Source organism: Labrus mixtus, chromosome 11 (assembly GCF_963584025.1).
Source record: "Labrus mixtus chromosome 11, fLabMix1.1, whole genome shotgun sequence".
In the NCBI taxonomy this organism is placed as follows: domain Eukaryota; kingdom Metazoa; phylum Chordata; class Actinopteri; order Labriformes; family Labridae; genus Labrus; species Labrus mixtus.
Window position 1 is genome coordinate 27297121 of NC_083622.1, and position 57180 is coordinate 27354300.

The 57180-nt window shown below is 38.2% G+C and overlaps 1 protein-coding gene across 1 annotated transcript; it reads right to left on the reverse strand.

Annotated features, from left to right (window-relative positions):
• Positions 1–657: 657 nt before the first annotated feature.
• depdc1b (DEP domain containing 1B) lies at positions 658–19181 on the reverse strand. The gene is made up of 11 exons (XM_061051138.1): positions 19010–19181; positions 17334–17599; positions 14439–14583; positions 13783–13910; positions 12619–12749; positions 12476–12523; positions 7152–7292; positions 6864–7030; positions 5500–5676; positions 2135–2317; positions 658–1881 (listed from the first exon to the last, which is right to left on the reverse strand). The coding sequence occupies exons 1-11, from the start codon at positions 19055–19057 to the stop codon at positions 1717–1719; spliced, it is 1599 nt and encodes a 532-aa protein (XP_060907121.1). The 5' UTR covers positions 19058–19181; the 3' UTR covers positions 658–1716.
• Positions 19182–57180: the final 37999 nt, after the last annotated feature.

Consider the following 57180-nt stretch of genomic DNA (forward strand, 5'->3'; position numbering starts at 1 on the left):
AACTGGGAATATTTAGTAACTAACTTAAGGCAAAGTTATCATCCTACGACCGCTCACATTTCAAATAGTGAGATTTTTACTACCAAACATGGAAATCCATGTCCGTGGTTATTTTGTGGTGAGATTTTTGCACCTGCATGCATTTTATTTCAGCCACAAATGGTGGTGGTTAAAATAACTGAACTCAGGTTCGGGTATAGGTTGGGTGCACTTTGGCTTTTAAAAAGAAAGCGTATACTCACCAAAGAAGAAAACAAAGAGTTATATTTGCCAAACAATATTTTATACCACAGCATTTTTTTTTAACAACTAAGAGCAGCGATTCAAGTGTAACAGTTATTCCAGCATTGTTTGTTCAAGAGCATAATGAGAAGAGATATCAGCATTAATCATTCAAAAATACAAAAACATTTTAAGTGTCAAATTAAGTGAAAAACATCCTGATTGACGTGAAAGAGCAGCAGAATGCAGTGAAAACAGTGAAAGAGTATTTTAAACATTGAAATATGTACCAATCAAGACAAATAGTTCTTATATACAGAATAAAATCAACAAGTCAAAACATGAAATGAGTCGTTTTAAGAGTGCGTATACTAAAGGAGCTTTCAAGTAAGGTGTGGGGAGGGTTTAGAGAGAAGGGCTGGGACCAGATTTCCCTTCTTTTTTTTTTAGATTTCTTTTTACAGAAAAAAAAATCATCTACAAATGAAATCTTGACTAAGTACATTGTCCCTCTTTTGTTGTGATAGTTGTAGTTCCATATCAAATGGTGACCTCAGCTCATGAAGAGCTTTATTTTTTATGTAACAAGCCCCACCCCTTTTCTCAGCAGACCCCCGATATGTTCATTGATATTTTAAGGTTAGGCTCTAAGCTGCCTAGATTCATTATCATAATGACCCGTTCCACTTTATCAAGCACATTTAAAAATGAAATGCAGCAGAATATAACATGAATCATGAAATGACATCATCTTTTTGAAGGCGAATCGTAACACGGTGAAATGCATCCGAACATTACTCAAAGTGTACAAAACTATGCCTCAACAATGGAACATGATTACGTTCACACACTTAAATGGCAACATCTAATAGTCTATTAATACTTTTGAAATGCATTTCATTCATTTTAGTTTCAGGTATAGAATTAATCCGCAACGAGCCATTAATACTCCTAAACCTTTCTACTGTAATGTACAGTATTTTTATTAGGAAGACGCAGCAACACATTAAACTGTTATTTATTTATTTCTATTTTAAGAACCATCAGTGTTTTTTTAGTGCTAGTGGATTTAAGTTTTCTATTCTTTGTTCAAGTTTTGGACCATTACTGTGAGTTAGTTTTTGTTCTTAAAGGGTCAGTTCAGCCATCAACATGTATTCTTCTTATTTTAATACTTTCAGATAAAGCTTTAAAATGTAATTAAAAATATTTAGCGGCTATCTAGATCTCAGCTAGATATCATTTGACATGTACCGTTATTATTATTGTTGTTGTGTATTTGTGCTGACTGAGCCTTTTAGTTATAAACTTATCTTAACAGTGCTACAAAGTCAAAGTCATTATTTTGAAACAGGCTATAGTGGTAAATGGTGTTTAAGAAGTGTCCACTGTACCATTACAGCCTCAGTGCTCCTTGTCTCATAGCGCTGGTGTTGTGTGGTATATGTAGCCTGTAGTGCAGATGTGTCAGAGAGAGAGAGAGAGAGAGAGAGATTAGGCCCTGAAACTCCAGCTCCTCTGAAAGGGCTGGAAGGGTTTCTTGAGGTTGAAGAACATGAGATGAGGTTTGGGCCGAGGAGTTTTCTCAGGTATGACAGCAGCTTTGCTTTCCTCGGTGGGAAATCGATGGTGGTACACTTCTGGGTACGACTTCTGGAACTGCAGAGGGGAGGAAATACATTACTCTCTGACTGTCATATGTTTCACTTTGATGACTCTTGAAACACAAGAAATACAAGACTTTGTACATAAACAAGCACACTATAACACATCTGTGGCAATGGTTCATTTTATAACAGATTTTTAGTCCCATTTTGCTGTAATTGCCCACACAAACTTATAGAGAGAGAAAAAGAAGATCCAAGATCGAACATTTAGTGACGTTTCTCTTTTCCAGTCATTACAGCTGTACCTGTTTAAGCCGTTTCTTCTTGTCCTTGGCAGGTAGTTCTTTGTCTGCAATCAGGCCTTCGAGCAGCTCTTGCAGGGGGGTCTGTGTTCCAATCACCTTCTGCTCCTCTGACTCAACCCTGCTGATCTGCTTACAAAAGGCTGGAGATGAACTGAAGTCTGTGTCTGAACCTGCGTATTTGATCTAATGGAAGAAACAAGGGAAAGGGGAGATGAATGTACATACTTTCAGATTCACGTGTTTAAAAACAAGAAGCTATATTAATATGACTGTGTGCACTCTTTCTTTTTATTTATGAATAAATTAAAAAAGAGAAAGTGCAGAAATGTACAGTATATTGTTTTTGCTGCAGCATCATGAATAAATAATGTTCTTTTGAGGAAATAGAAGTCTCTCATGGTTAAACATTTTTTAAACTAAATTCTCCATTCTCAGGAAAAACAAAACAAACATGTTTTCAGTCCCGCCCATAGTGTGGGATGTATAAGCTTAGACGACCAATGTTGACTGAAATAATTCAATCCATCAGGCCTTCATTTGGAGGACAAACAATGCTGACTGCCAATGCAGTCTGTGTTCTACATATTCTGATATTTCCTGCCAAAAGGAAACATATGCACACATCAATAATTACCAACTGTACACTGTCCTTTTCTGCATCAACACATCTGTTGATGCATCATTTTTAATGATTAGTATGAAAGTGCTTCAATCCTGCTCCTAAAAGATTTACAAACAACTCCAAACAATGCTGATGATCCGCATGTAATCCCCCCACTGCCTTTTCCTGTGTTTCATTCACAATGTTTTCGATCTATAATGTAAGTCTGCATATCCCAAGCTCAAGGGAACACAAGTTGCATTTCCTTGATTTATTCAAAGAAACACGTCTACAGTACAGCGTCTTTAGGGTCTCTTTGAAAACACAGCGTAACCTTGTGTTAGTGGGAAAGAAATGTTAATACAATGTCCTTAAGACTGTAGTCCTGATTCTGAAATGTTTTTCTATCTAACAAAGCAGATACAGAAACATAGATCCTCCGTGCACAGTGACAGTATTGTTTTGAAATATTAGATTCATGTAAGCAATCTTTCTTTCATTTAATAATACTGACAGTTTCCAGTATTATCATAATAACAATACTGCTGTTCTCTTTTGAAAAATTACTTATTTGACTATAAAGCAAATTCCAAGAGGTATTTTTTTTCACATGTGGTTCCAACTCAAACATAACATGTCTTCCACTTCCATCAATAAATCAAAGAAGGTACTTTAAGTCTCTATGTGGCTTTAAATATCTAAACTGACTGCACCTCTTCTCCAAACTTTAGCTTGGTAAGAACATGGAACCAATCAGGAACATTATCTCCACAAATGATGCACAGATATGGCTCTCACTTGGACTCTGGGAGGAAGACGGTAAGGCAGAAAAACTTGGTGCATGTCAATGTGATTTAAGATGCAGTGAGATCAGACCACCATCACAGACTTTTTGAGCCGTGATTCATTTCAGAATACCCCCCCAAGGTTCAGGCTGTAAGTGACCTGCGGATCAATGGAACATTTAGAAACATGCTGTAGCCAGTAATAAAAACTACCGCTAAATCCCTGGACAGAGACTGAGTGAAAAGAAGACAGCAGTTATGTAGTGCCATGTAGACCATGAATGCTATACCACATTCACTGACTTTCACACAGAAACTGGTCGCAAAGCGTTGATGTCAGTCAGTGTATTTATTTTTTTGATCACTCTCATCTCGTCTGCTCTCATGCAGGTGACAGCTGGCGGCTGTGTGTGAAAACAATCAGTAGCTTCACTCGAGTAACATTACAGCCTGCTGTAGTCGCTGTAAACGAAGACACACTCCATTACAGAGCGCCGTGGTCGCTCCACAGACTGAAGACATAATTCCCTGAACGCACGTGCACCGTTTGTTATTTGTCTTTTATTCTCAGCACACGAGCGCTTCATGCAAGTGCTCCTGAACGCACTGCCAGCACTTTTCTGCCCCCTGCAGGGCAGCCAATGCACACATAGACATGCATAAGCTAAATGAAAGTTGTGTGTTACTTCATGAGATTACAGCAGACGTGTTATTCACCAAAATATTTGAGTTGCAGTGAATGTAGTTTGGTAAAAGTTATATAATAACAAATGTCTTTTTTTTCTGTCTTTACAAGCAATCCAAGCTTTTTACATCAGTTTTTCCCATTAATTACCGAGACTGTGACGGCCTATCATTTTATGTCCATCAACTAAAACAGTAGGTACCTTGTTTATAAAACCTCCTGCAGAGTGTTACAACTCACAGCTGTTCGGAGCTTTTCAGTTGATGCGCACACATTGAGGTGTGTCGGAGGTTTTAAAAGCAATCCAGGAAATCAAAGACGTTTGATCATCCTGTCAGACAAAGCAGCGTACCTATTTGTTTCCCTAGATTTTGAAATCCTAGCTGAATATTCTTACAGAAACTGCAGAAGAACTTCTGACAGAGTGGAACAAATCCACTTCGCCTTTAGTTTATTTACTAGTCTAAAGATTATATCACCTTCAAAAGCTTCTCACCTTCATTATGTCAAAAACATGCATTTAAAGCAAAAGATGCACGCTTGAGAGGGGGAGAGAGCTACACGAGCGAGCGAGTCGGTGCCACTGCACAATGTAAGTGGACGAAGAGCTCATCTGTCTGTGCGTCTGCACGTCACCCTCCCTGCTCTGTTTATTTAACTGTTCTATAATCTGGTCACAAGACACGTCTGAACCTTCAGTGTGAGGTTTGATGTCTGTTAAAATGTTCTTCAATCTGTTTGAGCTTCTGTTAATACTCTGTATTTATAATACTTACATTACAATTCATTAATAAAATGTGCTTTTGCAGCAGCAAATAGTATGACATCATCAAATAGAACTCCCAGCATCCCCCCGCTAACGTCATTTATAATACACTGCATGTTGTAGAGAAAGAGGGTGGAGCTGGAGAGGAGCGATAATCGTAACTAAAAGGAGGAGTATGAACAGTATACCCTAACCCAAGGAGAGAACCTGGCTATCTGCTTGAGGGTCTCCATCAATGGGCCAAGCCCAGAGGCATTACACTTCCATGGGCATTGGATGTTATGTTTTGACAATTTGTGTTTAATTACTACTAGAGCACACAATTGTTAAAAGAGAACAACGTTTTTCATACATTTAGCTTCTTAATTTTGCACAAAACTTTAAAATACACAAAGGTTTCTCCTTGGGGGGGCATTACCCCGGACCCCTCTAGACGGTTCAGTGTCCCCCACCACCGTAGTTCCTTAAAATCCTGTGGGGAAACACTGCATCAATATTACATAAACTGAATTTGAACTTTGTACTAACTTGGACTCTTTTGAGATGGGACAGGTGCTCTTCAACCTGGCGACGCAGTTTGGAAGGAACCTGGAAGATGGTGTTGTGGTGCTCCATCATGAAGGTCACCAATTTAGTGGCGAGCAGCTCGTCCAGGTCCATCTCATCTACTGAGCCCAGGACGCAGTGGGAGAACATCTGCACCATCTGGAAAGAGACAGGAGATATGTTAGAGGTCAATGTGAAATTATAGCCCACACCTTTACTCATTTATACAAATATCGATGATGGACAAACTATGATGAGCATCTGTCAAATAAAACATCAAAGCGATGGAGCAAACACCGCCCTAATGAAGCTATTCATATTGGAATTTAGTATGTAAGCAGACTGATTGGCCTGAGCATGAAATCAGTGGTGGGCCATCATATGTATTTTTTTTCCTCTGAACACTTAATTTTTGTTTGTATTGTTGATTGTCAGAATAATTTGCATTGGTTTATCTTCGTTCTTTTATCCAATCAGATTTGGCCCCTGTGTTGTCTCCAGGTCAAAATGTAATCTGTCCTGAGGCTTTCAGAATATTAAGTGAATCCTTCTGCAGTTTGAGAAAACAAGGGCAATATTGTTTAAATATTCTTCCACCGATCAGATTTTGACATATTGAGTGTATTCTTTGACATGCCAGAGCGTCAGAATATAGTGGAGCTTGATTGGTCAGTGAGCCCGGCTAACGTATGTGAAACCAGCAAGCTGCACATAGTTGGACGCAAGAGAAGAAAGGGAAGACTTTGTGTTTTAATCTGAACCATGGCGTGAGCTGTTTTTAATGTGTACATTTATCTTACTGACTGCCTGAATGTTTTGATGCTGCTACATGTATCTGAAGAGCCTGAGGCACACTCCTATAGATTTATTCGAAAGCAATCATTATGCAATAAATCTCATTATGAGCAGTTTAAGTTTTAAGTTTACCACTCTTTATTCCAATCATTTTTAAGAAACTGGAGGTTTTCGGTCTCCATGAAAACACTGTCCTGCATCCATTCGTCTTATTAACAGGTGGGCAGGTTTCTGGACAAACAGCATGTTTTCTTTTCTTTGACCTGCAGGGAGACTGTGTCAGATGTGTTCCTTTCACCTTGATAAAATCCAATAAAAACCAAACAAACCAAGGCCAACTAAACCTCTGCAGCTCAATATAACACGCTGCATCTTACAAGCTTTAAAAGGTATTTGTTGACTGCAAAATATTTGTATTGATTGTTCATTACGTTGTGCCTATATATTCCAAGGCTGATTTATTGAATTGCGCAAATTCCCAGTTTTATTTGACCTCAGATAACAAGCAGTAGCACAAAGAGATATTGCAAATAACTGTCAGCTCTGTGTACCAGTGTGCGGGTAGCAATGGTGTCATTGAGTGGAGGCAGGTGGGGATTGTGGCAGACCCGAGCCATGAGGCGCAGTAAAAGCTGGAGGCGTCTTCGGTTGGGTGGTGGCAGTAAGAGACTGCTGACTTGAAGGGCCTCAGTGGCCACCTCCTGATTGTGTAGCAGGCCTGCAGAGACATGAAGAGAAAAACAATAATATGAGTCCAGCTCCTGAGGGGCAAACACAGGCTACACCAGAAGAAGCACAGCAGAAATATTAGCAGTGGAAGCTCATCGTGATGCACTCACTGAGAATGTTGACAAAGACTTCATATAGATGGAAAGTCAGCAGGGGTTCTTTGAGTCTCTGAAAGTAATCTCCTACTGTTCTCAGCACATCCCTCTCGAAACCCGGGTACATTGGCTGTTTGGTTTCATTGCCGTTTGGCCCTGGGAAAGAAGACAACTGTATATTTACATGTCACAAAAAGTACAGATCTGTCTGGAACAAACATTTAACCCCAGTGCTTAGTGAAAACACGCACATAAACAACTAAAAAGGGCCTTTGGATTTGATGTCACATGTTTGCACCATCACATTCAAATAAGTATATATAATAGCTAGAGCTTCAGTGTACAACCTGGACTCTGCATCCATGTTTCTTTTAAAGAGCCCATATTATGCCCTTTTTGGGGTTCATATATTTAATCTATGTACCTACTAAAGTATGTTCACAATAGCTAAAGTTTGAAAAAAGTGTCTGTTTTCATGTACTGGCTCACTCCTATGGAAAGCCGATTGAATATTTAATAGATATCCTTGATATCAAAGCTCAGTTTCCTGTACTAGTGAGGTCTTTGGCCGCACTAGTTTACTAGTAGAACATTGAAATACTTACTAGTAAACTAGTAGAAGGCAAAAAGTCCTACATGTTAACTAGTAAGGTGCAAAATATCTACTAGTTAACTAGTAAGATATATTTTGTGTCTACTAGTTAACTAGTGAGCCTAAAAATGTTTACTAGTTAACTAGTAAGACCCAAATGTCCACTAGTATCACTAGTGATGCAGTTACACATTTTACTTGTTTACTAGTGAGGCTCTTAATGTTCACTAGTTAACTAGTTAGTGCAAAAAGCCAACTAGTAACACTAGTTCAGGACATTTTAGTCCTACTAGTGAACTAGTGAGGCTCAAAATGGTTAACTAATTATCTAGTAAGAGCAAAAATGTCACTAGTTACACTAGTAGTACTCTTTTTGGCATAACTACTACGGTTTTAAATGTTTACTAGTACTACTAGTGAAAGCCAAAATGCGTACTAGAAACACTTGTTGAAGTACATGCTAATGAGTGGGTGGAATCAGGGCATTCTCTGTACCTTACCATTGGTTCTCCATATAGACCTCTACCATCCAAAAATGTAACCCTTTGTAAGAAGGAGCAAGTGCTATGAAGCAACTGCTTCTTCCCTACTTTCCATGGAGAGTAAAACATGAACATTATATATATTAAATGTTATAATTGTTTTTTTAAAACTCAAAATAAGATAGAAGATCATTTTAGAACTGTTCTCATGATTTTCTTTTTCCTTTTTTTATCCCATCAAGACAGTATTTACAGAAAACATAAGAGTATGTCTTAAGGTCAGTAGAGTGATAAAAAACATCCCAAGGTGCAATCGTAAGTTAAAAATGAATGTGTAAATATTTCATACAAATTCATGCTGTTCTTAAAAAGGAAAAAAGTTAATGAGATAAAATTATGGACTTTAAAACAACTGGAACTTGATACAGAATTTATGTTCTTGTACTTAATACGTTTTAATTTGGCCTACAGTCGGTAAACTAAGACAAATAAAGGCATTCAAGATTAGGGCCACGTAAAAATAATAATAATAATAATTTAGAGATTAAAATCGTTAAGTAATGAGAATAAAGTAAAATGTACAAGATTAATTTCTTGTTTAAGTCTATATTAGAAGAGCAGCAGCCGCCTCTTCGAAAATGATAAACGTGGAGCATCTTGTTATAGTAAAGGTTTGACAAATAAGGAAATAGGCTCCTTCCTTGTGTAGTCTGTAAAAACAGTTTGACAAATATATCCGATAAGATGTTTTATCAGCACATCATCATCACCACATTGTCATAAAATATCAGGACCCTGAAAATATACTGGAAGTAACTGTAGTTTTCCGAAGAAAGAACCCCACTGACTTGGATGAAATTATCTCTTTTGTGGCAGAGGAAAATGCTTTAGGGGTTCTCCTTTCATCATTTTTTTATTCTCCTAAATTTACATGTTTATTCTCGTACATATACAAGATTAATCTCAAATGTTTTTCTCTTTTTTTCTTTAAGATGGCTCTACTCCATCGTATAAATGAGCTCTAAAAATGTAATGTTATTATGTAAAGTGAAGGTTAAAAATTGTACTATTTGCAAATGCCCCACAGATGGGGCTATACGTATATATACTGCTAATGTCTACAGTACTAGTACTACTAGTTACTACTAGTTGCACTAGTAGGTTTATTTCCAGTTCACATAAAAACAGCTGTCATTTGAAAGAACACAAAAGAAATTGATCCTATATTTAAAAAAAAAAGAAAAAAAAAACATTTAAAAAGTATAAATATTTGAATATATTTCAGTGACATGTCATTGCTTTATTTCCCACAAATACTGCAATCATTAATAATCATTAGTGATTTTTATAACAAATAAAACAAAGTTTAAAAAATAAAGATTGGACTAGAGATCAATACTTCTCTGTAACATAAACAAAAATGTAATATCATATTTGGTTTTGAGCATGGGTCATAAATTTCTACCAAAGGGCATTCAATGCGTTACCATTTTGTGAAAATATAACGTAAAACAAATAAAGAAACCTTAAGAAATTAGCGACAGTTTATCTCAAGGTACTATTCAGAGCTGGTCCTTTAAGGCTGGCAAAATCACCGGTTTGACACTGACCAATCAAAATCCTTGTCCCGCCTGCTTCATCAGCATGCAGTCCACTACTGGTACTAGTGCTACTAGCACTAGTGCCACTAGTTGACATTTTGGCACCTACTAGTCGCACTAGTGCGACTAGTAAGAGCCTAAATGTCCACTGGTAGCACTAGTGCTACTAGTAAGAGCCTAAATGTCCACTAGTAGTAGTACTGTACACATTAGCAGCATATATAAGTATAGCACCATCTGGTGGGCATTTGCAAGTAGTATCTTAATTTTATGACTCCTCATATGATCAAATACATTTTAATGTATGTTACTTGAAACAAATGAACAAACCTTCAGAAATTGGTACTGGTTTAACTCAAAGTACCATTCAGAGCTGGCCCTTTAAGGCTGGCAAAAATGCAGGTTTGACATTGCCTAATCAAAATCCTTGTCCCGCCTGCTTCATTATCATGCAGTCCACTAGTGCTACTAGTACTGCTAGTGGACTGCCAGTTGACATTTACAAGTTAACTAGTAAGGACCAAATGTACACTAGTTACACTTGTAAAATGCATTTGGACTTTACTAGTAAACTAATGATGTTCAAGAAGCTTAACTAATTTATTATTAAGGGCATAAATGCCACTAGTACCACTAGTTGCAGTCTAATTGACCTTACTAGTTAACAAGTAGGGCTCAAGATCTTTACTAGTAAAAGAAAAATGCACACGAGTATCACTACTTTGGTCTTCAAGGCCTTACTAGTAAACTAGTGAGGCTTTAAATGCATACTAGTTAACTAGAACGAGTCAAAATATCCACTAGTTTACCAGTTAGACCATGTGTGACCTTGCTAGTTAACTAGTGAGGCCAAACACAGTTAACTAGTTAATAAGTAAGAGCAAAATGTAAACTAGTTGTACTAGTAGGGGTCTTTTTGGCAGTATTAGTTAACTAGTTAGAGATATTGTCGGTCACAAGTTAACTAGTAGTCAACAGATCAGACTACTAGTTGACATCTGTGCTCAACTAGTTAACTAGTAAAGGGTTTTAACTGTTCAGCATTTAAACTTGTCAAATGTTATCATTCAACTAGTTTACTAGTCGAAAGCAAATGTCCACTAGTATGATGTTTTGTCTGCAACTAGTTTACTAGTGCCACACAAAGTCTTCAACTAGTTTACTAGTGAGGCCAAAAAGACACCAGCTAGTGTAACTAGTGGATAAAAAGGCACTTACTAGTTTACTCGTAAACTGTATAGGGCTTTACTAGTAAGGTTAAAACCGCCCTCAGTGTGACTAGTTGACACTTTAGCTACTACATGTTAACTAGTAAATGTTTCCGAGCCTCACTAGTTAACTAGTAGGTTTAAAAATATTCCAACTAGTGTTACTAGTTGACACATTTTATCTTACTAGTGACCTAGAAAGGTAAAATACATCTTCACTAGTGTTACTAGTTACCATTATGAGATTAACTAGCATTTGTGTCTAACTAGTTAACTAGTAAAATGAAAACAGATATCGACTAGTAAACTAGTTCTAATCCTGCAATCCAACTAGTTGACTAGTGTGCAATATGTAAATGCGATGGGTGGGATTATAACCAAATCCTGGGTCCTGATTTGATGTTATTTTTGTTCTTGATTTTTAGAGCCTATCGTAAGCCTCAATCCACACTTATCCCCCACCTCCTCGTTATCATTTTGTGCAACAAGTGTTACTAGTGACATTTTAGATCTAGCTAGTTTGCTAGTAAAATATTTAAGTCTCACTAGTTAACTAGTACGACTTGTAAAAATGATACGAGTGCAACAAGTGAAAATTTGTTCTCTTACTAGTTAACTAGTGAACATTTACAGCCGCACTAGTTAACTAGTAAGACTAATAAAGCCATCTCTAGTATAACTAGTCGACCTTTCTGCTCTTACTAGTTAACTTGTAAAAACTTTTTATCCTAACTAGTTAGCTAGTATGGTCCATATATATGCCTTTCTAGCTTACTAGTGGATATTTTGGCTCTTACTAGTTAACTAGTAAACATGTTTAGGCTCACTAGTTAACTAGTAGACACACAATTTTTTGTACTAGTTAACTAGTAGATATTTTGCACCTTACTAGTTAACATGTAGGAATTTTTGCTGTCTACTAGTTTACTAGTACAAATTTCAACATTCTACTTGTAAACTAGTGCGGTCAAAGACCTCACTAGTACAGGAAACTGAGCTTTGAGATCAAGGATATCTATTAAACCTTCAATCGGCTTTCCATACACTTCTGACTCTCTCTCTAAGGCTCTGAAGTGCCCACGTTCAGAGTCCCCACGTGTGCCAAGTCTGATCTGATTGGTCGGCCTGTCGTAATTGGTCAGGCGCTCACTGACAAGACGTCACACTGATAAAGTTTTTAAGGGGGGCTAGAACCGAGCGTTACATGCAGCTAACGCTGCAGCTAACGCTGCAGCTAACAGGAGGACGTAGGAGAAGCTGCGTTTCCGCGGACTTTGAATTTTTGCACATAGATGTGCCTAAACATGCACAGGACACTTGGAAAACACACTAAAGGGCATATAAAACCAGAAAAAGCATAATATGACCCCTTTAAGAAAAAGTCATAAAGCAAATGTGTACCTTTTCTCTAACATCATTATTTTTTTGAAGAATGAGCAGAAATGGCATTACTTACAATTTGCGAGACATTTCATGGCTGAAATCACCCAATACGGCATGTCCTCTAGAAAGGCAAGAGAAAATAGTTGAATTCCGTTATAAAAATATCCGGCGTGGCCAAAAACTATTCTTCTTAACATGTGAATGAATCCATCGTACCTGCTTTATTCTCCAGTACAACGATACCCGTCCTATTCACCTTGAACACGTTGTGAACGATGTGCTTGCCATTCACATGTGTGTGGTTTAAAACTCCATCCATTGACTGTAGGCCCAACACTCTCTGTAAACTAAAAACAACAGAGTTAGCATCAAATCTAGCAGTGGTTCACAAAGTAAGTGTCTGTCTGAGGGGTCTTTAAGGTGGACAAATATAGCTACAAGATCATTTTGTGGTCCTTTAAGAAAAGTGTCAATTATGAAGAAGTTGTTGTGCTGCAGCTTGTGACTTGACAACCTACATGCTTTCCAGCTCTGAATTTTCAGGGGCTCAGCATTTTTAGAAAGTCAGAACAGGTGATGAAATATATGATAGGATTAAAGATCTCCGAGAAACGCTGATACATAGAAGCTGTCAACACAGTCTGGCAGGAGTGAACTTGGGGATTTGTGAAGGAAAGCTCAATCCCTCTCTGGCAATGTGATCAATTAAACATTACTGTTAAATATGTATCCTGTACTGAGGGCAGTGTTAATCTCCTCAACGAAGTAAATGATGAAAATATTTGTTGACGAAGGTATTTTTAAATTAGTCAACTATGACGACGACGAGACGAAACTCCGCTATTTGATAAATAATATTACTTCATATTCATCATTTAATTGACGAAACGAAAACTACATTACAAGTGACGATTATCACGTCCCCCCTCAGCTGTTCTTAAATCATTGTAAACCATAGCAGACTTCATCAAAGGTGTGTGTGTGAGTGCAACAATATGCAGCCTGGAGCCTCTCACTGACTGGAGCTTCTGATAATAAAAATAAAAGCTTGTGTCTGATTTTGTTGACTAAAATAACTTCTATTTTCGACAACTAAAATGATGTGCAATTTAAGTCAGTGCCTAATTGACTAAATTAAATCAATAACAAATTACTAATATCTGACTAAATATAAAAGGACATTTTTGTCAGGAGACTATGACTAAATTAGAAAATGGTGTGAAGATTAACACTGATGAGGGGGGGCAGACTCTGGTCGTTTCTTCTAAGTGGATCTATAGCCCTCACCCCCACCAAGAAAAACAGGGGAACAGATAATCCCAGAGCAAAGTATCCAAACCAAATGAACAGAGGAAATGTTAAAGGTGTGTAGTCACATACTGTGCAACTGTTATTGATTTCCAGATGTGGTCCACTTGTTTGGGCGTGATCTCCTTCCTCCGTATGAGCTTGCATTCGTGCACATCCCCGATAGCTACACTGTGCCTTTTGTTCCACAGATCTGAGGTCTGTTCAAAAATATAGATAGAAATATCAAAGAGTTACTTTAACTTCGACTGAGTGAACACAGCACTAACAAATGTGAAATGTAACAAAATAAAGGTTAGAGTGTCAGATGTAAGGCCGTTATGCTCTTTCGTCAATATAAATAACTACAGTAGTCAAAACACACAACTTAAGAACGTCAATGTTATTGACTTCAACACAAGACCACTTTCAAAATGTACGCTGTAGAACTGGGTTCAACACACAAACAACTACAATGGCAGTCTCAAAAGAAAACAAAAAGAGGGTGTGATACTCTTTTGGTATTGGGTCTATCATGAAGGAGATTGTAAAGGAGTCATTTCTGTCAGGCTTGTTTGGAATGTTTTACACCACACTTTCCTTTTAGCTTTTTAGAAAGAAAGATGATCTTTTTTTATATATATTAAGTTACTATTATACTATTAAGTTTGCCCAATGTTGAAGAAATTAAAGCAGCATGCATTAAGTAAGCTCACAGAAGGAGCAGAAATGTCTCTGTTCTTTCTCACCATGACAGCAGACTTCTGAGGTGGGATGTTTTCCCGCTGAGGCAATTCTTCGTAGTCATCCCACCGAATGAGTCTGGGCAAGTCACTGCTGTCCTTCAACAGAGGCCTTGTTGGAAACGATTTCAGGGGAGAAAGTGTCGGGAACCTGAGAGGGAAGTCCACAGCAGAGGGATCAGCCAAAGAGGAAAGGACAAACATTGACCATGCAACAATGAGTTCTGCTATAAAGGATTCTCTTAGTAATGGAGTAATCTATCGATTATCTCATCACTAAGCCTAAATCTAATACTTTGACTTCATAAGACCACCTAATGTAAATTATTTACTATGTTGAAAGGATGCGCTACACCTGCTGACCCTACTCATTGCAATCAAAATAAAATAGCAGGAGCAGGAACTCACCCCCAGCAGAAACACATGAGCACATGAACAGTGACATTGCGCAGGACAGAGGAACACATAACACAAGCTCATTCTCTGCTGTAGTAAAACGGCCGCACATAAATTAGTCTACATGAATTATACAAAGTATTTTGTGTCTTTCAACAGTGCACTATAGTAGTCCTGATCTAAGGCCTCATTTCCACTCCAAGGTAGAGCCAGACTGGATTTGTCCTTTTGGGTATTGAATTGGCCAAAGTTTAGGGCACGACTTGGCTTAGGCTCAGAGTCAACTCAGCCAAAATGGTCTTAAAACACTGATCACCACTTATCACAGCTTTACACGGTATACCATTCATAACCCAACATGTTAACATGGGCTTCAGCTGTTCAGCAGACATTGAAACATTTTTGGGCTCACATGTTTTTACTGTTTTAAATCATGTCACTTATCATATTACTAACCTGCCAGCCATACACAGGCAAGCTGACATTTCAGCAGTGTGGACGCGAGGTGCCCAGTAGAGCCCGAAAAAGATTTGATGTACTGCAGGATACACACAAGATTTTTTTGCCCAAAAGCAGCCCTAGGACGGATCTGCGCTGCCTGTAAGGATGCATTCCACTCGCTCACACCCCCCCCCCTCTCTCCTTCTCTTTTTTGCTCCCAGGGGCTGGGGGAGTACATTCAATTATTTTTCAAGAAATATTCTTTTGTTATGTTGGGAGTCCGGACACTTTAATAATAAAACTCAGGTTGTGTGTGTGTTATTGTAAGGTTTAAGCTGCCGTGAAACGTATCACTGTGAATTAAATATTACAGATTCATGCATATTGATAACTAATAAATGGATATAAAACAAGATTTAAAAAATATGTGCGCTCCGTTAAATATTGAGGTCTTACAGTGTGAACACAGTGCAGTGTGTGAAAGAAACTGTGAGCGTCATGAAGGATTCAGTCGTACACTGTGAGCTGACATTTTGACAAAAATTGTATGCAGTCGTACAGTGTACACTGGGCTTTAAATAAAACAAGTTAATTTATAAAGTTCATGAAGAAACCTGTTGCTCCATCTGTTCTCTCTCCACCTTTCCTCCTTCTACTCTATGTGTTTGTCATATCCACTGTCAAAGGGCTGAACCCAGTGTGTGATGAAAAAAAGAAGGGGGGGGGGGGGGGGGGTTTAGATTTGAAATCAGAAAATGGTAAATAGTGCTTTCACACTTGCTCAAAACTCATGAAAGGTTCTGAAGTTTTCCTGGTGTGCTGCATGTGTGAACGCAAACAGCAACATGTTTCACTATGATTTTACCTAGACGTCTTCCTGCCAGCCCCCCTAGTAACTGCTGATGTGTGAGTGCAGCAGAACATAGTTGTAATGGTATGGTAATGTTTATATCCTGAGACCAGCACAGTGCCATAGACTGCATGCATGGGAACGGTACGATCTCCATGCACGTAATGAAGCGGCTTCATTGTGTTTTCTGTTCCCCAGGACATTTGTCTGTTCTTCTGTTGATATTTTGCGATTGTGTGGAAATACAGGTAGCATTGACATGAAGGCAAAAAATCTTATAATAGCATGGTACAGCAGACTCTGTTGCGTCTTCTGAGTCATTCTTTGTACAACATGTCTTGCCTCATGAGGCCTAAAATTAACTTATTAACAAAGAATGCTGAATAAATCCTAACTTAAAAAAAACAACAACAAGCTGAGCTAATTTAAGTTTAACAATAACTCGGCATGTGTCCCCTCCAGTAGCTGCTCACAGCACTGATTTCTCAATTTCCTGATGTATCCATCAGTACATAAAATAACAGAAAAGTAACTTCCCCTCCTATATTGAAAAGCAGCAGGGCCCTATCTTTACTCAACAGGACACTGTATGAAGATGAGGAAATATGTCAGTGAGATGTACTGTTCTGTTTCGTGATGCTGTAACAAAGATTGATTGTGATATGCTTTGTACGGTGTAAAATTAATTGTTAAGGAGGACCTATGATGGGGCTGCCAGTGGCTGTGTTTGCCTGCAGCCAATTTATTGTAATTGTTTTTGAATTAAGTGTTTTGTTTTGTTTTAATTAATGCTTTGTGAAAGAGGGGCAGATATTACAAGATTAGTCTTCTTTCTGCTCCTTTTCATTCAAAATTTGAGATTTTATTTTGTTTGTTTTTCTTAACTTTATTGTTTGTTTGAATGAAATAAAATTTACAAAAAAAAAAAAAAAAAAAATGTGGAAATTACCAATCAGTATTTTGGTTCAGAGGTAGGGGCGGTGGTTAATTTGCAGGTAGTGCAAGACAGGATTCAAATATTAAATATAAGTAAACGTACGGAGTTGCAGTACACTTAAAATATAACATCAAGTTCGTGCCTCTGTTTGTGTTGATACGAACAAAAACGGTATCGGCTGATGCTGATAAAGCATACTTCTATATCATCCGAGGAAACATTGTGAAATATTATAAAGGGCACAACATGAAACAGTATTACAAAGAATGTACTTCACCTGTACAGATGACCGCTGTCCTCAAAGTCCTCTGTCCCATGGCGTCCTTTGATGTCCTCAATGACGTGGGCCTTCAGAAACTTCTTGAGCAGCTGCAGAGTCTGGTAGCGAGTCACCTCAGGTCCAAAGTTATAGTTGCGTCTCAGCAGCTCGTGCAGATAATCTACAGCCTCGGATCCTGTGAAACTGCAATCAAAGTAGCGGAAGTGTGCCCAGTGCCTTCTCAGCGGCATGCCTCCTCTGAAGAGTTTGATGGTTTCATTCCACTGATGACAGGGAGACATATGATGTGGTGAGATGAAAAGGTAGAATGAAAGAAATAAAAGCACTTTTTTTTTTAGATAGATGAATTAAAAATATTTCCCTGAAGCTGATGTGAAAGATCAAAGACATGGGCAATATTAATACCTGCAGACAAAAAAAAAAGACTCATGTTCTTGTTTTCTCCCTCGTTTTGCTCTGAAATAACTCTATCCAATCTAATATCCTCTTAACACAAATAACATAGGCTGGTTTCACAACAAAGAGAACATTATGTCCTCAGTGTTTGGATGGTGCAGAGGTGATGGATAATCAGATCTCACAAAGTACACAGACAGCCTGACAGGAAAAAATGAAAAGGTAGATAAAAGCAGGGACAGAATTAGGCTGGACAAGGTGATCACAACCAAGAAGAGCATCAAACTGTGAAGCAAAAGCTGCTCAACATTGCTGCTCGAAACCCTAAAAAAGACTTCAAATTGAAAATAATAATTAACTCTAGAAACTATTTAAATGAGTTAATATCTGCATGCCCTTTTCTGTTGATTAGATTCATGTCCCTGAAGGTCACAGAGACACTTTGACGTATTGCCTGCATTGTTCTTTTTAGGAGGGATGATTTATGTCTTTTTCATTATGTCTGACCGGCTTTATACGAGTGGTTTCAGTAGCAGGGTCCTGTTTCTGTACACACTGGTGTCTCACTTTTGAGGCATGCTTGGCCCCGTGTAATAAAATGGACCATAAATTATTAACTTTATCAGAAAACATGTGCTTTGCTGACTTTAACAAGTCATAATGTGTTCTAGGAAAAAGGTTAGTTGGGATAAATGTAAATAGCAGAGGATGGGGGAAACTAGTTTTCCAATAAGAATACTACTACATCCTGAAGTACACATAATTAGACTTAGTCTTTCTTTATTGTCATTCAAACTTGTACGTTACAGTGCAGATAAGAACGAAATTTCGTTACATTTGGCTCGTTGTAGTGCAGGATAAAAACAGCAGCAAGTATTTACATAGAAAAATAAGGTGCAGAAATAAATAGATTACTATACAGATAAACCATCTCTATTATTATTGTATTGCATGTTACAATAGTTTTACAATTTAAAAAAAATCATGTATACAGTTGTATTCTGTAAAACAGGTTTCGAGCAAAAGAGTGGTGTAAAGGAATTTGATACCGAAAAACTACAACAGCTAGCCAAACAATGTAGTAGCATGTTAGCCCAGTTCTTCTTAAAATAAACTACCTTTGTTGACAAGTGAATTTAGGATAAATAAAGACGTCTTTTATCTGAAGATAAAACTTAACAAAGTCACATATAACACCTGTGAAAAATTCTATAAATAAATATAAATAAAGCTAAACACAATGTTACATTTCCGCCAACACTTACAAACAAACTCACCAGCTTTGTTGCTCTGTACGGACCCGGCCCGATAACTTTGCCCTCCATTCTGGTTCTGAAAACCCAATTTACTCGTTTGAGAACATCGATATATAGAAGTTGTTGAGCTTTTTGTTAAGCTTCAACAGAAAGTGGATGAAAACAGTAAGCTGTGAATGTGTTTAACAGAAACGTTGCTGCCAACTTTGAATCTCCGGCGTCACGTGACGTCACATCATTTCAGCGACGTGATTGGTCAGCGAGTTGATCACGTGACCTCAAGAATGCAGCGTTCATGAATAGAGACGAGAGTCGGACAATGCACTCCAACAATTTAGGTTAACTGCTGGTCTTAGGCGTACTTCTCCTACTGTGTAATTCATTTAACTATAATATATGCTGCTTTGGATTTCTAGAAACGCTTTAATTTAAGCGTTTGTATAGGAATTATATAATCACGAAAATAGAACTGGAAGGAACTACTTTTTATACTGTTTAATTCAAAAAGTGCTTTTATTTCTTTCATTCTACCTTTCATATAGGTCTACTGTCAGCAAAGATGTGCTGTTTGAAATACAATGAGCAAAAACAAAAAAAGACTCAAAAGTCAAGATGGTGGTAACATGATCTTTCATTTTAATCCCACCTCCTGGCTTCTGGATAAACTGCAGAGTAAAGTTTAAAAAAAAGAATCGCAGTTGCCTTTGCAAAAGGAAATAACTGCAGGGATGACCTTTTCAAGATCAGTTGAGGATCTGAGGTAATCATTGAAGCAGTTCATAGCTGCAAAGATGATGACTGTCCAATCCCCTTCTCCTCCTTTCTAAAATTTTAATTGGAATAAAATAAGGAACACCTGGTGCATTTGAAATCATTTCAAAACCAAAACTGACAGTGAGCAAGACTATCACCCCTCCCAATTAAAATGGCTCTGCAACGATGATAAAAACAAAAATCCTTTCATTGCAGTTCAGCCTTTAAGGATACTTCTCGTTAACCAATAATGAAAAAGTTAAGTCCATTTGCAGCCACATCGTTGGCTTCCATTTGATTCATTCCTTTACTCACTGTCCCTTTACTTCCCAATGAAAAGGTCACGGTGAAAATGAGAAGCAGACAGGAGGAAAGAACAAAGAACATGTCCATCCATGGAGAGGAAAGGAAGAAATTGTGTGGCCGAGCAAGAACAGGAGACACTGACTATATTCATGACCAATAACTAACAGGCACACTGTGATTCACACATCATAAAAATTATGATGTATTACAGCACAAAGAAGGCACATTCAATTTTGATCAATATATGTATAATCATGAATCATAAAATACAGTGCTTATAGAATGTATTCACCTCCTTTGCAACTGTTATATTTAAGTGTCTTACAAAATTGATTAAAAGCATTTTTATACAGGGCGCTGGTGGCGCAGTGGTTAGTGCATGCGGCCCATTTATGGAGGCCGTGGTCCTCCAAGCGGGTGGCCGGATTCAAGTCCGGCCTGTGGCTCCTTTCCGGCATGTCATTCCCTACTCTCTCTCCCCAAAATCGTTCAGTCTGTACCCGGCCTAAGCAGCCAAAGGCAGGAGAATAAAAGACATGTGGTCTAGAGCTGCTCTATTGTTGACATATATAATATCTAGCTGCTTACAGGTACCTGCGTTGATGAGCATCTCATTTCATCATTGCATCATTAGATTAGAGTCAAACAAACATCTTAATAGACATGGAATAAGCCTTATACGAGCTTTGCAAACAACAACAAAAAGGAAAGTCTGCACTCATTGCAAGATGTAGCCTCAAGCCTTGTTTTTTGGCTGGTAAACCTTGTGTTCCTATTGAGTGAAGAACAGACAGGCCTGTTACTTTCCAATGAGATTCCCAGCTTGACTGACAGAGAACGCAAAGGAGCCCATACTGCGCAAAGATCTGGGAAAAGTAGCGTAGGCCTTGGTGGCACAGCGTGCACTTGTCTTGAGTGCTCCTGTTGGGAGAGATGACATGCCCCAAGTTAAAGTAGGCATGCTTCTGAGAGCAACAAGGGAACTATATGACATGAATAGATAATGAAAAAGAGTGCTCTGTTGCCTCCAGACAGCTGCTGCTCTGAGCGACTGGTTCAACTTTGAGGTCATGACATTGTTATCAGCCAATTGGAAATTCTACAAATCGATCAAATACACAATTTAAAGACCACATGTAGACATGAGAAAGTACTGATCTCCTGTGGTGTCCTGATAGGAGAAACACTGGGGAGCTGATTTGACCTCGTCTTTTCTGGGAAAGATTATTGAAACATGCAGTTCACACAGAAAGTAGTAAAAAGGCTAACAGCAATGCTGGCTGCTAAAAACCAAGTGGAGATTAAACAAAGAAACAATATAGCAGACTCAGTGAAACATATTATCATGATACAAGAGGGGAGGAACAGGAAAACAAAACAGAACTTTCTATTTTATTGGTAAACAAAGTAACAAACAAACAAACCAAAATGAGAACAAATAAAATGTGAAGCAATTTGTCAACACAAATAATGCTGATATATCAAAGCCTATTTCAATATTATTCAATATTTACTATGGGGCTCTGGGTGAAGTGGAAATCTCTTCACACAAGCAGCTCACCCAGACAAAGCCAATTAAGGCTTAATAACGTTTCTGTGGGACTGTTAAAAAGCTTTAGTTTTTGGCAGAGGTTCATTTTGGAGTGTGAAAACTTGATTCATAATTGCAATCAGTTATAATACTGATGTGTGAAACATTGGTTTTAAGTACTTTAGAAAGTAAGTAGCTAACAGTAAATAGTGCATATAGGCTCCAGGGTTCATATTTGTATATCTTGATCTTGTAATTACAACACACAGATGTTGCATATAGGAGGACCACTTGAAAGCCCATCCTCTAAACACTCTCTGACACACAATGTAAGTTTTGCTCTCAGCTAGTTTATTTGTGTTTTTTTCTGGGTTCTAAGGAAAGTCATGGCACTCTTGGAGAGGGATTATATTGAGCTTCAGTTCATTTATTCTCAAGTGTCCTTGTTTCTTTGAGTGGAGGCAGAGAAAGAGACTAAGTTGAAACGTTAATTTAAAACTGCTTCCAAAATAACTTTGATTAAAACTCTGACATTTACAGCTCAGCCAGTGTCAGCACAAAACATGGAGGTAATGTTTTCACATTACCTCTATGTTTGTATAATAGCATAGCAAAAACAAATTATTTAATTAACCTATCCTTGTGCTCATCACGATACTGCGTGAGGAAAAGACACAAAAGAAATCTCCACCTGCTCAAAGGTCACTGCTGCACTCGTACTTGTATAAGCATGCCCTAATTAAATATGAATAAATACTGTTTTACTGATCAATCAGGTTTGTGTCGTTCTGGCACCAATTGTGATATTTAATAATGCTACAGCTGTTATCAATCTGCTATTAAAATATTAATACAGTGTGTCTCTGCACTCAGGGACTCACTGAGGGAGCGCTGGAACTCAGTGTCCCTAATTGTGGTTGTCAGCAGTCCTGGTTTTATGAGGGTGCAAAAGAAGGCATTGCACCTTCATTTGAAATTTCTGCACCTTCAGTTTAATGGATGCAAAAAAATCACAACATATAAGCTAAATACCCAGCTCTTTCATGAATACCTATGACCTTAATGATGATGATGACGATGGTCTCGACATTATTGATGATGATGATGGTAATGACGATGGTTTTTGTTTGATAACGATGATTAGAGCTCTCAACAACTGCCCTCAATGTTGTGCTTTGCCTCTGGTCACTTCCTGTCAGCACCTGTGTGTCCAATCAGACTCAAAGCTGATCGTTTGCTCTTACTGACAATGTTTCCTCTTTTCTAGATCCTTGCTTGTGTTGTTTTTACTCTCTGATGTACTGATTGCATCACTCACTTTCCAATAAAGATACATAGATGAATGCCATAACCTATGTCTCTCATATTTATGTAATACTGTTTATCCCATAGACTGTAAAAATAATATCCACCCCACAAAATGACAACTTATATCTATAATGTTTATTGATATAAGACAAAAATAATTAAAAAAAGGAGACCCTTTTCCGGGTGTAGGATCCCTAAGCTCCAAAAAAAACGTTTTTGTGAAGGCACCATATGAAAAATAAAGCTCAATGTGTTGCAGTCTGAAGGTTTCACAGTTAAATGGATTTTTACATTTTGTCCAATATTTGAATTTGTGTGAACACAAAAATACTGATACTGAGGATGTTGTGGTCATTTTGTATCTGTGTAGTTTAGTTTACAATTTTCTTTTTGATTTTCTTTTTAATTGTCTATTGCACCTGTATAGTAAGTTCATTCCACTTGTCAAACTTGTTGATTATTTACTTATTAATCCTAGCTTTACTTTTTCTTTTGGCCATACTCAATTACTTTGCAACTGAACAATCACCTTGTTTTTTTCCTTCAGGTTATTTATTTTTTTATTGGCCTGTTTGGCTGTAACAGCCAGGCCAGAGCTGTTGACAAACACAGTAACAGTATCAACCTGACAACTTAGGGGAATAAACCCCACAAGTGTGAAACGTTGAATTGTTTTGACATGTCACTTGTACTTCTTCAAAAACACACCGGAAGCTATATAGGTATACATCATTAAAATCTATGTGATATAGATTCATCATACCTAATGACCTTGCTTTAAAATACCATTTGCCTAATACAACATACTCACTCCCATGTATTGGTGGAGGAATTCCTCCCCCCTGTGAAAAGGCATTATTGGCAGTCAATAAGGGCTCATATTTCATCCAATGTCCCTGTTTTAAGAGTGAAATGTTAAGACTGCCGAGAGATTGTTGAGTATATCAAAACAAATAAGAGCAGTATGGAAAATGTAGATATCTTACAGTTGTGGGTCTGGTTTCCCTCTGCTGTTTCCTCTGTAGTTGGTCTGTGTAACATCAGGGAGAAGAGAATAGGTCAGCCAATCTGGAGCCTCTAACCTTGAAAACGCCAGAGCAATACATTTGATTTGTCGATACATTTCTTGAAAATGATTTTTTCGTCATAATCTACAACATCAATATCTCACCTCCAATTCGTTTAGAAGTCAGAAGGGATGAAATAGTACATTGAGAGACAATTAGTTTGAACTTCAGGCTCTCTGTACATGTATGTGACTAAAAAGTGTTTAAATTTGAGATTCAAAAAACTTTAGTCTCTATCACATAGTGACAGAAAGTTACCTTTTGTTGAAACTCAGTAACATAAAAACATACAAACATTCACACTAAGACTCACATTAAGTCAAAAAAATAGCATGGGATTTACCATAAGGGATTGTTAGCAGTCATCTAACAGGAAACCAGACATGCACAACTTTTCTTTACATTGAGGTCGCACCAGTAGATCAACTGTAAAACTCAATGGGCATCTTTTTCATATGTACATTAAAAGTTTGGTATTGCTGACTCTCCCAGATAATAGGGCTCCTGAAACTGTTTTTATTTAGGTATTGCCCAACTGTAAAGACGTTTTGGCAACCTTTTTCTGACTTCATTAATGAGAAAATCGATAAAGATTTTGTTTTATTTTGGAAGAATGTATTGTTTGGTCTCTGGGAAAGCAGTTCACAGAAAACCACTTGTGTGTACTTCAATAAATCTTTTGATTATAATGGCCAAATTTCACATACATAAATCCAAATTCACAGGTAAAAAACCATGCTTCATTGCTTTCCGTAATGAGTTCAAACAATACATGCATTCAATTCAATACTCTGAAAAACAGAAAGCAATTAAAACTGTAACAGCTTGTAGTATGTTTAATATTTCATAGAATTTGAACCCCATTCCAGAGCACTTAGAATTTAGAATACTTTTGATCGCCACATCACAATGAGTGTTAGAATCATGAAAAGTTCAGTAAGAAGACGAGTCACAATCACTTTCATTTCCCTTTGAGCAGTAAGACGAACCACACGCTTAAAGTTATCCAAGAAGTTATCACTAGTGTTGGAGATTAAATCAACCTCTTTGATAAAGGTAAGTTACCTCTCCTTGATGGAGCTAGATTTCTGAACTCTTTATTTATTCCAAACTGGAGTTGGAAAGAGAGAAGAAATGTACAATTTTAAGATTACAGGAGATTGTTTCTTCTTCTGCTTCAGAGCTCAGAAAGAGATCATCTTTGTGTTTCAGACACATGTTTTATTCACAATGATGATGGAGATGAAACAGGAATGTAAGTGACATCACCATTGTTCTCATTTTCTCTCGTTTCTTTCCAGATGTACACAAAAACAGAAATGAGCTTCAAGCAGGTAACGCAAGGATGTTTAGCTTGGACTCCCAGAAACACATACGATCTCACCACCAAATACAAGTTCCTGCAAGTCGTGGGTGAGGGCAGCTATGGGAAAGTGTTGCGCTGTTTGAACAAGGACATGTACAATGTTGTGGCGATAAAGATCCCTAAATTCAAGCAATGCTGCAGAAAGGAGGTGAGACATTTGGTAGATTTCGAGGTTCCCCACATAAAAAAGAGATTTTATATATGTATCAATGTTTTAAGGCTAACTTTCAGCAACAAATTTAAAAAAAAAAACAATAACAGTTTCTACATTTGACATGTTGTCTTTGTGATATTTTCAATTAAATATGGGGTTTCAAATCGTCACATTCTGTTTTTATTTTACCAAAAAATGTCCCGTTTAAGGAATTTAGGTTACAATAGACTACAATCAACTTCACTGTCATTTGGTTTGGAGGATGTTTTGCGAAACGTTTTCAAATGTGTCCCATAATCCCTTGTTCTTCCTGACTTTTACATTTGTAAAGATTACAACTTTACTGAACATCTTGTCTTTGTCTCCAGGTGGCCATACTGAAGAAGCTAATGTGCCAAAGACTTGACACACACAACATCGTCAAGTTCCATGGATGTTTTGGCTTGATGAGAGGCGAGGCTCTCGTCTTTGAGAGTCTTGAATTAAGCTTAAAGTGATTGATGATTCTATCTAACGCTTTTCTTCAACAATCAGGTCTCCAGAGATTATTTTGGGTCTACCATTTTCCGAGGCCATCGACATGTGGTCAGTGGGCTGCCTGTTGTTCACCATGCTCTACAGTAGTTTCCTGTTTCACAGAATAGAATACGACACAGTAAGTCATTTATTAAAGCTCAACTCTTTTAGATAGATAGATAGATAGATAGATGGATGGATGGATGGATAGATTAGATAGATAGATATAGATAGATAGATAGATAGATAGATAGATAGATAGATGAGATAGATAGATAGATAGATAAGATAGATAAGATAGATAAGATAGATAGATGGATGGATGGATGGATGGATAGATTAGATAGATAGATAGATAGATAGATAGATAGATAGATAGATAGATAGATAGATAGATAGATAGATAGATAGATAGATAGATAGATAGATAGATAGATAGATAGATAGATAGATAGATAGATAGATAGATAGATGGATGGATGGATGGATAGATTAGATAGATAGATAGATAGATAGATAGATAGATAGATAAGATAGATAGATGAGATAGATGAGATAGATAGATAGATAGATGAGATAGATAGATAGATAGATAGATGAGATAGATAGATAGATGAGATAGATGAGATAGATAGATAGATAGATAGATAGATGAGATAGATAGATAGATAAGATAGATAAGATAGATAGATGAGATAGATAGATAGATAGATAGATGAGATAGATAGATAGATGAGATAGATGAGATAGATAGATAGATAGATAGATAGATAGATAGATAGATAGATAGATAGATAGATAGATAGATAGATAGATAGATAGATAGATAGATAGATAGATAAGATAGATAGATAGATAGATAGATAGATAGATAGATAGATAGATAGATAGATAGATAAGATAGATAGATAGATAGATAGATAGATAGATAGATAGATAGATAGATAGATAGATAGATAGATGAGATAGATAGATAGATAGATAGATAGATAGATAGATAGATAGATAGATAGATAGATAGATAGATAGATAGATAGATAGATAGATAGATAGATAGATAGATAGATAGATGAGATAGATAGATAGATAGATAGATAGATAGATAGACAGATAGATAGATAGATAGATAGATAGATAGATAGATGAGATAGATAGATAGATAGATAGATAGATAGATAGATAGATAGATAGATAGATAGATGAGATAGATAGATAGATAGATAGATAGATGAGATAGATAGATAGATGAGATAGATAGATGAGATAGATAGATAGATAGATAGATAGATAGATAGATAGATAGATAGATAGATAGATAGATAGATAGATAGATAGATAGATAGATAGATGAGATAGATAGATAGATAGATAGATAGATAGATAGATAGATAGATGAGATAGATAGATAGATAGATAGATAGATAGATAGATAGATAGATAGATAGATAGATAGATAGATAGATAGATAGATAGATAGATAGATAGATAGATAGATAGATAGATAGATAGATAGATAGATAGATAGATAGATAGATGAGATAGATAGATAGATAGATAGATAGATAGATAGATAGATAGATAGATAGATAGAGTCTGTTCAGCCATTTCACCCAACTGATGGGTGCAGGTCATTCAAAATGTTTTTGAAACTTTAGTATAGCTAGTTTAATTTAACATGTCAGTACTTCTACTTGCATGCTGTGTAAATACTTTGGCAAATCCCTTTTGTGGAGACTGGGATCTTTGCCTAGCCTGGTAATTACTTGGAAGTTTTACTTTGTTCAGACCAAGCAGCAGTCTCTGTTTAGTGCAAAAAACTGCAGTTCCTCGAGTGTCCACTTGAGGCTGGCTGCAAAAGCATTAGGTCCCATATTAAAATGTAAAAATAGATAACATGATAACATCATCCCCAGACGACCACCACGGCAAGGTGGAAGTGGACTGCTTAGTGTGTGTTTGTGTGTGTCATCTGCCCACCGAGACACCATCATCTCCAGAAGACAACAGCAAGGAGAAGAAGAAGAAGAACTGCTTTCAGCGGTTTAAATCCAGGTTCAAGAGGAAGTTCAACAACCGAATCGGCGTCATGTAAGTTGAAAGAGGTAGGAAGCGAAGCTCTGTGAAGTTTTTCGCAGAGCGTTAAATGTTCTGTAAGGCTGGCTACACACTAGACGATATTCAAATCTTAACTGGTTTTAAAAATGTGGGAGACCACAGACATAAGAAAAAATTCAGTTTTTAACATTATAATCATCTGAACGCACACACTAGACGATCCTGCAAGACTGCAAGTCCACAAACTGACTATTTTGTGGCGTTTCCCGGTCAAACATGTTTGATATCTATGATTCCAGGTCGGGGACACTCTGACTCGTTTGGGAGCAGTAAAATAATCGTATTGACACCACACACTTGAGGATCTTTTTTAAAAATAATTGGTTGTGACAAGCCTCAAATCAGGCCACGCCCCCTCTGATCCTTTGCAGGATCCTTAGCAGTTTAGACTTTAAAGTAGTGGACACAGACACATGGACCATTCGATGTAACATCAACACAGCATGTTGGTTGACAGAGTAGCTTAGCAAAGATAATGGAGTTGTATCGTCAGGATACTTTAGACGGCATCTAAACGGCAGTCATCTCTATCTAAAGTGAAAAGCACGGCTGAACTCACACAACCCTGGGGAGCTGACCTTGGCGAATTACAAGTCTTATCTCATTTCTAGGAATATCCAACTCCTTCTGATTATAGAATAAATACATTAGGGATATCTAAGATATCAAGGAATGTATATCTGATAAAAGCTTATGAACCTGGGGATCCCACTAACAAGGATTAGAGTTAGAAAAGCATGACTGAGTTTATCCTAGTTGGATGTATAATTGGAAAAACATAAAAAATGGTTTATTTCAGGAGAGAAACAGTTAATCATACCACTCAGCAGAGCAAATCTAGAACAAATGAGGAGTGCCCAGGTGTGAATGGTCATTGATTGGTAATGTGTGATAATATAATATCAAGATATTTGTAGTTTACAGAACTCTCAATCTCTGCTCTTCATCAACTGAAAAACTCTGAAGAACTTACAACGGGACTGAAAATTACAGTTATTTCCACAGCTATTTGAAAAGGCAAATATTCAAGAGATTCAAGAGTGTTCAAATTCACAGGTCATTTCCTCTTGGCACACTTCACCGGTTCCAAAAAAAAATGAAACCGACTCCTGAGAGCACGACTGGAGAGGAAGTGTGGGGAACACTCTCCCCTCACTCCGTCTCTGATTGAAGGAATAGCCTGAAGGTTTTCACCACTTCAACACTACAAGCCCCTCACGACTAGTAGAGAGGGCTTTGATCTCTTTTTCAACCGAAAAGGCAGCCTCTTATCTCACCTGTCAATCAAAATCTATCAATTAAATATTTGATGTACCACATCTCGCAAAAACTACCTTCTTTAACTCTCTTCCCCTTTTGGGGTTTCATTCTGCTATAACAACTCCTTCCCTCTACATAATCCCTGAGAAAGCATATGAAACAGAATTTTAGACAACTGTCATGTTAATAGAGTGTTTATGTCTGATTAAATGTTTTCTATTAGGTCTACAAAATAGATGTAATTTTCATGGTTATTACAATATGATTTGAAATAAATGCATCCCAAATGTCTAAATTTAGAAGAAACAAAAAAATCTGACTTTAGGGACAAGTATGCTTCCTCATCCATCATTCACACATTTTCATGTTTGGGATGGAGGCCTGGGTATGTTTTTCTTTGCTTTCACACTATTTTGATGCAGTAAAGTGAAGCTTAAGCTTTCTCTGCTACAGTCAGAATAATTGGTGCCAAAGGAGGGACAAGTTGCAAATCAAGGGTTGTGTAAAACATGCGGAGCAGAAGATAAGACACAGAATCTGAGCTATAGCTGACATGCATTCCTTTTTGTTAAACACAAAAACTGATAAACGCCATTCTGGGAAAAAAAAGGGACCTGAGAGTTTTGATTAGCACTTTAAATAGAGCTCTTTTGTTTTCTAAGATGTATTTTTGGGCCTTTAACGAAGAGATAGGACAGTGGATAGAGCTGGAAATCAGGGAGAGAGAGAGTGGGGAATGACATGAGGGAAAGGAGCCACAGGTCTGATTTGAACCTGGGCCGCCTGCTTGGAAGACTAAAGCCTCCACACATGTGACGCACGCACTAACCACTGCGCCACCAGCGCCCCCATAGAGCTCTTTCCGATCGCTCTTTCCAAAATCTGGTCTGGTGCAAAAACCCAAATACAGCATATGGGGAACTGGGTCAAAGCCACACTACTTCAGTCTGAGTGATATGACTTGAAATAAACAATAAATATATAAAGCTTTATGACATAGTTATCTAGTTTTGCAAAAGAGCTCTTCTGTTGTTATCACAGTTTTGAACTCTGCACTAACACGTTGCACTTTTTGAATTGTTCTCATATCATGCAGGCTTAAAAATGAATGTGTTCTATGATATGTTTCTTAATAATCTTGTTCTGTGCCCAGATGTACTAATTCAATTCAATAACGTGAACAGATGATTGACTGTTAAATTTATTCAAGTCCTTCAGAAAAATAAAGGCTTAGGATCCCAAATTGTATCAATGAGTCTTCTCAGCAAGTAGGGCATGGGTATCCAAGTCAGGGTGGGTATCCAATGAGAACTATAGAGCGAAATGTAATCAGTTAATTCATCCTGTCCACGCAGAACATCACAGAGACTCATTTCTCTTCACACCCACACAAAACTGGCTGACAGAAAGCTTGATCAGCTTTCAAATAGCAAGCTGGCATTAACAATGGATGATTAATGAGTTTAATGAATCACAAACACCCCCTAATGCTCATATCAACAGCTGCTTTTTCTGTGGCTTGTTGTCTTTCCACAGCAGTCAAGGGCACTTTAGAAAATATGGATTCAAGATGGTGTGTGCTGTGTTACAAAAAAAAGGGAACTAATTTCCATTTTCAATCTTCAATCAAAAAATGTGTTTAACTAGAACTCAGCAGTGCATGACTGAGAAAGAATGACAATATGATTGGTGTGAGTCAATCATCAAATGTTTTGTGAACCCAGCATGAACCACTTTGAAGACGACGCTGCATTTTTCTCGAGACTAAGCTCTCATCGATACTGTATGTGTCCCTCTGTCTGTCTTTCTACAGGACACATGCTGTCATCCTGTCAGAACCAGGGTATGGCTAACAGTAACAAGTTCTGGTATTCTGCTGATTGTCACAAAGTCTTATTTTAGCATCATGTAGTATGGCATATATAATGTTGAGTGAGCACCAAGTTCCCTCACTTTAGTTCAAGTATTATTTATTAAACACACAGACTCTCACCAGTGTACACTTGTGGTGAATGCAGCTATAGTTACTCTCTTTGTCTCAGCGTGTCACTACACCCTGAAGAAGTCACAAGCCAATATGCAATATATGTTGTAGCCCAATGAATTAAAGGCCTTTTATATTTTTCAACTAATCAAACCTGTTTTGTTTTTTCCACCAGGCTGTAAACATGTTAATTTATGCTGTAAAAACTGCTTTTTTGTATGTGGTGTGTATGTGACTTCCGGGGCTCCTGGGGCCAGCCACAAGCGGACCCATTTTAGTCGATCTAAAATAGAACTCAGAATTTCAAACCTTAACACAGATATATATCTTCAAGCGAGCTTGTTTAATGGAAGGCACTATGTGACAGAGTGAGAGAAACACATTTTAGGTGTGTAACCTTTGCGATTTGATTCCATTACAGTAAATGAGCTGTAATGTCTCGATTCATCCTTCCCTGTTTACTTCATCCATGGCTGCCAAATTGAGCTAGTGCAAATACTGCATGGATTCGCTGTGCCACTGTTAACTCTCACTGTCACTGATCAACAGTCAGTCACTGAAAATGATGCCGCAATCACTGCTTAATTACTGTGTTCAGAGGGGTGAGTCATAGGCCACAGTGTGTCTGTAAGATGTTAATTAATGTCATCATTCAGTAATCTCTAATTTAATCAAAACTCTTTGTTCAAACATGAATTGGAGCAGGAACCTTGAGTCAAAGGGGTTGTATATTCATAATGTCAACTCATGAAAAACATGTTGCCTTTCGTAAAGTGTAAAGGCTTCCAACTGATGCATGTCCCTATTTCCACTTTGAATAATATTTTGAATCAGTGAGTCATTTATTTTAACACATTATACTCTGGCTTTGGTAGGTCAAAGTCACCTTTTGTTAATGTGGTATCAGCAGGTGAGTTTGGAAGAAAAAGACTGGATGAAAACTGAACCACTTCATGGGAACATTTGATTGATTTTAAATAAATATGGTCATGCAAAATTTAGAGGACAGATGCAGTCGTGCAAAGCATCGGCAAACCAAGCCTTTAGTCATGTCAAATTTTGGCAACAATGGGATGTATGAGCAAAATTATTACCAAATACTTAATTATAATAACTGGTGATTCTGAATTTTAACAATTTCTCATCAGTGGGATGTCAGTCACAGGTGCTTTGTTAAGGCCCCTGGCACCTCATTATAAATGGTCAATGGATTGTATAGAGGCTTTTTTTGTCTTCTGATAACTCAAAGTGGTTTTATAGCGCAGGTCACACCTACACATTCACACAGATGATGGCTGCTACGTAAAGTGTCCATCAGTATTAACTAATGATGGACACCTCACTTAACTAATCCAATCATACACATTCAATGCCGCAGACGAAGCAGCGGCTGCAGTTTGGGGTTTCTGTAATTGTATTGCCTAAGGACACATGGCTGCAGGAGTTGGGGATCAAACTCCTGACCTTTTGGTTGAGAGACGACCGACTACCACTGAACCACAGCCCCCCCCACACAAACCCTTAGGTGTACAGGTGTCTCAAAAAAGACAGATTTTTGCATTTCTATCAAGTAGTTAGCAGGCAGAATAAAAACTAAATGGTTCAGTTTAAGATGTCCATCATGGTAAGGTTAGAAATAACAACCCAACACTGACCTTGGTTTCACGCCTGACATGAACTGCTTTTTTTGACACATCCAATACTCCACACTGGACATTTCAAGAGCTCTTATAGGTCAACTAGAACAATAACTCTGGGCTTTTAAATTACAACAATATGGTTTACATTGGAGTTAGTTGGAAGGCTTGTCGCACTCATGCATAAAGGTAACTACGTGTCTGTTTAAAACTTTGACAAAGAAAGTAAGTCCAATACTTTGGTTTATGAAACAACTGTCAGTCGCATTCCCTCCAGCTTCAGGATATTCAAATGCTTCTTAGCTAAAACTTGTTCACATTGTTGAATACTCCAGGGTTACTTTTTTTAATCATGTTTTCCTCAACACATTTATACTCGCTTACAGTTGCATCTGGAAAAAAACAAAAGGTGGGAAGCTATTTCAAATGCCCTGGGGAGTTTTCTTGTGAACAAACATTTATGTTTACATCTGTTCTGATTTAGACACATTTTATGTATCCCTCAGGCCAAGCCAAAATGCATTATTTTCCCCATTTGCAAATATAACATTTGTTTGATATTTTACAGTACATGAACTGCATAAATCAACATCTATATATGCTTCTTTTTCCTTTCCTTACACTGGCTGGATGGCTTACTGTTTAGATGTCCTTACATTACTCTTTAGTGTACATACATGTGGATCCTTGGAGTCCTTGTTTGAGAGGTGACCTACTTATCTGTTGCAACATTTCGCTAAGATACCTTTGACGATATGTAAAAGGGCATGACTCTACTCCTGGTATAGCTCACCGTTATCTTAGAATCATTAACATAAATCCTCTGTGATTATCAACTGTCAGCATATCAACGGAAAAGTCCCATCTTTATTAAAAAATTGAAAAAATTGAAATCTGATTTTTACTGTATTGGCGTTTGCATAGACATTGATACAAAACAAAAAGGAGATAATCCCGGGTACAAGTCATGCATGTCAAAAATCAGAGCTCTATAATGACAATGAAAAAAAGAGAGAGAGAGAGAAAAAGAAACTGAAAAGAAACATTTATTACATAGGCTAAATGAAATAAGAAGGATATAAACATTTTAGAAATTAAGGTAATTTAATATAATGAAATAACTATTAATAACACCCCCGCCCCCTACACCACACACACACACACCTCCATCCAAGGCCACTGCTCAACAAGAGGATCCACTTGGAAGGCTTCTAAGATGTACAGAGATAGATCTAAAAAAACATTGAGAGCTTTTATGTAGCAGTGTCTAAAGGTGTCATCTTCCCACACGTCTCTGCTCCATTAAAGCCATTAAATAGAATTGGGCTCATCTTAATTGAAATCCCATCTTCTTTCTTGTGGATGCCTGTTGTCATGGGGACCGCGCAGCTTTACCTGATCAACATCTGCTTCGGAGTCAAATTAGGTCTCATCAGGTTGAATGTTTATTTGTCAGCCAGCCTCAGTGCAGCATAAAAAAGAAGGAGCCTCTATTCATCCCTCTCTGGGACACACACTCACACGACTGAGCTAATGGATGCCACACAGATTATTCCTTTAGATGCTTTTATATTTTTATTCAAGTTAGATTTGGGTTTCAGCTGATTGTAAATCATTAAATACTGCAAATAATATGTGTTTCCTGGCCATTTCGTTTAAGTGTTTCGCCAGAAAGCTTTCAGTCGATAATATTTGATTCAAAGTGCCTAAAATCAAATGAATGGCGAGGAGTATTCTTTCAGTGGGGGATAGATATTTAAAAATAGAAGCAATTAGAGGGGCAGGACTAATGCTGCAGCAGTGCTTTATAGAAAAGCAATGTTCACTCATCTCTGTGCAGGCAGTGAATAGCATAGTCTCTTTTTACATTAAACTCGTTTACGTGTGATACTGTGAACCAGATAAAGTCAATACTAGGTTCCTGTGTGGTATCAGAGTGAAGAGCTTTACACTTAGGCCTAGGCTGCATGAAAATAAAAAAAGTTTTCCAAATGAGAGAATAGTATACGACTACTCAAAGCGCTTTTACACCGCAGGTCACACCTATACCCAAGTAACCATCAGAAGTAACTCATCCCAGTCATACACTTTCACACTCTGCACACGAAGCAGTGGGAACAACTCAGAGTTAAGTGTCTTACCCAAGGATACATCGGCCTGCTCCATGCTCCACCTCAGCAGCAAGGAAGTGTGGACAACAATACAAAGAAGAAATCCTTCCTGCATCTTATCCCACCTCCCCTGTCCCATTTGTCTTTTGTAACATAACAATGAGTAAGGTATTCTACCTGCTCTTATGTAAAGTGTCTAATGATAACATTTTTTAATGAATTGGCGCTTTAAAAAATAATGATTGATTGATCAGACATGTGGCTGCAGGAGCTGGGGCTCAAACCCCTGACCTACTGTTTGAGAGACAATCGACTCTACCTGAGTCACAGCTGCCCACTGTGACTGATCTGAGACAAGGGTCTTATCTTGTTCATAACTCTGACTGGATAATATTTTGATTCAATAACTTCATTGACCTGTTGATCAAATTGCAACACCCTGAACAGCATGAATAAGTTTTTCTTGCAAACTGACATTGAGGGTTCTTAAGTCTGAAAATAAAATGTTTTGACGGTTAATCTCTGTTAAGTAAAGGAAGTCATTTAGATTAAATCGAGCAATATTCACTTTTTCTTGTGGTGAGAACATCATTGAGTATGCATTTAGGCCTCTCACTGTGGAAAGCATGAAAGGACAATACTCCAGAGATTTTCTACACAGTGTTTTGGTGACCTCTGCAGGATAAAGTGTTCTATCTTTCTTTTATCTGGGTAAACCCCCCTCCATCGGGGATGTTCTGGTTTAGCAGGATGTGACAGGCATATCATTCTAAACTGTGCTGAGTAAAAGAGATAAATCAGGACGTACATGTTTCAATACCAATGAGCCCCTAAAGCCCATATTTCAAGACTTGTCCAACATTCACAATCTGTCCGGGGATACAAGAAGAAAAATATTCAAATCTGATGTAACCCTTTTTTTAAACTGCTGACAGGAGAGTGTACCAGAGGAAAAGATTTCATGACCTTGAAAGTTTCTTAAAGCAGCAAAGTTTTGAACTCTCTTACTTGAGTTCAGTGTGTGACACATGAGGACTCTGAATATGGGAAGTGGAGGAAGAGAAAGAAACAGCAATTCCTTTACCATCAGATTCACACCCCCACACATACCACCACCATAGCCCCCTAACCCCGTACACACACACACACACACACACACACACACACACACACACACACACACACACACACACACACACACACACACACACACACACACACACACACACACACACACACACACACACACACACACACACACACACACACACAGTTTACAAAGACTGAAGGTTGTTATTGTCTGTAAATACTGACATTCCTAAACACGGAAAGTCTGGTTAATAATTAAAAGCCAATTTTGAAAATATCTTTCAAATATGCAAACTATAATAATAAGAGGTGCACCATGGAGTTTTGGTATGTGAAAGTTGGAGAAATGTACAGATTATGTGGTATATGTTCATAACTCTATACACAAACTGTCCTCAGAGGAAAATTTGGTCCCTGGAAAACTGCTTGAAGATAAAATTATATTTGAGAAGTTATGGTGGGGGGTTCCCCTTTTTTCCTTTGGATAAAGTTTTTCTATTTAGTCAGAAAATATAGAATTGTTTAACTTTACCAACTGTCAAATTTCACTACCAAATCTACACAGTGAACCTTAAATAGAATCATAATAATTCATGGTCCTCAGATGATAATCCCACTGATTTTGTTGATAATTTCATCATGTTCCATCACAAGATTGACTTCTTCTATTCTTGGAATTTGGGCCATTTCTCTGGCGCCATAGACATCATTGTTAATTAACGATTTGGCAGATCTCACAGGGGCATTGAGGATGTTTGTTGTCCTGTGCTAGCAAACAACTGCCTGGATAAAAAGAGGAAACATCCACCTCTAGCCTTATCGAGTCTGTTAGCTGTTAGCCTGATAGCTTGTCTACTATAGCTGCTAGTCCACCAGGCTTTCCCCCAGCAGATTAGCCCTATTAGCTCCAATCAGTAAGCTTGTTGTCTTCTAGCTTCCTGAGAACCTCTCACTTTGCTAGCAAATTCCCTCCTTCACTCCAGTGAAGTAGGGGAACCTGCAAGCCTTCCTGTCTTTGGAAAGCTAGCCTGCTTCCTGCCAGTTTTGATCTTGCTTTTCATGAACTGGCTATCACACCATATCACCATATCTGCATATTGACAGTTTTTATTCCTTAGTTTGCCAACATCCTACCTATTTTGAAGCAGCATCAATGGACAGCTTGAGGAGCCCTGACATCAAGATATCTCCCAGGAGGGTAAATGTTTGGTCATTTTCGATGTATCCCCTGGGGGCACTAGAGGGCGACATGTTCATTATGTCAACAGACTTCACAGGTTTTCTCCACTGCCCTTCCATCCCAAAGATGTTCTGCCCAGCATCACAGAGTTACCTCCTCTTCAGACCCAGACCCCCAACCTGTACCTTGTTTCCAGTAGTTGGTCCAACTGACACCTGTCCCTGGTTCCGGGTAGTAGCAAAAAATCCAATGCTTTGATAAAGGGTTTTTGCCTTCATATCAATACTACATGTATATCAATTGAACGTATTCAATCCAATTAATGTGGAAAAAAACATACCGGCAAGCAGAAAACATCTCCTCATGAGGAAGTCAAACCAGCTGCACAACAGTCGCAGTATTTAAACGTCACATTATCACCTTTTACATTCACATACATATTAACTCACTCCTACTGCTTGCAGAAATGTTACTCTTAAGTGGATGTTAAAAAAGTCTGGATCAAGTCAGAGTGACAAATGTGTCCGTTTGCATTCACACATGCAGCTCACCCTGAACATGTCAGGATGTGTGAAAGGAGATTAATATAGCCAGAATCCTCCAAACTTGACTCCAAGGCCAGAGATATTCTTATATAGATATATATTCTCATATATAAAAACGTTGTACTCACTACATCAAGATATGAATTAGAAATTACAGTTATCAAATATTAAACATTTCAAATAGAAATGAGCTGGATTCTTTTCATTTACACATGATATACAACAATGATCTTCTGGCAGTTGCAGGGTAACAGTGTAATGTTAACATGTGCCCACTTGATGGCAGCATTGTGACTTGATGGATCATTGAATACTTCCACATAAGCATTATATAACTCTAGTGCCATCAAGACCATGTTGTGGATTTCATTTAATGTGTACTGTATATGCAGTTATCGGTCAATTATTCAGTTTGGTTTAAGATGATCGTGAGAAAATACAGGTTTTATTGGCAAAAATAAAGATGTTAAATTCAGTTTAAACATGTATTGTTTTATCTGTGTGTCTTGGTTTAGTTTTCTTCCCTGGATTCTTGTTTTTTTTTTTAAGTTTTATCAACTCCATGCTCCAAAAACACGTTTTCTGAGGTGTTTTTCCCCAGAATTAATTTTGCCAAGGAAATAAACGTCTTGATGAATCATTCAATTTCCATGCCCCTCTACCCTGAAACAGAAAGCACTGGGAAAATGAGCACAAGGAAAAATGGTTCTGCATGAGTTGGGTAAAAAAGCTGTCAAAACTTTTATTCAGACAATCAGAAATAATGCAAAGCCTCTGAAGAAAGTTCCCAGACTGTTTTTAATCCTTGAGGAGGGCTCATTTAGTTAATTCCTGTTGACTTGTTTCTGAAGAGTGGTCTTTATTCCCCTGAGATTAAAATTCAGTGAAGAGCAAACCCAATGGAGTGTAATAAGAAAAACAAAAATAGCCCTGCATAGCCTGCCAGAAGGTATAGAATACAATTTGTGTTTCATTATTTATGGTTAAGCCATACACTTTCTTTATTTCTTTTTTTTAAGCCCATGTCTTCTCTCCATGTTGCTGGAAATTACGCACTGCCTGTAGTGGAGTTTCTTTGCTTCACTGCTTACTAAATCGACAAACCCCCATAGCCGAGCACCGTTCTCAAGCACATCATGCCAGGGCCAATTTTGATGACATCATCATTGCTGTCACTCTCACAGCGGACCGAGCCCTCTGGGTAAAAAGGGTGACACGGACTGCTGCACACTCATGGCTGCTCTTCCATTGGCCGACACAGAAGTATCCCCTATCAGAAGTACCTGCAGCGTTGCTTTGCAGCAGCAGATTATACTTGATGACTTCATCTTAATCACATTCAGTTCAATTTTCTTTTTATCTTGGCACCGCCATGCCACACTGCCTGCAAAACACTCCACAAGTGGGTGCACACAAAGCCTGTGTGTGCATATGCATTCAAAGACAGGGAACAAAAGAACACACAAATGTTGCGATCCTCACATAAGTTTTCCTTTGTTGAATTTGAAGGGAAACTTCCTACCCCAATGCCAAATGGTAAACACTAGGAGATACTTTTAATCTGAGTAAAGGATTGGATTCTCCTTATCTTGTAAGAGAAAAGATACTAACCATGAAAAACAAACAAGAAAACAGAAAAAAAACATTTTAACATGGCGTCAAGAATGTATCCATGCCCCAATTTATCTAAAAGTCACTAATAAAATGTTTAAAAAGTAAAATTAACATGGGGCCAGTAGCTCAGTCTGTTGGGACTTGGGTTGGAAACCGGAGGGGTGCCTGTTCACTTTCTGAGCACTGCTGAGGTGCCCTTGAGCAAGGCATTGCACTTTACTGAATTAACTGAATATAGTGAAACATTCCTTTAGTTGCCATTTCATAGAAAAGCTTCTCAAAATATATGCAATTCCCAGACATGGTAAAGGCCATCACTGACATTTGTACAAAATGAATCCATTAAATGTATTAGAATAAAATATCTGTGACATATACGAGTGAAGACTGTCGTCCCTCCTTTTTTTTAAATCAATTTTATCAGCACACATTGATACACAATGACTGTTAAAGCCACAACCTTATAATGCAACTTATAATATTGTATACATCTGATTATTGATAGATGAGGATTTTTAGACTCAATTTTTACAAATGATACATTTTAATATAAACTTTCTTTAATTGACAAAAGTATTCCTGCCACTGTGAATGTGTAATAAGTGTAACAGTGTAGTGAGAAAGAGCAGCAAACTGAGTTTCTCATGAAACTAATAATGACTCACTCGTGTGACCCTCAGCGTTATTGAATGAGTATTTATGTTCTAACATGAAATCTCTCTGTGCAAAGCCAAGCTGAGTGAATCCACAGAAGACTAGTCTCTGTTGTAGTTAGCTGTGTCTCTTCAGTGCTCTTTGAACACTTTTGACCTTGCTCGATGACTCACAGAAACATGGTTTTCTCAGACATGGCAGGGAGCCAAAATAAATAACCTGCCCTCAGAGTGTCGGCAGAACCGCAAAGAAACCCTAAACCCCCGGACCCGGCCCAGCGGCACTCACTCACAGGGCTATCAGCGAATGACTTGCTGAAATTTTAATTGTCCGAATGCATCATGTGGTTTGGAAACAAAATCAAATCAGGACGGATCATCCTTCCTCTTTGACACCCGTCCAAAGGAGAGTAGCATTTTTGATTAGGGTTTCATTTATTTATTTTAGGAGGCTCTGATTTCAAGGTCGGGTTACACCAACTTGGGGGACAAACAGATGACATTGTATGGATAGGTAATTCAAGAGTCTGCATGCTTCGATCCTCACAGATAAGAGGGAGATAAGAGACAGGTGTCTTGTAGAATAGAGGACATCCATCTAGAAATTCAATCGCCGAAGCTCATCGAAAAATGGTGTTCATGAAATAAAGGGATTGATATCAATACCTTAGTTCAATTAGGGAGATCAGAATTATATACATGCAAGCTCATACGTCGTCAATAAAAGCTTGTCTTGTCTTTTCCTCCACTTTTTATGCAACTTGACGTAAAATAAATGCAATTACCTTTATTCAGCATTTTAAAGTTACTCAAAATGACATATTGAGTATGGATGTGTTTGATAAGTGTGTTCTACTACACAGCTGCAGACGTCTCCATCCTGTCCTGTCGCACCATCCTATCACTCGTCTGATGTCACAACAGCAGTCAGCTAATACAGCATTAAATGTGATTAAAGAAATGCTAGAAGTAGCCAGTAGATAGGACAGCTCGTGTAGCTCGTGTAGCTCGGTTGTCTGTGTCAGTTACAGTGAGAGAAATACAACCTGAGAGAAAACTCAGATAATACAACTGACTTAAAAAAAACAAAGATGCATAAGGTTACATTTTCAAACTATGCAGAATTTTGCTGGTTGAAGGGATTTATAAAAAAGCCAGCATGCAGTTTTGATTTTTTTCCCCCCACTTTGCAAATGCATGACTGCGTCCTTTTCTCCCATCTGTCTCAAAAGTCGAGCTTGCAGTCATCGAGGCGGCTGTCGAGTCGCTGAAGGTGCATTTTTAAACACACTTGAAGTCTGCGTGAGTTATGGGACGGCACAATGGTGAGCAAATATTGGAAAAAAAAGGGTGATGAACATCTCAAGGTAAGGACATATGGTGAAGGGGGGGGGGGGGGGGGGGGGGGGGGTGAAAAAAAATCAATGATATTCTACTCAGCAGCCAATGAGGGACAAATGTAGTGAGACCTTCTGCAGAGTCGTTTAGTCGTTTTTAAGAGCAGATGCAGAACAAACTAATTTCTCTTTGGCAGTTTGAATGATATACAAAAAGCCATTCATGCCTTGAATGAAGGTCAAAGTATAAAGAATAAGCTCAATGATTAAAGCCACACTCAGTATTCATGGTTATTGAATGTATCCATCAATTTATAATCCAACCTTTATTCTGACAATGAGGAGTGTGGTGGAATTTAATGTGCCATCATTTCAGCTTGTTATTAATCGTCCTGGCCATTAATAATTAGACAGTAAATATTCATTACAAGCCTCCATATCATGACATAAAGGCTATGTCTGGCAGATTAAAAATGCATAAGGAGTAATGGGGCTTTATGAATAACTTAGCAGATGCCTCTTGAATGCTCGAGCATGGGAAAAGCAAGAGACATATACAATATGACAGTTTTCTATACAACAAATACAAATCGTAATGCAGACTGAACTGGACGCTTTCACAAAGGCACGGGCAATAAATGACTTATTGATGCTCTTTACAGGCAGAAGATGTTTGACATATTAACAAACATATTGCAGTAGAAAATATGCATCAATAAATGACAGTCTCCGTGTTTAATTACAAAAGATTTTGCAATGCCATTGTTTTGTGTTGTATTTCTCTATCTTTAAGTTTATTTCACGCTGTCTTAAAGTAAATCCATGTGTACTGTATTTGCCCAGTAGATGTCAGGTTTGTATAAGAAAAGGTAGGACTCTTACTTCTCTGATACTTCCACAGTCAGACTCATGCTCTATGAACTCAGTACATGCAAAGACTTCAAAGTCCCAAAAGTAGCCCTGCCCACAAAGACGCTCACACCACAAGTAATCTCTAACTACAAGTCCTTTGTATTTCCAGCCTTCACAAACACACTGCATGGATCGAGTGGTATGCTAAATGAAGCTTCATAAGGCTGCTGACATGCAGTCACAAATCATGAGAACTCTCACTGAAGGCAGACTCAACTGTGCCAGCACTCCCATACCTCCTACTGTGGGGTAGATGGGCACCTGATAACCCAGTAGCATGCATTTAACATCATAAGAAAGTGAATGAATGAATTTGTGCTACAGAAGCATAATACAATACAAAACTATATGATACAATACGAGGGATACGATACAAAACAATAAGGAATGACACGATGCAATACTATACAATATATAATACGATGCAATATGGTACGTAACAATACGATATGATTGACTTTATTGTCCCTTTGGAGACATTTGTCTTGGACCCCAATGCACACTTTGAGCTGCCTCTACAATAAAATCAATAAATAAGAATAAGAGAGCAAAACACAAATCCACATGCAAACAAAGAAGCACAAATCAACATAAACCACTAACAACATATATAAGAGAAAGTGGGAATGAATAGATATTAACACTATGACAGTGTTGTACAACTCGTACAGCCGTGTTCAACATTTTGATCCAGGTGGGCACAAAGCAGTTTTAAAAAAAAGTTCAGTTTGCATTGTCTTAACTATCCACAGTGATCACCTAAAAGTGAAAAAAAAAACGATTTAAAAAATATTACATTTAATTTTTCATTTCTCAATAGAAACAATATACATGGATCAAATCAACTATAAAAACTTGTGTAAAAACAGGTTGATTCATGGTTATAGTGGAGCTGAGGTCCAGTCTGTGTTCAGGTTTCATAGATATAGATAGATGAAACACAGGATTCTTTTTGTTGCATTTATCTGCATACATTGACAAACATGTTTTTTTGACAAGGCTTTGTTTATTTTCAGAGCACTCAGCTGTCATGCACACATGTCCAATCACATTATTTTGAAAAGGCATCGCTATGGCCACCATGACTTGAGTGCTAATCCTGATGACCGTTATTGAATCAAGATATTGAAACAACTGCTGGTTTGTTTCAGCTTTTTGTTACACATTTGCTCAGACCTACCTGACAACAAACATACTAAACGTCAACACAATTTACTTCATATTTCTTTTAATACTATTCAGTCTATCTCTTCAGTTGGATCTTGGATTATGTTGAACCTTGGATCTCATATGGTCCTAAAAACTCCTTACATTGACTTGTGAATTATCTTTCTGTTAGTACATTTCTTGTGTGGTTCCAGTCGCTCCCTAAAAGTGTGCTGGTTGGTTTACTCCTAAAAAGTCGAGGTGATATTTTACCTGCTTCTTTGAGAGTCTTGAGATAACATTTCTTATGAATTTGGAGCGACACAGATTGATTGATTCACCAAGGTACCCCAGTAAAAAAAATACTTAATTAATATACTGTCTGAATAAATTCTTCCAGTTCTGATGAGTCGATGACCTTCCTATGCATTGACACTTTATCATCCCTCAACAGGATTGCTTTCTGATGAACCTGATGTTCAATTGAATTAAGCCTAAAGTTTTTTAGACGAGAGTGAGGTATAGTATAGAAGGTGTAGCTGAAAGAAGAGGCATGTTCTTTAAGCATCTTCCCGTTTTCTGCACATAGATCTCTAGAGACTTTGATCTGTTCTGATCCTGATGAATCAGTTTGAATGTCAGATAGGACAAACAGGTTTTTTTGCAGTGTTTGCAGTTTCACACTCACATAGTAGTTTTTCCAACTTCTTCAACAGCAGAGTACTGACTAAAGAGGTTTCACACACAGCTTATCTGCTGCTGAGTACCTGATGCAGTTTAATATAACGTTTTATAAAAATGATGAGTCGTTTGTAAACCAGAGCGAAGACATGTCAATCTTTAAGGCCCTGACACACCAAGCAGAAGGCAAAGAACTAACTGTGGCGACCGAGGCCGCCTGTGGCATCACCTCACGTCACCTCTTGTCACCTCTCGTCACCTCTCGTCTTGGCCAAAAAGTTTCTCTCGAACACACGGCAAAGATTACAGCCGACAGCCAACCACCATGTACGTTCAGCGGATGCGCGAGAGGAAATAACTCTCCATGCCAGCAGGTGGCGGTAGTCAGTTGTTATGATACAAGACCATTTTCACACTGTAATGTAAAAGTTATATTTAAACATTAACTAAGTGCATCAGTTCACATCTCAACAAATGGCATGTTATATTTTGTGTCAGAGTAAGACAGTGGTATTGCCTGTTTGTATATTCATATGTGAACACAGTCACTGCATCAGTGCTGGCTCTGATGCTTCTCTACACCTCAGAGTTTTACTATGGAACAGGTGGTGCATCTACTCAGCTGAACAGCTTGTTTTCCGTCGTTGCTGAAAATAAACATTGACCGATCCAAAAACGCATCACCAGTATCCGTCCATTCTTAGACTGCTTTGTTGAAACAACTTCCAATTGAACATAACTTGTCTATAATTGCTTTTTTCTCCCTCCTCTTTCCTCCTCTTGGTTCTGAGATTTTTCTGCTGCAGAGTGCTACAAGCTGCTCAGTTCGAGGTCTTCGGCTGCATTGCACACACACACACACACACACACACACACACACACACGCTGCGGACAGTCGTGGAGCCCCGGAGCAAAGAGCGGACGTATATATCACTTGACTGTGTGTCAGGACGATTACTGGATAAAGATCACAATATGACACTTTTCCTTTTCTGTGCTGGCTCAGTGAACAGGAGGAAAGCTCCTGCAGCTCAGCATGCCCCCTGTCCAGGATATTGATCACAGATCTCAGGCTTAAGACCTCTCCAGCCTGTTAGAGAAAATCATTCTGCCTTTTTCATTGTCAGAACATCACAGAGGCTCTCTTTTTATGATGATTTAACAAATAATCATTTACATCTGAGGTTGTAAGAGGTGTTAATGGTCTCTTTTTGCTGTACATGTTAACATCATCAGCTGAAGAGCACGTTTGAATTTCATTAGTACAAGAACTGTAGTGGAGTGTGTGTTATGAAAGCCACATCTTTAAGTGAACAGACAGAATGTAGCCTATTTTCTTTCATTTTTTTAAAGAAATATTTTCCTTCATTCAAAGTAGGTGTAGAGCTAACTTTAAGACATATGAAATTATTTACACCTTAAAGGACAGAACTGTAGCCTACAGGATTCTTTGCTTTTGATTGTAAACAAATAACATGTCATGTTGTCATGATTAAAAGATAGTCAGAAGCTTTTTCTTAAAAAATAAAATATAGACTAATTTAAAAGTAATACAGCTTAATCATCACTTATAGGCTTTCATACATGTGTGGTGGTGACTGTATTTGCGGAGATCCAGTCTTCTGCCTGGATTTTTCATGTTTTGGTTTGTTTTGATTGACTCGGGACATTTCTGGTCGGGGAGCTGGTGTGTTTCCCACAGCCAGTAGCAGCCTGAAGTTGAGTTTAGGAGTGGATACAATTCAGCAATCGGACATGATTCAAACCAGCAAAAAATATGGACGTGGATGTAGAGGCAAAAAAGAGGGGAAAAAAACAAGAGAAGATTTGACGAAGTTTTTCATGGGTGGAACCCACTTACGCAGCTCTGCTGCTTATCCCACAAATGCATGTTCCTTACAAATGTGGCACAATTTAAAAGGAAAATAAACAGGCTTTCCAACTGTAAAATGTATTGCCAAGAAGCATTGTTACAACAAAGAAAAAATCTACCAAACATAAATTTCCCTACTGTTTGTGCAAGGTTTTATAATTATTGTGATGTGAAATGCCAAGCTGATAAAGCTTGTTCGAAAACGAGGGTGAACCTTTCGTTGTCTTTCACCCGAACGCAGAGTTGGTCTGCTTTTTCAGGCGCCAAACACCGGTGGATAGGCTAACATGTGGTTAGCTTGTAATGTAGGTAAAAGCAGTAAACATACACACTACATCCTGTGAGTGAGAGTGCACTTCTGGGGGTGATTAGCCCAGGAGGAGAGGCCCAGTTTTAATGTTTTGTTCACAAGCTGCAACGAAAAAACGCTACTGACTCTACCTTTCATACTTCCTGTTCTTCCTGTTGCACTCAACCTCAAGCATGCTTGTCTCTACTGAAGACATCAATCATTTTATATGATGGAATTAAATGAATTCGTTTATTTTAAAAAAGGTACAATGTTTACCCTAAACAGCACGGCTCTGTAGTTTTTAGCAACTGTTATTCAAAGAGTATTAGTGAGGGAGTATTTTCAGCCTCAACGGGGATTACCTCCAAATAAATAACCAGTTCACTCTGAGCACAGTTTTTAAAGTCAAATGGAGCCCTATGGCACAGAGGACTTGACTAATGTGATCCATTCATTGTTGAACTTGGTATTTCTGTGTAATTTGTTGACATTAAAAGTGATACCCCAAAACAAAACAAAACAAAAACACCAAGCTTTCTTTTTGTCTTCAAAGTTTGGGCAGTATGTGCAGTTATTGACTTTTTGACACTTTCACTGTGTAGTGTGAATTCCAATTGGTAGATTAATGTGGTGGTTATATTAATGAGTTTATTCCACATGTCCTAGATGTTATGATCCAGTTTTTGGTGGTAACACATATTGGAAACCTTACGGATGTGTCCTATTTTTCTGCTGCCTACACCCTTAATCTTTTCTATCCTTTTTTTTTTTTTATGACCGCCAGAAACAAATCAATAGTGCAAACAAAATTATTTTTATATGCAGTTATTAGGTCATAAGCTACAGTATGTCACACTTCATTTTAGCCACAGCTGAGGCCTCCAGAGGGGACCGGCTCTCCCCCAGCCCTCATCCCCGCAGGGACATTATGAGAATCATAAATAATACGTGCTAATGAGATATGAATTGATTACGTGGGGGGAAAAGCTTGACGCTCTCAATCCATCACCCTAAATGATGTTTAACAATAGATTACCAGCCAATAATTCCTCCAATATGAGATTAAATAAAATAGCAGGGCAGTTTTCAGCAGACCACTGCCGCCTCCCTCTCCTCCCATTCTCCAACGGCTGGAAATAAATCTGCTCAATTACTGTACCATCAATCCGTTTTTCACCGCTAAGGACATTATTATTTCATTTAAAGCTTGTTCATGCATCATAGATTATTTCATTTTACTCAGTCAATACGGAGAAGTGCAGTATTTTATGTTATCCACTGGGGCTTATGGTGAAGTGGGGTCTTAATAGAGTATTCGTGGCTCAGGAAGAAGCCGCTCGCTGTAAACAGAAAGAACTAAATGATCACCTGGGTGCAGATAGAAAAGCCCAGATGTATATAATCATGCTCACATATTCAGTTTTAAGACAGATGTATACATTTTGCTCCATGCTGTCCTCAGGCAGCTGACAGACAATGAGAAAATGGTTCTCCTTCAAACCTGTGATCAATTGAAACTGCATTAGCTGTGCCTATAAGATGATTTGGAACATCACTTCAATCTCAAAGAACAATGAAAATTGGATAACACACATGCTCACTGGGCTCTAACTTAGCTGCAAATCATGTTAAGGTTTTCAGTGAAGCCAAAGTTGTGATTGGTTATTTCTCCTTTAACTGCATCAAGTTGTACCTCTGAGGGTTTGCCTGTGATGATCTGTGTTAATGTGTGTTCTTATCGCTTTCTTACGGCTCAGAGACACACAGGCCTGGAAAGAAAGAAACGGAGAAAGCAAGACTTTTGAAATGAAATCCTAAAAAAGAGGATTTGATCGTCGGTAGTTGTCTTTATGTGGACTCCAAAATACAGATACAGATTTATCACTTGGTAGGTTTACAGGTGACTTTAAACCTACTTTTTTTTGGGGGGGGTGTAAATGCAGAGCAACCACATTTCAGATAGAGAGAGATATCAAACACCATCTTTAATCTGACAGGGATTAGCTACATTTCTGTTTTATGTATGCCGTGTTACAGGCTGACAATGCTTTACTGATCCTGTACTTTTCTTCTCCTTGGTGACCTGCTCCTGTCCCATCATGCAACACACCTCTTATGTAGGCTACATTATTTATGGCAATCAATGAATGAGAGTCAGGAAATGTTGGGTCATGCTGCAAAGGGCAAAGGTCGGAATCAAACCCGTGGTCAATGCGATGCAGATTATATCCTCTGTACATGAGGAATGCAAACATCACCACTAGGCTATCTGGTGCCCCCTAATCAGGCAGTTCAGTTGATAAAGCATCAGTTCAGATGGCTACAGTCAGTCTTCCAGTTGGTCCGTCATTACAGTGATTGGTCCCACTAAAATAATCTTGTTGTAGAGAATGGATTACCATTTTGTTCATCAGAGGATGAAATCAATTCACTTTGGAAATTCCCATACTTTTCTTTTTACACCACCAGCAGGACATTTTTGGCAAACATTTAAATTCATACTTCCGCAAAATTTGATAAAGACATTCATGTTCATTTGATGGATTGTTTTCACTACTACTATTACTACCTCTACTACTACTACTACTACTACTACTACTACTTAAACTACGACTACAGTACTACTCTTATTTGCACTTTATTATACATGTAACATATTACATTACAGACCAATAAAAGCAAAGAAGCAAATAAAGTAAAGATAAAAATTTAATACAATCTCAAAGTAAAAGTTTACTTGTGGATGTCTCGAGTAAAGAAATGAAACAAGGGACTGAATCTGTGAATCTGATCTCCTCTGGCAGGTTGTTACAAATTCAGAGGGCTCTGACAGATAAAACATTTTCTGTATTTGACCAAAGGTGACTTTTCTGCATACAGTACATGTAACACATTGTTACACAGACAGATGTACTGATCGTTATACTGCTGTATCATACAGTGGAAGCAGAACAATAATTGTATAGAACAGTAAGCGGTCAGTGTCGACTAAAATGATGAAACAAAAGGAGATTTTTATGTAAGAAACTTTTCTAGGGTTGACTGCATAGTGACAAAAACATCAACAAGTTGAATAAAGACCTAAACATTTTGCTCATAGGATGAAGAAACAACCTTCCATGGTGGCATTGACCAATTCAGTGACCCAACTCCATTTTCAAACAATAATAAAATGTGTTGGGTGAACTATGACCTTTTGAAGACATGCCATAGATTTTTGATTGTTCCATTAAACAGTTGTGACGATTGTACTTACAGTTGAGTAAATGAGTAAAATGAAAACAAACCTGTAAAAACCTACGCCTAATTTACCTTGCTTTCACACTAACTAGCAGATGTTGGTGTGCTAATATGCTAATGTGTTTTTAAAAGATGGTTAACATCATATCTAACCTTAAACATCAGCATATAGCATATGGATGATTTCAATTTGCAAACGTGTAAATGTGCTCGAAACACTGACAGCTCAAAACACAGGAAGACAGACAGACAGACAGACAGACAGACAGACAGACAGACAGACAGACAGACAGACAGACAGGTAGGCATGTTACTCTGTTAAAACTCTTACTCATTGCTGTGTTTTTCTCTTATAGAGTACATATAGATTTATTCTTGCTTTCATGTTTTTTTCATCTTTGGACATTATAAATAACTATTCATTGACAGTTTTAGTTTTTGTGTGTTTTAAAAGACAGTGGAAGAGGATGTGTGAGGGTTTAGGATATCAGAGACCAATGAGCCGATTATAAAGAGGGAAACACGTGCAGAAAAAAACAGAGCCAAACTGTGTGAGCATGGCTTCAGATTGTGAGATGCTTGCACTGTGTCAACATTAAAGTCACATTTACACAAAAAAAAATGTTGATTACAAAGTGCATGTGCTCCTTGCAGAGATCAACTCCAGCCTGCTCCAAGCCTTCAAAATGATGCACACTTAAGTGGGTACATGTGTCAAATACAACAGTTTATGATCCACCCATGACCATGTTTAGATCCCAATACTTCTGTAATTCTTTTATCTGTAAGGCCTAACCATCATGCCTGAGTCCCTTTATAACTCGGCTTTGTAGCATAACTCCTCATCCCTTTCTATCCTGTCTTCCAGTTGAATCCTCCTCTCTCTCTCTCTCTCTCTCTCTCTCTCTCTCTCTCTCTCTCTCTTGCTGTCTCTCTGCTCCCTGCGTGGCCTCCTGTGGGTGAGGAGTTGAGTGGGCTTGTCGAGGGGCTGAAGTCGGGGCTGGATTGGGAAGAAGTGGCTGTCACTGTGTCTGATTAATGACCCGTCGGTGGCGTGTCCAGCCACATTAGGGCTCCATGTATCTACCAGCGTCCACACGGGGCGAGGGGCTTTGTTCTGGGAGGAAATGGTGTCAGCTGCCCACAGCCGTTTGCTTATAAAAAGAAAAAGATTTACTGTCATCAAAGGGCAGATTAAAGCCCACAATGGTGACATTGATTTTTCTTCCTAAACCAAAAAATTCACATTTTGGGAGAAGCCATTCCAGGACTAGGGAGTGATATGATCAGCTTATTGAGAAAGGATAATATAGAATCTTCTCCCAGAATGAACTTTGAAAGAAGTAAATTGTAAATATTGATTTCTGAAATGAAGTGTCAATCTTGGTCGGGCCGAGATTATTCCCTTTCATCTGGGCTGAACCCCCGGCAAACGATGAATTCAAAACTGCTGACAAAGTGGAGTGTATAGGATTTCTGTTAGGAGCAGTCGGCAGCGCTTTACCGCTTGGCCGGCCTGAGCCCCATGCCGGTAATGGCTGTTCAATTTTATCAGATAACAGAGGAGATCTCATCAGAGGCGAAAAATGAAATGAACTGTGACTCTGAATCAGGATCCCTGCTCTTATCCCAGCAAAAATCATCCGCGCGGGGCCCAGGGCTTTCCATTATTTCAGGTCACTTCATTACGGCCCTGCACACAGGACCCAATTGCTACAAACAAAGCAGGCCCTTCCTGTCTCACCCAGGGGTCGAATGTGAGGGGCAGTTTGATAGGCTCTTGACGTGTCCAGGGTTATCCCATTACCACTTAAGAGGGTTGCTGAAAGGCAGCAAATCTCGCCCACTTGTTTGTTATCCTTTCCCAACCTTTTGTATCATGAGAGGTTTTATTGCTCACCTTATTTCTTGGTGGTGGAAAATAATTCATCTTTTCCATCTGAGGCTCCAAATGGATTTTTGTTGGACACATATAGGTGATACAGATCGTGTGAAATGATGAGAACAAAATTAACAAATCCTTTTACAATGCACACATAGGTTTTTTTGTTTTGATTTAATGAAATTGTTTTTTGTGTTTCATGATATCAAAGAAAGAAAAAGTTTTGCTGCCAAAACTCTTGGCTTTTTAAGAATGACTTCAGATTTGGATGTCTGCACAAAAAAATGTGTCCATGTGTGTATTTTCTCCTACTTGGAGTAATGAATGAAATAAGCCGTTATCACAGAGGAATTTGTAGCTTTGTGAGTAATTACAGTTTTTGTTCCAGCCTCCATAGGCCCAGCATTGATCTGCAGGAGGAGAGGGTGGTCGATACACATGGGTGGGGGTGGGGTAGGATGGGGGGGGCATTTGATAGCTACATGGGAGAAAAATGACGTTGGTCCAAGCGGGGAGATTTGTAATAGAGCGATAAGACGAGCTAAAGGAAAGGAAACAAAGAGTGAGGGGGGCTCTGTGTTTCTCCACTCCATTGATAACATCCTTTATTTTGAAAAGTGACGCTCTCTGCGGCTGTGTCCGGCTGCTTTTCTTTTTGGATTAGCATTGGCTTAAAATGGAGCCTAAGTCAAAGAGTAGAAAATCAATGTCAAAAAATATTGAGACCCCGTAATTGTATATTAATAATTCAGTGATGTATTGACACATTCAAACATCCATGGCCCTTATTTCGAATTCAAAATGCTTTGCAATCCAATCATACTTTGACATTTCTTTCTCAGGATCTCTCTTTCTTAATAGTTTCATCTTTGTGGAACAGCTATGATGTATACATTCACACATGCAGGGTTGAGTTACATCAGGCCTGTGCATCATTAATACACAACATGCATTCACACAGATGCAGTGTGCTTCAGATATGTTCTGCTTGCATTTAATCAATGATTACAATCTTGAATGGTACAGTGACTGTATGGGTAGTGTGATGCCTTCAGAGAGTTTGTTTGGAGAGAAATTAATAAAAAAAGTTTTTTTGGAAAGAATGAAACATTTTCCTTTGAAAACTGTAGATTGATTTTTCTGCGACTTGGTCCCACTTTGAAAACACATTAAATTTATTTCAAGCTGATGTGTCAATTCTTCATGTTAAAATCTTCTCCGTGTGGCATCAAGGTCTATCAGGGTTGATCTAACTCAACTTTCTATTTTGGTAACTGTGGATTTTGGGGCTCAGCGGTAGTCAGTCGTCTCTCATCTCTGAATAAGTACATCTAAGTAAGAAAACTTTTTGAGTATATTCGAGTCATTAAGTCTGATCAGGTGTTGGCTGCCTCAATAGGGAGGGGGTTTCTAAGATGAGGTTGTCGTACTGTCCATGTAGTCCACAGTTGTCCCATCTAGAGAACATTGTCCAGAGAGATTCGTCTGTTTGAGAGACACATGCCATGAGGAAGTCCCTGAAGAGGTCAGCTTGATCACTTCCTAAAATTGGCCTGCTTTGGAAACTCTCCTCTTCTATCTCCTTGGACTCTTCAGTGTGACCGTGCAGAGGACACTTACAACCAAAACAAAATGGCTTTATTCCCTCTCTCATCTCATCCTCTCAGAGTAACACAAAGTTGACATTAATAGAAAAAAAAAAAAAGGGAAAAAAAACTCTCGAAACAAAGTTGAAGCCTTTGGTTACGTTTCAGAGCACAGGGCAATTTAAAAGCCTTGAAATGTGGAATTAGGGAGGATTTGATGCGTTTCAAATTGAACGGAGGGGGACACCGTCAGTGGCGTTTGCACCTTCAGGCATTATTTAAGTAATGTCTTGTGGCACGTTTGAGGCATTGGAGGCAAGGGCATAGAAATGAGGGATTTATGCAGACGCCACTGCAGCTTTTTTTTTTATCTCCCTCTTTCAGTGTGAGTGCACGCTCCGCCGAGTGCAAAAACAAGCAGACATACAAGTAGATTCAGATCATACAGAGTATGTGTTTGAGCTATCTGGATATTCACTTTAAACATCTAAATCAAGCTGTTCTCAACGGACCTCATCCGCTCCTTATCGAAACACAGGCAGTGGCAGATAACTTGATTTGCTTAAGGAATGGAGGAGATATTAACAGCACTTGACTACGGCAGTGGCCCCTTCTGTTGTTGGTATTAAACCTATCCAGCACTTCATTATAGCCTCACTCTCTGGAGAGTCTCTGCGTACAGTCTCTCTTTATCTCCTCTTTTCTCCTGTGTTTTGCTCCTTCCTCCTCTCTCCCTCTGCCAGAAGACAAGAGCATCATCAACATGCGCGGTGTGCCGGTGTCATGCAGATAGCCCCTGTGTCGGTAATGGAGGGAACAGCGATCGATAGGGGAGCAGGAGATGTGCTGCAGCCGAGGAGCCTCTGTTTGGCTAGCCCTGATCCTGATGAGTAATGTTGCTGTCATAATAGCGGCGATAATTTAACGCTGACACTTAACTCTGTGATTAATGGCCTGTCGCCGCCTGCGCCACCAAGTCAAGCCCCCCCCCCCCCCCCCCATCACAACTTTAGAAATATTAATTTTATTCAGAGACCGTGTGGTGGAACAGACATGAGGGAAGTCCAAAGTGATCAGACAAAGCAATCAAGGATGAAAAAGGACTCGGGCTATGTTTTCTTTGGAACTCACACATTTCAGAGGACATAATAAGTACATCAAAAGCACAGATTCTTGTAAAATGGAGTTTTAATATGGCAGGAAAAGAGACAGAACACATATATGTTTGTGAACAAATACATTTTTTTCAAACTGATGAGGTATTTAAGTAATATAATCATTGTATTCTTCCATTATTGACATTGAAATCTCTTTTCATAATGATAGAAACAACCATTGCCAAACTTCTTTTGAGCTTTTTAAATAAGTGTTTACAAAAAGCTTTTCTTTGTATATTTTTTCCCCCGACAATTGAAGTTTGATGCTTAAGCTGTTCTTAATTAAACCCGACAGTGAGACATTTTATTTCATTTTGTCCTTCAGGCAGAAAGAAACTACTCTGTATGCAAAGCTGTGTTTTTTTTGAAACACTTTCAATGTGATGCACTTTATATTGTTTCTGCAATCAAATGCAATGGAACAATTTTACAGAGCGGAGGAGGAGGAGAGAGAATATTGTTTCATGGTGCTGCTGCAATTCGATCAGATTTGGGTTGAACCTCTGCTTTGATCCTGATTTGAAAATGAAGCCATTTTTGAATGAATACATCTTTTTGTATCTTTTTGTATGAACCTCAGCTTTGAGCGCTTTATAATCTACCTGAGTTCTTTTTCAAGTTTTTTCCCCTTCACATCTTCTTTGTTTCTGGGCTTAACTGAATTCAAGTACAGGACTTTTGTTCAGTTGCGGGTTCATTTGTTCACCTGCAAACCAGAGCCACGGTGGAGAAAGAAGAAGAGAAGAGATTTCAACCTGTTATTTCAATCACTCTTTAATCACATGAATATTGTTATCTCAAGACGCTCTACATAAAGAGCAGGTTGAGACCACACTCTTTGTTATATCATTTACAAAGACCCAACATGAATCCACCATGAGTAAAAAAAAAAACACTTTAGCAACAAGGAAAAATCTCCTTTTTAACAGTCGAGTAGAACCAGACTCATGTTGAACAGCCATCCACTGAGACTGTGCTGGTAAAGGAAGAAAGAAAGAAAGAGATGGAAAAAGACAAAGAAACAACAACAACAAATAAAACAGATTCAGGGCTACAAAGCCAGTAGTAAAGATACAAGTTTGTGACTGATACTGATCAATCATTCACATATGAAATGGGGAGGACTGATCATGTTATTCATAGAAGTTGAGCAGCTTTTTGATTAACATTAACATTTATAATAATTAAAAGAAAAGTAAGATTGATATGAAGAGCTGTAGCAGCTGTAGTCAGGCGGGTCCACAGCAGCAGGTCGTCTTAACAGGTACGTGGAGATTTGAAGTATTCAAAAACCTATTTTTCTCTGTCTATAATTACACCCTTTTTTGAATTTAACAACAACAACTCACATACTGTCTGTATTGTTTTTTCCACAGGGTGAGGGTCTCTTTATGCATGCTGTATAAATCCTCAGGAACAAGCTGCATCACACACATGCTTACACAAAATGCACAAAATGAAAAAACAGAAGAATGACACACACATTAAAAGTCACATAATCTAGCATCTAAAACGTGAACATTAGTAAAGGGTCTTGAGCTTGTATAGCACATTTCTAGTCTTCGGACTACTCAAAGCCCTTTTACTCTGCATGTCACACCTACACATTCACACACTGATGTCAGAGGTTGCTGTGTATTGAGACCATCAGGTGTATCTAATCCCATTCATACACACTCACACACCACAGATGAAGCAGCGGGAGCAATTTGGGGTTAAGTGTCTTTCTCAAGGACACATCGGGCTTGTTTCTGCAGGAACTGGGAATCGAACCCCAAACCTTCTGGACGACCGACTCTACCAACTGAGCCACAGCCCCGCCCCACTGTAACTCCGCCTATAGAGCTCTCTCTTCATGTGTCAAATCACTTTAGATATGGCTTTTTCTATAGTTTTCCAGAACAATTTGCACGTTAAAAGTTTGTCTCCCCCTCTCATAATCTTAAGTACTGTACCACATAAATAAGTCCAAGTGACAAAGAAAAGTTTGCGATGAACACCAACTGCACCATTTCCGAGACAGTTTGTGAAGTCTGATGACTTCCTGGAGGGAGAATAATAAAAAATGAGTCAGGCAGCTGGAGACGATGAGAGCGGCAGACTTTATTCTTTTCTCATATAAATGCTTTTTTATGTTTTGGAAATGAATGTCTGGAGGGAAACGGAATGCCATATACCGACAAAGTACACTATTTACTTGCAATAAAAATGATTGATTAAAGATAACAGATTCAGCTTTGCCTCGGTACCTGGTCATTACACAACAAGTCAGAGTTTTTAAGCTTCATTTTGTGCACTATGATGGCGTTTCTTTGCAGCTATAACCGCTCTAATAAACTCAATTGTTCACTGACAAAAAAAAAAAGGGGATGGTAAAAATGTTTTTCTTTGTTAAGATTAAATGATTAATGATGTTGAAATGCTCCAGAATTGGGGATGCACAAATACAAAGTGCCATTAATTGAATTATTGTATTTTTCACATTAGAGCCTGTGTGATTTCTTTCAGTCATACTGTAGCATTAAATGGAGGATGACATCCCGTATTGCTCCCCACACTAACACATTTACAGTGTCTTCACGTTGAGATGGTCTTGATACTCAAACTGTTTGCAGGCCACGCTGGGACCTTGTGTACAGAAACTTAAATTGATTTGATTCCTAACTCCCTTATCTATAAATGTTTAGGAACGGAGTAGTTATTTTATGATTTATTACTTCAAAGCCATAAAGTCTCCTGTTGACACAAAAGCAAAGAACTCACTTACTTCTTATCCGGCTGGAGTCTATCTGCGAGGCCACCGCCGCTCGGCCTGCAGCTTGCTCTTCTCTGCTACGTGACTCAAAAAGGCATTTTGATGTTGTTGACAGAGCTTGTGGAAGGAAATAATGGAAAAG

Coding starts and splice junctions, on each gene's coding strand:
- depdc1b (XM_061051138.1), bottom strand. CDS start 19,057: ATGGAGGGCAAAGTTATCGGGCCGGGTCCGTACAGAGCAACAAAGCTG. Junction 14,584..17,333: donor GACAGCGGTCATCTGTACAG/GTGAAGTACATT, acceptor CTTCCCTCTCAG/GTTCCCGACACTTTCTCCCC. Junction 5,677..6,863: donor CCATTGCTACCCGCACACTG/GTACACAGAGCT, acceptor GTCTCTTTCCAG/ATGGTGCAGATGTTCTCCCA.